At 42.0% G+C, this 60,444-nt stretch overlaps 1 protein-coding gene across 1 annotated transcript; it reads right to left on the bottom strand.

Annotated features, from left to right (window-relative positions):
- Positions 1 to 2,365: 2,365 nt before the first annotated feature.
- Positions 2,366 to 40,360, bottom strand: LOC144607137 (GRAM domain-containing protein 2B). The gene is made up of 13 exons (XM_078423759.1): positions 40,291 to 40,360; positions 17,237 to 17,374; positions 14,083 to 14,161; positions 12,944 to 13,013; positions 12,126 to 12,226; positions 10,634 to 10,732; positions 9,508 to 9,579; positions 9,231 to 9,302; positions 8,881 to 8,971; positions 8,098 to 8,187; positions 6,998 to 7,097; positions 5,813 to 5,920; positions 2,366 to 4,610 (listed from the first exon to the last, which is right to left on the bottom strand). The coding sequence occupies exons 1-13, from the start codon at positions 40,299 to 40,301 to the stop codon at positions 4,595 to 4,597; spliced, it is 1,047 nt and encodes a 348-aa protein (XP_078279885.1). The 5' UTR covers positions 40,302 to 40,360; the 3' UTR covers positions 2,366 to 4,594.
- Between the last annotated feature and the right edge of the window lie 20,084 nt (positions 40,361 to 60,444).

Here is a 60,444-nt window from a genome sequence, read left to right on the forward strand (position 1 = left end):
ATAGTTGAAAGTTCCCAGCGATCAACTGTAAATATATTATACTTTCCATGTGCCTGTAACTTTTGGTTTAATGCTGACATTTGTAGGATCAGTACTATACTGAAAGGAATTACACAATATGTAATTGTGTCAGAGCGCCCTCAGATGGACAAACACTACACTTTGTCATACCATTCCTTCTTTCTTAGCTTTTACATTACAAGTGGTTCTCCTTAGGACCTTTTACTATAACACAAGGTTTTTCAGGAATACAACTATTTGTGTCAATGGGATTAAAGCGATTAGGAGCTGGAGAGTTTCATATTCGCAGGATGTTCAGAAATGAATATGTTTTTAATAGCTATACATTTATTTTTTACTGCAAACCATACTGAAAGCTGTTTGCTACATTGTTTAATAGAGCAGGAATAGAAGTGATTGCTTGTCAATTTCTAATGGCCTTCTGCGGCAAAACTGACAGCCTGCATTGGGCACTAGAAAACAGAAATTGACAAAATAATAAATTATAAAAGCAGATTATTATAACCAACTCCATTGTACTATGTGCAATCATTCATCATTTGGAGCCAAATTGATTTCCTCAACTGCTTCTGCAGTGGTTGGATCAAAAGGAGTTCAGACCACAAAATATCCAAAGTCTGTTCAATTACTGAGCAGGCAGAGTGCACATACATAGTCAGGCACTTTAACGTGTAGAAAGGAACTGCTGAAGATAGGTTTACACTGAAGATAGACACAAAAAGCTGGAGTAACTCAGATGGAGTTCTTCATATTAGAAAAGGATTTCAATCCGAAACGTCGCCCATTCATTCTCTCCAGAGATGCTGCTTGTCCCACTGAGTTACTCCAGCATTTTGTGTCTTCAGTCACTTTAATGCACCATTTTGGGCATTATGGTTGTATATTTTGTAACAGCGTACTGGTAAAACCAACACCCAGACCAGTTATTAAATATATGTGACTCTCTGGTTTAGATATTTGGTAACATGTTAGCTCGGGGAGGGCTAAATTGCAAATGTCTTCGCATCAGTCACAGATATTGAGCATAACTTTAATTTATATAAAGGAATCGCCAGGGAACATTTTAAAGATATGTTTAAGCTTCCTTTATTCTCAAAGCATGTCATGTCAAAAGTAAATCAACAAATATCTGGTTTAAAAAAAAAAATACACCAAGTGCTGAAGAAACTCAGCAGGTCCATAAAACCAAAAGGTATAGGAGCAAAATTAGGCTACTCAGCCCACTGAGTCTACTCCACAGCATCTATGTGTCTATTTAAGGATAGCAGAGTCAGGGGGTATGGGGAGCAGGCAGCAACGGGGTACTGATTGAGAATGATCAGCCATGATCACATTGAATGGCGGTGCTGGCTCGAAGAGCCGAATGGCCTACTCCTGCACCTATTGTCTATCTCTAGAGAATATGGTTGGTGACTTTTCAGGTCAGGTTTCAGACTCTGGTGACTTTTTTTTAGTGTTAAATTCTCTAACACTTTACTTGTTTTGATAAATAAAGGTTAGATAATCCTTTTACCATGTGATTTGTTTGAACAACTTGGCAAGTAGCTGCTGGCCCAATGACTGTAGTATATGATGTGTGCTAAAACAGGTGTTAGGTTCTCTAATATATATGATATGATACCACTTTATTTATCCCAAAAGGAAATTCGTCTGCCACCAGTCAAAAGATAGTTACAAGGCATTGAAAGTGTCACTTGCCAGTCTACCCCATGAGAGAAATGGGAGGAGTTGCCAGTTTGATAGCCATAGGCGGGAAAGGATCTCCTGTGGTGTTCTGTACTGCACCTTGGGGAGACCAGTCTTTTGCTGAAGGTGCTCCTCAGGTTGACCAGTGCGTCATAGAGAGGGTGAGATGTATTGTCGAAGATGCTCAGCAGTTTGAGGAGCATCCTCCTTTCTGAGACTCCCAGGATGGAGCCAGCCTTCCTGATGAGTTTGTTGATTCAAATGGTCAGTATGTTATGGACTGATTAATGTAAAACAATTCAAACTGCTTAGATATTATTGCCAAAAATAATAAACCTTCCAGGACTTTGATTGGGCTGCATTTGGAGTACTGTGTGCAGTTCTGGTCACCCCATGACAAAAAGCAGGTGGAGGCTTTGGAGAGGGTATTAGCTATATGGAAAGGTTGAACAGACTAGGATATTTTTCTCTTGATCTTCGAAGGCTGAGGAGAGACCGGGTAGAAGAATGTAAAATTATGAGGGGCATAAATAGGGTAGGAAAAAACCTAAGCTGCAAAACATAATCTGAGAAGAACCAACAAACAACAGGGTGCTGTTATTTTATTGCCAATTGTTTGGAGTACAAAATATCATTTCACAGAAATGGAACATGAATCAGTGCAGGTTCAACAAAATTGTTACATTTCCTTTATAAACGTATAATAGAATCAAACAAAGCCCCATCGTTAAAGGTTGCATTAACATATGGAAATACTGTGAAATCCACATAAAAAAATAAATATAACCAATAATATACAGATTCAGAAGTAAACTTTCCTTGGCAACCAGACGGGAAAAAGGACTTCTCTTCACCCCCGAAGCAAAATGAAATGTCTGGCCCAACACGCTGTACAGTGTAGAGACAAACATCCCACGATCTCCCACAGGCTGTTTCATTATATTTTCATGGAATATTAGGTTTGGATGACCCTTGATCAAAAGTATTGAATTTGGTACAGATGGTCCATTTTTAATCTGTTTCTTGTTACTCTGGGTTGTTAGACGGTGTGGACTGGCTGGATAACATGAGTTTATTGTTTGAAGGAAAGAGTTAAAGTAATGACTCGGTTGGAGAAATAAACATACCCTTACCCAAATAACATTTCATGTATTTCAGGACCATCTTCGTGCCGTATGTGGGATATTGTGCTGATTACTCCTGTACAGCAAACTTAATTGTACTGTTTTCTTTGGACTTGACCTCTTTAATATTTCCTTTGCAACTGGTATATGCATGGTTAAAATCGGGATTTATTCATCATGAAGTTTAGCAAAAAAATTTAGTAATAAATTACTCAGGTACCTCAGACCCTCTGCAAACTCAGTGAGAGGTAATATCGTGATTCATGTTTTTTTTGTGGAAAATGCCCCATGAATATATAACTTTCATATGTAAAAATGACGACTAGACCATAGATTAGGTCATGTCATGTCCTTTCCCTCATGCAGAAGCCCAATGAAAAGATATCTCATTTATTTTACCTCCATCATGTGTCTAGGAGAAGATTTCAAAAAACAAATGCCATGTTACACAACTACAATGTATGAAATACTGACTTTGTTTCTAACTTCATTCCTACCACTCTTTAACTTCATAAACAGCAGCCCAAGCATTCCATTTTATTTTGCTATCACTGAAAATTTCATGCACAATAAGCCTACAAATTGTGAAAGTTGTCAGCGAACAGAAGTAGATCCTGTATCCTGGTGCTGTACAAATAGGAGTATATTATGTCAATAGTAGTTTAATACTATATAGACTGCATGGCTTAATATAATTCAAGATGAGCAAGAAATTCTCACCCTTTGCTACATCTGTAGCATTGTCTAGCCCCAGGGAACTGTGGATGAGTATATTAAAAGGTCTATTCAGGGTCGACAGATTTAAGATTAAGGTTATGATTACAAGGTTTGAATAGAAATTTAGTTCATTTTGAATACCACCCATAAACTTTATTAAATGGCAGAGCAAGGTTTGGGGACTTTTTAAACAAACGTTTTTAAATTTTTCACTATTTTTGTATTTTTTTGTTTGTATAATATGATCTCTTAATGCTTCAGTGCTGCATACAAATTTGATGTGCAGTGAATGTTGAGGATAAACAAGTTTCTTATTTGCATTTTAGTTGTATGTATTTGATTCCATTTATCACAGTTTAAAAAAAATCTCCTTCATTTTAGTTTCACGCTGAGCTTTCAATAGATAGTCAAGACTCAATTATTGCAGAACAGAATTAAACTATTGCAATTCCCATTGGTGCAGCATTTCCAAATAATTAACCAAGACTATTCTGCAGTTATTTATTTTCATCTTTATAATCAACTTAATTTAAATTCAAATCTACTGCCACATTGCCATTTTCTACGACTAGGGTCCAATTCGTGGAAGTCGTACGTTTGTCCTTCACAACATTATTTTGCATAGTTATTATTCCACCCTCCATGTAAACATTTTTTTCCCCCATCGTGCAAGATTTAAGATCATCCTCCTCAGTAATTGAGGTTCAAGGTTCTCCATGACTTTGTTTGTTGATTCACAGAAATTGATCTTGTAGTCTCAGTCATTGTGTTTTGATGCTCTAGTTCTTTAAGAAGATCTGAAATTCACTTGTTTTCCTTGAGGCAACAATGTAGTTTGCCTCAAAATAAAGGGCAATTTCTTCCAAATGCCTTGATGTTATAAGTAGAGCACCTCTTAAATATTTAGTGGTTGGCAAAATCAAACGTGTTCCAGAATTAGAGGTATTTCTTCTACTAGTCAATCAAAGCCAGTCACAATGCCCACTGGACAGCTCGTTTGAAGGACAAGGATACAAATGTTTGTCTCTAGGAGGCTTGGTCCAATTTCATGGTCTTTTGTACCTATGCAAAATAATAATAGTCAATAAATAGACATTACTAATAGAAAGATGAAGAGAAATTTCTTTAGCCAGAGCATGGTGAATCTGTGGAATTCATTACAGTCCTGTGTATTTTTTAAAGCAGAGATTGACAGGTACTTGATTGGTAAGGGTGTGAAAGGATACAGGGTGAAGGCAGGATAAAGGTTTTTTTAAAAAACAGAGATTAATAGTTCTTCATTAGCAAGGGCTTCAAAGGTTGCTGAGGGAAGGTATGTGAATGGGGTTGAGAGGGAAAGATAGATCAGCCATGATTGAATGGTGGAGCAGACTCGATGGCCTGAATGGCCTAATTCTGTTCCTATGACTTATGAGCTTATGAACTAATTCTGACAAATGTTGTATTTGATTCAGTACTATAAAACCCACCACTTAATAATACTTGTTAAGGAAACAAACTATTTGAAGATCTTATGGTATTAAATGTGAACATATTAAATTAAGTGGAATGATAAAGGGATCAGGGGGTATGGAGAGAAGGCAAATACAGGCTACTGAGCTGGATGATCAGCCATGATCATATTGAATGGCTCGAAGGGCCGAATGGCCTACTCCTGCACCTATTTTCTATGTTTCTATGATACATATAAACACTAGAGGGCATAGCCATAAGGTGAGAGGAGGAAGTTTAATCGAGATGTATGGGCCTAGTTTTTTTTAAATGAACACAGAGTGATGTGGGCCTGGAACACACTGCCATGGGTTGTGGTGGAGGCACATATGATAGTGCCGTTGAGGCTTTTAGATCGGCACATGGAAATGGAGGGAAAAGAGGGATATGAATCATGTTCAGGCAGATGTGATCAGTTCAACTTGGCATTATGTTTGGCACAAACATTGTGGAACAAATGGTATGTTCCTGTGCTGCACTGTTCTATGTTCTATGCATTTAAGCTTCATTCTCAGTCAAGAGTGTTAAAATTACTGTCTGCAAGCACAAATTATAAAGCCAGGCATTTTATAATGTAATATGGATGGATACCTGCTGAAATGTAAGTGACAAAAAGGTATAAATGGTGCAAAACAAAGTGTGATAATGAGACATGGTCTATGAGTCAGAAGATGAAGTGCTATTCTTCAATGTATCCTATGTCACATGTTTAGTGCCAGCAACTGAGGAAGAGTTTCAAACCTCGTCAGTTTTAAACCAATGAATGTACTTACTGGCTCCGTGTATCAAATTCTGGCCAGGCTCCCATTGACATCAGCTGCTCCTCGATGGCCACAATTCTTAAGCCAATGTACCCTGAAGAAACCAGCAACAGTAGGACTCTGAAAAATAAAGGATTGACAGTGAAATTCAGATTTCTGCAGATGCTAATTATTCACCAATTTGAATAAGTCAGTTTTGCAAGTGTTACTTTCCATCCTGCGCTGTATTTATCTATAATGATGGTAGTGGTAGTCAACATTAAGTAGACAGGAGAGAATATTCTGCAGTACCTTAGACTACTTTTGTACAAATTGAGGGAGCACTCCTGATCTTTCTCAGCCTCTTAAAAATAAAGAATTTGCATTTACAACATTGCAAGTTCGATCCCAAAGTGACAATTTGGATCCAATATGTAGCCATACAACGATCAGCCAAAACATTATGACCACCTGCCCAATATACTGTTGGTCCTCCATGTGCAGCCCCATATGCAGCAGGGTACGATGCACTGTGTATTGTGATACATTCCTCCCATGACCGCCATTAAATTGTTCTGTGACTTGTGCCACAGTAGACGTTCTGTCGGTTCGGACCAGACGGGATAGCCTTCATTGCCCTTGCGCTTCGATGAGCCTTGGGCGCCCAACATCCTATCGCCGGTTTGTGGTTTGTCCCTCCTCGGACCACTGTCGGTAGGTATTCACCACTGCTGACCGGGAGCACCCCACAAGCCTTGCCGTTTCAGAGATGCTCTGACCCAGTCGTCTGGCCGTAACAATTTGGCCCTTGTCAAAGTCGCTCAGCCCATTTCTCCTGCATCCAACACATCAACTTCAAGAACTGACTGTTCACTTGCTGCTTAATATATCTCACCCCTTGACAGGTGCCATTGTAACAAGATAATCAATGTTATTCACCACCTGTCAGTGGTCATAATGTTTTGGCTGGTCGGTGTATATATGGCCCCACATCCTTAAGTAGGAGCAGCATTGGATATACTTGGCTAAAACTGATGTGGCTGTTGGCACTAGCTATTTCGGGGCAGTTACTCCTCAGTTCATGGTAGGAGCAATTAGACTTTGAATTACCATTGTTTTTGCAATATCTCATGAGTATACTTTACAAAAATGTTGTAGGTTCTCTTAAACTTTAAGGTTTAATAAGCAAGTCTATGGATCAATGTGTGAAATACGTACAGGAGGACATAGATGATAATGAGCGTGTTGAAGGTGGTCGATTCATGAAATGTAGTAAATGATTTCACTTTCTTTGTCACTTTCCCAAACCAGGAGTTGCCTGCAAGTGGACAGAAAAATACAATGTGAATTTAAGAGAAACAAGCTCGTTTTTTTAGGAACAAATTTTAATTGGAAACAGGGTTGAAGTTGGAAATACACTTGCCGATAATGAACTGAACTGTGCAATTTCTCTAAATGCCCTTCAAGAATATGGAAATTCTGTGTAATACCTCAATTATAGAGTTGCCATTTTTGATTTATGATCTATCAGCCAAATTTTATTAAACTAGTTTGTCTGTTACATTAAAATGGGTGTCCAAAGGCTTCCCAAGAGTGAAAGTAACATTTTTTTTCTGGTTGGAGAAAAGGGAACTCAGCTAAAACAGAGAGAGAACATTCTGGAATACTCGGGTCAGACAAAATCTGTGCTGGCAGACATTAAGCTTACTCATCTGTTCAATAACCCTTCATCAGATCTTTGCCAAGTTCTTACAAAAGGTGATAGACCTAGAACACCAAATTCTTGCATTTGGAGTTGATGGTTTGGAGTCACAAGACAATACAAGGAACAGCAGATGCTGGTTTATAAAAAAATGCTGAAGTGACTCGGCAGGTTATGCAGCATCTCGGAAGAGCATGGATGGGTGACATGTCAGGTTTTTTGTCATTATCCTTGTTCTCCAGAGATGCTGCCTGACCCACCAGGTTCTTCCAGCGCTTTGCATCTGCTTTTAAAATGATGTTTTACAATAGAAAAAAATAACCCAAACTCATATTTATTCCACGATTCTCCTGAAGTAGAAATGATTGGTTTGCAGATCAAAACAAGGGCTCTTCACATCAGCCAGATCTGATGGTGAAGGTTGGAATGTTAGCCAAATCCAGCAGAGTTTTCATCCTCTGCACTAATGAAGAGTGGAGAAGAATATCCTTCTGGGCAAAGTGAATAAGAAAAGGGTGGATGCCAGGCTATAGTTGAGCTTCTTTCTTTACATATAAAGCAGCAAGCATTCCATTTTGCAGCCATCGTGCCAGGTGATGCAGTAACTAATCCTTACTATTGCCATGCAAGATTTCTTCAATAGGTCGTCCTTTCTGTCCTTTGTTCTCGTTATAAGGAGTCTCAATTCTGGTTACATCAGCAGAAGCTGTAAAAAGCACAAGGAAAAAAACTACATGGTCACGGGGAATACTGGTGTATCAGAGAACTGAATTATTTAAAGACCAAATAGTTTAATCTGAAATTATTGAATACTTAGCAAGACAGGCTGTATCTATGAAGGAGGGAACATGCAACATTTTCATGCATAGCAAATTATATAGGAACAAAGTGCATGAAATAAAATACACACTAGGACAGGTGATGGGTCACAAGATACCCAGCCTTGACCTTCTCGTGAGGCCAAAGCATTTATGGAGCCGGACAGTTAAATTTGGTAAGCCCAGGATTTTGACAGCCAGAAGCTCGATAATAACAATATTAGACTGTCTCAATGGGAATGGCCATTTGTGCACAGAAGCACCAGGCAATGTAACATACCAAATATCAGCCCATGACCGTATTACATACAGGTGCTCAAAAGAGGAAAACAGAGCTGACCGTGGATATTTTTAAAACATCTAAACCAGAATGTCTGTTGTGGCTAAATACACCATAAATATATGTCTAACTACAAAATATTATTGCAGTAAAATATTATAGGACAGAAAAGCTGTTTATAGTTGCCAAGTCCTTAAGGTAATCGTGCTTTAGACATTCTGAGCCAAGCTACTTCACAAAATCTATTTCATTTTAAAAAATGGTTTGCTCCCTACGTTACAAATATTTTAGTGCTGCTAACCTGTACTTGATATTGATTGTGGTAAATCTTGAGTGCCGTCAACAGTGTCTAGATCTTGGCTTTTCTCTTCAATGTTGGATTGACTCCGTTCCTTTTTGGGGGAAAAAAAAAATCTTTCATTACAGACTTCATATGGTCATCAACAATTAATTGGAATCATTTTATTTAATTTGATCCATTATTCAATTTGAATGTTAAATTAGGTTTCGTCCAATCTTGAATAACAGTTGCAAGACTGCAAAGCATTAAGACACAGTAAAGTGCACAGGTACTTTACATCATGCATTAATTTCACACCACAAGTCCAATGTTACTTAAAACATGTTACAATAAATAGGTATCGCTCTTACCAATAATAATTTACACTCGGCCTCAAAGCTGCTTTCAGTAGAATTCTGAGGGCTATTTAAGGGACTTCCATTCTGAAAAGATAGGTCATTATTAGCATAAATATAAAATTCAAGTGCAGTTCAGTAGACAGTTTGCAGTGGAGTACTCATAGAATAGAAAATAGTACAGCACATGACATCTGTGGCATGATGCAAACACATGCACTGTGTTTAATTTCACTGTTCTCCAACACTGAAACTTGATTTTTATTTATAGAAGTGGTGACTGAAAATTTACCTGCAGATGAGAACAAACGGTCTCCAGGCATTTAAAAGTCAAGTCTCTTGATCTTAGCGATGCAAACAAATGCTGAAAAAAAAAAGTCAAGACAAAATTAATTTTCTGCAAATAATTGCTGCATTTCCAAATTTTAAATAGGATTTAAACAAAACCATTCAAAATATAAAACTCTCAGTAATCATCTTTATATAAATCCACACATTTATGTCTTCGGACATATTACTATACAAGAGCACTTTCAATCTCTTGTCACTAAACCTCACAAAAGGGGACGGGAGATATCTTGTACCCCAATACCCCTTGTTATCCCAGCACATTCCCAATGCTGACGTCAATCTAAACTGGTAGCAGCCTCATCTACCACCAACATAGGGTGCTCCTGTATTGTACTGGAAATCAAAATGTTGTTAAAATGGGTTTCAAGTATCATTGAGCATTTGGGAACACCAAAGCCATGCAGTGACCCCAATAGCACAGCAGACTTACAGCCAATATCAAGAGAGGTTAGTGACGTTAAAATATAGGACGGAATTGAACAGGGGTCTCTGGCGCTGTGTTACAGAGACCCAAGTTGAATCAAGTGCTATGTGCATGGATTTGCCCCCCCTCGGTTACTCTGGCTTTCCTTCCACATCCCAATGACAAACAGTTAAGTAGTTCATATATTAATTGACCACTGTAAATGAGCAGTAGAATCTGGGAGGTGCTGGGGGAAAATGAGTGATGAGAAGAGAGAAAAGAGTTGGTGAGAATGAGGCTTGAATATAACAGGGATTTATTTGGGATTACTGTGAATGGCTGTTGGTGGAGGTGCAGACATAGTTGGCTGGTCCGGTTTTACTCTGATTCTAATGATTAACACCAACAGTTTTAACAAGTGGGCAGCATCCCACCGATACAAGACTGTTTCTGGGACCAACTAAATAAACAGGGTATCCCAGGAACAGGTGAAGACAGATTTCAAACAATGGAAGATCTGCTTTATCATGATACAGGCCTTAAGAAGAGAAAAACTAAAGAGAGGGAATTCCAGAGCACAAGTCTGCCTGCTGATTAATCATGGTCCAATGCACCATCATCCTCAAAACAATTTCAGTCACAAAAAAATCTATTCAATACTTGCCTTTTCTCCTACTGATGTCTTGATACACAGGGCATTGGGGACAAGGAGGGCTATGTTCTGCTTCTTTAACACAACCACTTCAGTGACTGGAACAACAAGCTGAATGTAGAGACAAATGAAAAAGTTAGATGATCCTCTTTCATTGTTACCTTATTGATTGATTGATTGATTATCAAGAATAGAAAAGGGGTTAAAATAGGATTAGCGTGAATGGATGTTGACGTATGTGCAGACATAGTGGGCTGAAGGTCCTATCTTGATCTGATCCACTTTACATCATCCATCCTCTGAAGGAGTGACAAAAGAAGCAGACAGTAGTGTGTACTTGACAAGAGTGGGACATGCTGGAAGCCCAAGCTGGTCAGACAACATCAGTATAAAGACATACAGCTAATGTTTTAGGACCTGAAGCACTACCCACTTTTTTTTTTCTACAGATAATGCCCTGAAATAATAAAACATAAAAGGATTTTCTTTTTATTTCAGATATCATGCCTCAGTAGTCTTTTAATTTTGAACATTTTAAATAATTAAGCACGTACTAATGCAGTAGTAATTTCTACTTCCTTCAGTTATATCTGAAGAAGAATGTGCTGGAGTTGAAGATGAGTCCAGAGGAGGTTTACGAGAATGATCCCAGTGATGATTGGATTAACGCATGAGGAGCGTTTTGTGGCTTTGGTCTTTGCACTCGAATGAGGGGGAATCTCATTGGAACCTACCAAATAATGAAAAGCTTAGATAGAATGGGTATGGAAAGGATGCTTCCAACAATGGAGGAGTCAAGAACCAGAGGGCACAGCCTCAAAAGAAAAGTGGAGATTGATAGGTTCTTGATTAGCAAGGGTGTCAAAGCATATGGGGAGAAGGCAGGAGAATGGGTTTGAGAGGGGAAACTAGAATAGCTGTGATCGAATGGAAGAAGACTCAATAGGCCAAATGGCCTAATTCTGCTCTGTTGTCTTATAATGCCCAAGACACCTCAAAACCCGAGATAATATCTAAACTCTACCTCATTCTGTTATTGCACCAGTATTTTTTATTACTTTAAATAGCACGACAATCCTTGTACCATTCTGCAGTTTTGTATTCATCATTGCATTTATTGTTATATAATTACCACATACTGTCTACCCCCAGCTTCATGCTAATGAGGAATTTTGTTGCATCCTGCTGTATATGATAATAAACTAATCTGAATTCATTTGGTTCCACAAAAGGATAGCATTTTGAATATTCAGAAATAAGAACAGTGCAGCACAGGTAAAGGCCCTTCGGCCCAAAATGTCCATGCCGAACGTGATGCCAAGTTAAATTAATGTACTCCGCTTTCATGTGATCCATATCCCTCCATTCCCTGAATATCCACGAGCCTGTCCAAAAGCCTCTTAAATCTTACTATCGTATCCATCTCCATGCCCCTGGCATTATTGTGGATATTTTATTTCATGCCATTGTGGAATGAAACAAGGCTTATTAAAAACAAACATACCTTGGTTTCCTTTAAAATGTTGCTGTAGAAACAGATATAATTTTCTGATATATACATCTTGCCATGATATGGGACCTCCTTATGCAAAGCGCATCGGAAACCTATGAGGAAATGAGGCCTGGTTACATAGCTGATTGTCATGACCTTCTCACGCTAGGGTGCAAAATTCACAAGTTCTATTTCTGATCCAAGATCTCTCAAGATCTAGGTTTGGTTTAATTTAGTGTAGTTTAAAGATATAGTGCAGAGACAGGCCATTCGGCCACCCAGTGATCCCCACACACCAACGCTATCCTACACATGCTAGAGACAATTTTACAATTTGAACAACCCATTTAGATTACAAACCTGTACGTCTTTAGAATGTGGGAAGAAACCGGAGATCCCGGAGAAAACTCATGCAGGCCACGGGGAGAACATACAAACTCAGGTAGATACAAAATGCTGGAGTAACTCAGCAGGACAGGCTGTAGAGAAGGAATGGGTGACGTTTCGGGTCGAGACTCTTCTTCAGACTGATAACAACATACAAACTCAGTACAGACAGCACCCTTAGACAGGATCAAACCCGGGTCCCTGGTGCTGTGAGGCAGCAACTCTAGCGCTGCACCACCATGCCAGTGTTTATTCTGTCCATTCTGTGACAAATAGTTCAGGAGGAAAATGATTTGGTGACAAAACCCTAGCCTGATTCATCCTCCATATAGAAAATGATTTTTTCCTCCTTCAGAAATAATAATAAGTAAAGATATAAAGATATAAATTACCAAATCAGTGTGGAAACCCTAGCCTGATTCATCCTCCATATAGAAACTTACTGTCAATCACATTCTCTGTTTCAGGAAGGTCTTTGAACTGCTTGTGGAATGTGGCATTGGACTTGGTAATCTAAAAAAAAACACAAGTTTGTGAAAAGGTAATTTTAGCTGGATCAAGCAAGGTTTTGTTTTTAAATTGTCCCACAACCTGAGGTTTACAATTGCTAGGCTGAGTATTTTTGATTTGAGAATAAAACACCATCCAGAGTGTGCATCGTTAATAAATACAAGCAGAAACGAGCCATAGCTCCCCCAGAAAAAATGGCAACAGTTAATTTGGTAGTAGAAACAAAGAACTCCAGATGCTGGTGACAATAAAAAAAGAGACAAAGTACTGGAGTAACTCAGCATCAGGCAACATAAATAGGTGATGATCCAAAACATGACCTAATTTGGTAACTTTGTACATTGACAGCTTCTTCCAAACCTACAACCTTGGAGGACAAGGGCAGAAAGTACACGAGAATACCACTCCAAGGCATATACCATCCTGATTTGGAAGTACATTGCCAATCCTTCATGATCACTAAATCCACCTCCTGGAATTCCCCATCTGCGGTTCAAGGTGGCTTACCTTCTCAAAAGCAATTAAGGAAGGCGATGTAGAGACAAGAAACTGCAGATGCTGGTTTACCAAGGGAATTCACAGAATGCTGGAATAATACAGTGGCTAAGGCAACATCTCTGGAGAACATGAATAGGTGACGTTTCCGGTTGGGATACTTCTTCTAGACTGAAGAACCTCAGGGCACAGCTCTCCGCAAAGAATCAGCCTGAAGAAGGATCCCAACTCGAAACATCATCTATCCATGTTCTCCGAGGATGTTGCCTGACCCGCTGAGTTACTCCTGCATGTTGTGCCATTTCTAAGGGAGGGCAATAATTGGTTAACCTTGCCAGCAGCACACCGCCTGGAAAATCAGCCCCGTGCCATTAAGAAGGTTTGATTTCTTTAATGTCATTGGTCAACAGAAGTAATTTCGTATGGATATCTCACTTTGCCTATTTTTGACTATAAATAATAAATATTTTATTGCTATTTGCCATTTTCTTTATTGTGCATTTGTAACATGTAGGATTCAATTGGTTTTGAATAATTAGCAAAATAGAGCATGATTTAATATGAATTAATTCCTTACAGAGGTAACGGAGGATCGTTTTCTTCCAATGTATGGCACATCTGCATTTTTCACATCAGATAAGTCAAAGGCTTGTGACCTGAATAAAACACCAATTTATCACATTAACAACCAGTCTTCTTTTCTGGTTTAGCCAAATCCAATGTCTACACATTGAGCTACACTTAGAAAAACAGCAGATTGGAAACCGAGGAAGGACACAAAATGCTCAAGTGACTCGGCGGGTCAGGCAGCATCCCTGGAGAACATGAATAGGTGATATTTTGGGTCGAGACCAGTCTTCAGACTGGTTGCTGGCATGGGAGGAAAGAAAGCTAAAAATGTGGAGGAGGAAATGGAGCTTGGAAAACACAATCTTAGTCCTCAGACCTAGGCTTCCTTGGAAATTAGCCAACGGTAAGTGTGCAGAATTTACTGTGGCTTCAGCTTAATTTACACAATAGAACTTAACATTTAGAGTAACAGGATTCCCTAAAAAGCAAATACACCATGGCAGTTTGAGAAGGACAACTCATAGCTGTAGTGTAGTCATCCAAAATATTTGAATGTGCCCAAGTGTACCAATGCTCAACTCCATTGGAGAAAGTTTGCAGAGAAGCGTAGTAAGTGTAGCTACTGCCCAAATTTTAAAAGCATCAGCAAGCATGTGCAACAAGTGGTATGGTCGCCAACTGGCATGTTGGTTAGACTTCAGAAATAGGGAGGTATTGTAAAAAAATGTATGAGGTACTAGAGAGGCCACATCTGGAGAACAGTGTACAATTTTGGTTCTATTATTTCATAAAGGATATGCTAGGGATGGAGGCTGTCCAAATAAAGACAAGATAGTAGGCTGCTCTGGAAGGTTAGATCGCATGGGATCCAAGGAGAGATAGCTGAATGGATAGCAAATTAGCTCCATGGAAGGAAGCAGAGGGTGATGGTGGAAGGTTGCTTCTCGGACTGGAGGCCTATGACTAGTGGTGTGCCTCAGGGTTCGGTGCTGGGCCCATTACTGTTTGTCATCTACATCAATGATTTGGACGAGGGCAAGGTTAGCAAGTTTGCAAATGATACAAAAGTGAGTGGTTTTGCAGATAGTGAAGATGGATGTGAAAGATTGCAGCAGGATCTGGATCGATTGGCCAGGTGGGCTGAGGAATGGTTGATGGAATTTAATACAGAAAAGTGTGAGGTGTTGCATTTTGAGATGTCGAACAAGGGCAGGACCTACACAGTAAATGGTAGGCCTCTGGGTAGTGTTGTAGAGCAGTGCAGATGCATGGTTCCTTAAAGGTCGAGTCGCAGGTGGATAAGGTGGTCAAAAAGGCATTTGGCACTTTGGCCTTCATCAGTGAAAGTGTTGAGTATGGAAGTTGGGAGGTCATGTTGCAGTTGTACAAGACATTGGTGAGACCACATTTAGAATATTGTGTTCAGTTCTGGGCACCATGTTTTTGGTAAGATATTGTCAAGCTTGAAAAGGTTCAGAAAAGATTTACAAGGATGTTGTCAGGACAAGAGGGTGTGAGCTATAGGGAGAGGCCGATTAGGCTGAGTCTCTATTCCATGGAGCACAGGAGGATGAGGGTTATCTTATAGAGGTGTACAAAGTCATGAGGAATAGTTTGGGTAAATGCACTTGCCCAGAGTAGGGGAATCGAGGATCAGAGGACATAGGTTCAAGGTGAAGGAGAAAGGATTTAATAGGAATCAGAGGGGTAACTTTTTAACACAAAGGGTGGTGGGTATCTGGAACAAGCTGCCAGAAGAGATAGTTGAGGCTGGGACTATCCCATCGTTTAAGAAACAGTTAGACAGGTACATGGATAGGATAAGTTTGGAGGGATATGGACCAAGCACAGGCAAGTAGGACTAGTGTAGCTGGGACATTGTTGGCCGGTGTGGGCAAGTTGGGCTGAAGGGCCCGTTTCCACACTGTATCTCTCTATGACTCTATTAGCTAATTTCCCGTGATGAGTGTTATCCTATCACAAACAGCTAAATAAATTAGATCTATATTCTCTGGTTTGTAAGAGAATGAGGAATAATCTGACTGGAATATACAATGTCAAGATGCTTTCATTCATATGAGAATCTTAAACAAGGGGGTGTGGTTAAAAGATTAGGGGTGGATCATTTAAAACAGAGTTGGTTACTCAAGAGTGTGGTGAATCTTTGTCATTCTCGACCTGAAAAGATATGAGGAAACTAAATCTTTGAGGACATTCAAAGAAGTGGATAAATCTCTTTCAAATGGCTTACCTACGATAGAACTTTATTTATCCCAGGAGAGAGATTGGTCTGCCAACAGTCATAAAATACAAGAAGATACATGAAACACGAAAACAAAGTGACGAGTGGAAAGTCCAGGAATTAGGATGTCAGTCTACCCCACGACACTAGGGGGAGGTGTTGCACAGTTTGATAGCCACAGGGAAAAAGGATCTCTTGTGGCGTTCTGTGCTGCGTTTTGCTGGAACCAATCTGTTGCTGAAGGTGCTCCTCAGGTTGACCAGTATGTCATGGAGGGGGTGAGCTGTATTGTCCAAGATGCTCTGCAGTTTGAGGAGCCTCCAAGACCACCTCCAATGTATCCAACGCCACCCCCAGGACGGAGCCCCAAGCCCCATCAGAAGCTTATGGTTCGTTCAAATTCCCTCACACTCTTCTAAACTTCAATAGACAAATAGGTTATCCAACCTTCCTTCATTAGACTAATAGCTGGAATAGGCATATATTATTTCAAAAGTTGACCTCACTCACACTTTTTCCTCACATTCCTGTAATGCTTTTCAAATAAAATTTTAAAGCATTTTGTTTAGATTTTAGTAACCTTCAAAGTGTTGGCTCCATTGAGCATTGCTGATAATATTTTTCCATTGGGTTTGCCGAAATTATAGTGATATGCAAGTCAATTCACAAATAAACTTACTTCGGCTCCAGCCAAAAACAAAGTGCTGGAGGAACTCAATGGGTCAGACAGCTTCTGTAGAGATAAGTGGGCAGACAGTGTTTTTGCCAAAATACGTTGCTGCAGCTCCAATCAGGTTGTTGTAGAAAAGAGAAAATGAAGTGACACTACAAAGATCCCTAATGTTACACAACTCAGAGCATTAAAAACTTAAATGCAACATGTAAGTTTGCATTTCTTCTAAAAGTTCATAAAGCATACCTCATCAATGGCTGTGGTTTATCTCTTTGCTCAATCTCAGGCGCCATGGAATCCAAGCTGGGTACTGTCATCAGCATTTGTACTTTCTTTTTACTCTTCTTCTGTTTTTCAGCCATCATCCCAATCTCATTAGGGCAACTGCTCCAAAATAAAAGACCTTAATGTCAATAAATGCAGACAGCCATCCAGAGAATTACTAACATCGCAACGGTTCATTGCTGGTTTGAAAAAAAAAAAGAATCATTTATGTAATTAGATACAGAATGGTACAACAGCTTTGTCTTTCGGATAGACCTCAAAAAACAAGATTTTTAGAACATCATAGCTTAAATCCAAGGACACAAAAAATAACCATGTCTGAATAGCTAATAATCAAGATTTATTTGTCTTGAAATCTCAGGGTACAATTAAAATCATTAACAGTTTATTGAATAATGACAATATTTACTAATTTGAAGATAATTTAATTACAAGTCTAGTTCTTTTCTGACCAACTACATAGCAGACATTTTGCTGAAAGCAAATTGAGAAGTGAAAACCACAGTTGGCCTGTACAACAGAATTCACAGTTCAGTTGCTTTAATTGATTGAAATATACAGCAAGGAAATCGGCCCATCAAGTCAATGCTGGCCATCAATCACCCATTCACACTAGAACGTGCAAGCTTCACACAGACGGCATGCAAGGTCAGGACTGAACCTGGGTCTTTGGCACTGGGAGGCAGCAGCTCTACCAGCTGTGCCGACCTTGTTTTACTGCCTGAATGTGCAAATCAGTGGCATTCTTTTATTCATTTAAGGGATGTGGACTTCGCAGGAGGAACCAGCATTTAATTGCCATTCCTAATTGCCCTCGAGAAAGTACCGATGAGCTGCCTTGAATCATTGTAGTCCTCAAGGCGGAGGTATATCTAATAAGCTGTTTGGGATTCCATCAATCACCAGGGAAACAGCACGAAAGGTCAGACAAAAATAGTAGCTTTAATTGTTTTTAAATGGTGAAGGAATGGATAGAACGGGTTTAGAGGGATAAGGGCCAAATGCAGGCAGATGGGATTAGAGTAGATGGGGCATGTCGGTCGGCGTTGGCAAGTTGGGCTGAAGAGTTTTTACACACTGTATGACTTTACGAATCAACCTTTGTCCTAATATACTCTGGACAAAATGACCAAACAATTTTTTTCAACAACTACAATGAAGGGAAGTTGTCAAAGTATGTAATGGGTTACAAAGTCAGATGTCCAAAGCTGTGAAAGACAATGTTTAAACAGAAATTGCTTCACTCCAAATGGGCTGGAAGATAAGAATACAGAAAATGCCAGGAAAGAGAGTCGTTCTGATGATGGCTTGGTGACTACAACAACTGTTTTCCCCCACACAGATGTTGCTTGACCTGCCGAGTTCTTCAGGTAGTTTATATTTTTGGTTCATATTTCCACCTATTGTATTTTTGTAGCTCCAGAAAATATGTTGAAGTCTGGAACCACGTTTGAGGGGGGTTGGGGGAAAAGAGGGTCAATGAGTGCAAGGATGGCTGGGAGCAATGGTGCAATTCTAAAGCAGCCCTTGATCAATTACTGATGAAGTGCTCAAACTCCACACCAGCAGCATTTACCGAGTTATATGTAGGTTAATTGGCTGGGTAAATGTAAAAAAAAATTAAAAAAATTGTCCCTAGTGGGTGTAGGATAGTGTTAATGTACGGGGATCACTGGGCGGCACGGACTTGGAGGGCCGAAAAGGCCTGTTTCCGGCTGTATGTATATGATATGATATGATCCTGCACACTTTACCAAGCAATTAACCCTTTGATTATTGGTCACTGCTAGTCTTTCTCTTTCTCCATTCACTGAGGTGACAGCAATGGGGAGTTTAATGCCAACTCCTCAAAGTTCCACAAATATGTTGGTAACTAATTGAACTCAATGTCTACATTTTTATAACTGCACAGCATCTACACAGATGAGGAGTTGGCCCAAATAGTGGCACAGCGGGCACACCACATTGTAGAGGCAGTGCGTGTGCAGTCAATGGCACCTGCAGTGTTAAGTAGCTCTGCAACCATGGCGAAGTTCACAAGCTCTTTTCTCCCATTCCCTCCTAGTCTTTCCCAAGAGAGAATGATGTTCTTCTATTTTTGAATGACCCCCTCCACCAAATAACAAGTAACAAAACCTCCAGATGTGGCAAATGTCATCGGCTCCAGCCTGGAGTAGCAGTTCCTTGCCCAGGTCTCCTTAACCACCAGCAGGTTTGATTTGGAGGTTTGTATCTGGCAGCCGATGATGGATCTCTTTGAAAATGCACACCTCACCCACTGTAGCCAAGTGTTATACAGATACAGCATGGAAACCAGCCCTTCGGCCCTCAGTTTCCATGCTGACCACCAGTTCTATGTTATCCCACATTAGTACTTACTCCCTATACACTAGGGGTAATGTTGCAGAGGCCAATTAACCTACTAACCCACACTTCTTTGAGATATAGGAGAAAATCCACGCGGTCTCAGGGAGAACGTGCAAACTTCACACAGACAGCAGCCGAGGTCAGGTTCGATCCTGGGTCTCTGCCATTCTTAAAGAAGGCATTACTTGAAATGCTGAACTTCAAAATAGTGGCATCAAATCAACATGCAAAATAATCGGGCTACTTCTGGCAGACAGGCATTCTTCAATGCATGTGGAATAATATGCTCATCTAACATGATTCATTGCCACCACGTACACTATTTTAAAGCTCTGGAAGCACTTGCAATCTGGAACAATAGCAGTGTAGTCAGCCTTTTCTTCCTATGTTGTGTACGAAGCTCCAGGTCCAGTCTGGATAGAGCTCTTAAGGATAGCGGAGTCAGGGGGTATGGGGAGAAAGCAGGAACGGGGTACTGATTGAGAATGATCAGCCATGATCACATTGAATGGCGGTGCTGGCTCGAAGGGCCGAATGGCCTCCTCCTGCATCTATTGTCTATTGTCAGTCATCAGCGATGCGCTGAGATCACCTGCATCAATATTTGGCATACTTTCTCTTCAATGTAAACATGAGGTCACACTGCAGTCAGGGAAAACACGATATATGATCTTGGGAAAAGATAAGGCTGGTGTCAACCAAATTCAGAAGCAGTGTTACTTTCCAATTACTTATTACAACCGAAAAGGTGACCATTCAGTCTGTCACATCCTCACTAGCCAACTACAGCTCCTTAGTCCCATTTCCCCCCTTCTTATTTCCCATATCCCTGCAATTGGTTTTCTTTTGCATGGCTATCAAGATTCCTTTGAACGTTTCACCACTTATCCATGCCATTTACAGTAGCCGATTAACCAACCATCCAAATACTGCACACAAATACAGCACAAGTTCATATTCAGAATGACACAAAATGTCTAGAGAACATGCACACTACCCTACTAGGGACACCAGGAATAATTCACAGAAGCCCACTAACCTACACGGCTTTGGAATGTGGGAGGAAACCGGAACACCTGGAGCAAAAGCCCACCAAGTCACAGGGAGAATGTACAAACTCCGTACAGACAGCACCCACAGTCAGGATCAAACCTGGGGCTCTGGCGCTGTAAGGTAGCAACTCTACCGCTGCACTACCCATCCTCCCCAGATTAAAACAGGGCTTCAAGCCCAAGAGCTGTTTGCATCCTCAAAAGTTCACAAGTCAGAAACTCAGTCATCTGGCATCATCTTTAAACAAAAATAAAGGCAAAGTAAGAGAAACTTTTAGTTACACCGGAGTAATGTATAATTTCATCAGGGCATTTAACTCAACCGTTCAGATATTGGCACAAATCAAATTCCCACATGGCAGAAGATGCCTGCAGCAGAAGGCAAACCCATACTACCGATCTCCCAAACACTCAGTCGCATCTACATGTTATACACACAAGTCAGATATTTGTAATCTGTGAAACTAAATCATTGAACGAGGGATAAATATTGGCAGGAACACCAGGTAGAATTAATTTTCAGATACAAGGCAGCTCAAAGATCTGATTACAAATAAAGACAAAATGCTGGAGTAACTCAGCGGGCCAGGCAGCATCTCTGGAGGGCATGGATAGGTGACATTTCGGCTTGGGACCCTTCTTCCCACAGATTAAAGAGGGGAGAAAACTGGAAGAGAGTTGGAATTGTAATGTAATCTATGAAAGCAACATGTGATTGCAGAGCGAAGGTATTTATTTCACAAAATGCTGGAGTAACTCAGCAGGTCAGGCAGCATCTCAGGAGAGAAGGAATGGGTGACGTTTCGGGTCAAGACCCTTCTTCAGTCTGAAGAAGGGTCTCGACCCAAAACGTCACCCATTCCTTCTGTCCCGAGATGCTGCCTGACCTGATGAGTTACTCCAGCATTTTGTGAAATAAATACCTTCGATTTGTACCCGCATCTGCAGTTATTTTCTTACACTGTGATTGCAGAGCAGTGATCACCAATACTAATCCTGAATGTTTCCCTCTCCCACCCCACCCCCTATCATTTATTTGGGCCAATTGTGTCAGTACAATTATAGGTCAAAAACTAACAGTAGGTCCAGCACTGCAACCACATTATTATAGGAGAAAGCTGGTAGGGAATTGCAGGCAGGCTAACGCCAGCCAAGCAATAGGTGGAAGAACAAGGAACTGCAGATGTGGTTTACAAAAAGGCACAAAGTGGTGGAGTAACTCAGCAGGTCACACAGCATCCCTGGAGAACATGGATAGGTGACACTTTGTGTCGGGACCCTTCTTCAGACTCCATTGAGCAGGAGAACAGAATTAATCATGGAGGGCGAGCAGGGAGAGAGGGCATCAGTGCACTCCCGTCAGAGAAAAGAGAATTTCTTCAAAGTCCCAACCCAAAAAGTCACCTATCCATGTTCTACAGGGATGCTGCCTGACCCAAGTGATAGGTAGATGCAGATGAGAGGGGTTTAATTGACAGATGGGTAGACAAAGACCAGAATTATTTTTTAAAGAGGCAAAAAGCTGTGAGATAACGAGAGGAGAGGCATGAAATTAGAGGCCAGAGGAAGGGATTTTGGTGGAAGGGGATGACAGATGGGGCGTGATGGTGGGAGAAATGGATGTCCATCCAGGTGGGACAAAAAGACAGGGCAAAATAAAAAAGGGGATGGGGCGGGTTTAGTTTGGTTTCGAGATACACTGTGGAAATAGGCCCTTCGGCCCACCGAGTCTGCGCCGACCAGCGATCACCCTCACATTAACACTATCCTACACACACGAGGGACAATTTATACATACACCAAGCCAATTAACCTACACACCTGTGTGTCTTTGGTGTGTGGGAGGAAACCGAAGATCTAGGAGAAGCCCCATGCAGTCTCGGTGAGAACGTACAAACTGTACAGACAGCACCCAATGTCGGGATCAAACCCGTTTCTACGGCGCTGTAAGGCAGCAACTCTACCACTGCACCATCGTGCCACTCTTGAAATGTAGCACCGGATAATAGGAATGTAAATTATGAATGACTAACCAGACTGCAATTATCACATATTTTAATGTAATATGTGAAAGCAACACGCAAATATGTGATTGCTGATCGATGACTACCGATACAAATTCTAGATATTTTCCCATCTATCTGTGGTGCAAGACCAATTGTGCCAGTACAATTATAGGTGAAAAACTAACACTAGATCTAGGACTGTAACCACTTTCTTGGTTTACAGGTTAAAATCATTTGGAAGGCGCACATACCAGATAAACATTCTGATTTCAACAAGGTTTACCAAAAATAAATTCTGCGTGATTTCAAATTACCAAGCATAAACCATTTAACTTTCAATTTGTAACACCTTTCATTGCAATGCAGTTTGTTCTTTCACACAAGCAACAAGAGATAAACACTTGCTTACATTATAAGAGAAAAGAGTTACAATTCTGTTAAATCTTTGGTAGTAAACATTGATGGAGCCAAATATCACTTGTGGAAACAACACATCTGAAAATTATTTTATAAACAAACGAGTCTTACCTTAGAAGCTCTGGCAGATGAACTTTCTTCCCAATTAACCTGATGTATTTGCCTGCTGAAGGGAAACTCTCCTTTAGCATAGCTGCCGAAGTACTTCAGAATGTTTTTGATCAGGATAGGAAGAGTGAATTGTGTTCTATAAGTCCATCAGTGAAGTGCGCTTAAATAAGTTCCTGCCCCAAATTATGCAACATCGATCTACTTTACGTCAGCCCAGACAGGTTCGAGCGGAACTATACTCACCTTCCAACCCGAAAACTGGCCAGACAGGATTCTCTGTTTGAAATAATATGCAGTAAATTCTTGCTGAACGTTGTGCAAGGCAATGAGAACTTGAGGCTAACTCGTGGAATTTGTTTTGCATTCCAATCCAGAAGGCACCAAGCCATTCGGAGGCACAGCTGAGAAGGTTGTTGGCTGCAACCTTCCCCCCCCCCCATTGACGAACTGTACACTGCAAGGGCCAGGAAGCGAGCGGGCAAGATCATCTCTGACCCCTCTCACTGTGGCCACAAACTTTTCGAAGCACTTCCCTCTGGAAGGCGACTCCGGACTGTCAAAACTAGCCACAGCCAGACATAAAAACAGCGTTTTTCCACGAGTGATAGTTCTACTCAATAACCAAAGTCTGTAGTCTCTTTTTTGCTCTGGTTTATTTTCACCCACATGTTTAGACCGTAATGTTGTATCCTTATTGTTTTGGTGTGGTTATGCTTTATTCTTAATTGTTAACTGTATGTTTGTGTTGTCATTTGTGAGCGGAGCACCAAGGCACATTCCTTGTATATGCATACTTGGCCAATAAACTTATTCATTCATTCATTTCATTTTTTATTATCAAAAAAATATATACCCCCTTATGATGATTCCAATAGAAAATACATCTCAATACAAAATAATTTCAGGCCTTGTGTCAATTTCTCCACCAAATTTTTAAATTTGAGGATGGGAGCGTAGAATTGCACCTCAAAATATTCTTGGTGTACGTACTAAAACTAGATTTTTTTTTTTAAACTGGAAAATCCAAACAGGTAAAAAATAACAAAGGGTCTTCAAGTCAAAGCATTAACTATTTCTCTTTTCACAGATCCTGCCAGATCTACTGAGTGTTGCACCATTTATTTTTATTTTTATAAGGTTTCAGATATTCTGTATCATAGAACATATAATGGTACTGCATTGAAACATCATGTATCTGAAACATCATGTTCAGCACGGACACATGGCGCAATGTTTGAAACATGCCTTTTCCCTCCAAAACATGTATTGCCACATCAGTTTACCTCAATCATCATCATCAAAGTGATGGAAACATGAATCAGATCCCAAGTGGCACATCTTCACCAATAACAGACTGGTTTTGCCCAACAATACTCCTATCTCAGTAATGGAACACCACCATGGACTTCTAATTGTGGTTCTGTGCACTAACCTCTTTGGTTTGCACAGTCATTTTCCTTTCACTATCTTGTATAATCCACGCATCACTCTGTGTCAGAATTTACCTACCCCTGAAGCTGCTGTAAGCAATCTTTTCAAAGTACCCATACCCCACTGCATTTGTTCACCTGACAATAAACTATACTTGAGAGGTCCTTTATAGTGAGGTTCTTTAGAGTGTTCATAGTTGAAAAGATCATTTTTAAACATGATCATGTCCCCTTGTTAATTTATTTTGTAGGAATTCACTTCTATCAACCCTATTAAATCCTTTAATCATCTTGTCTGCCTTTGATAGAAATTCCTTTAATCTTCAGCAATACAAGGAGTGGAAGATCGAAACAAGCTATCTTGAATATTTATGCTTTCTTTTTGTTGGGGTCAACCGGGCTTCAATACAAAGTGACCTACAATAGTGGGTGGCAACGTTTGAGGTCCCCATTGTGCCTTGAAATCCATTTACTTGGCAATTTTCCTATTGAGAACCAGGCCGTAGTAAGATTGATCTACTGTTCTATGATGCATTTCACTGCGCAATCTAGCCGAATCCCCATAGCTATACTCTTGTACCTGTGAGCAAACAATTGGTTTATTAGATATTGTTAGCTTTAATTGCAACGTTTAATCATCAAGTCTCAGTGGCTTTGATCCATTTCATACCCGTTGCTAGGAAGGGCAGGATTTATATATATAGTGCAGACATCAAAAGGTTATGGGGAGAGAGCAAGAACGTGATAGAGATAAGGGATCAAACAAACCAAGTCTGCTGTGCCAGCCACCCACTCTCCTCCTTCCTCCATGCCCAATGCTGGAAGCTTTTCATGTTTCCAAAAGGCATTGAGGCCAACATTACCACCACCTCCCTCCTTCTCCTGGTCATTTGCTGCTCCTGCCACAACAAGAACATCTTGCTACACTGCTGCCTCCATTCCAATAATGAATTGTTTTTGTTACGAGTGGTCATTTTAATCTAACCAGCCAAATTAGAAAGTAGCGTGCAATCTCAGTACACATCTGCAGAAGATGATAAAATGAGAGCTGAATACAAAGAGGTACTGTAGCTGATGTTGGACTAATTTGGGAAAAATTATTTTCCCACTATTAACGTTTTTGAGAAATCCAAACTTCGAACTGGATTATAGGTTATGGAAGATTTTACGTAGAATAATCCTATGTTCGGTTCTCAGGTTTTGCACTCTGATCTCTTCGGGAAACAATGCAGAGATCATCCATTGAAAGAGACAATGGCTTTTCCAAACTCTCCTTTAGGTAAGAACATCACCGAAAGAGTGGTGGGTGCATGGAACAAGCTGCCGGAGGAGGTAGTTGAGGCAGGGACTATCCAAACATTTAAGAAACATTTAGACAGGTACATGGATAGGACAGGTTTAGAGGGATATGGGCCAAACGCAGGCAGGTGGAACCAGTGTAGATGGGACGTGTTGGTCGGTGTGGGCAAGTTGGGCCAACGGGCTTGTCCCCACACTGCATAACTCTATCAAAGGTTACAAACCTCAAACCACTCCCATTAGAGCACATTTTGTTCATAAGCTTTCCTTTTCTTTTCATTAGCACGTCGGCAATGGTCATAACACAAACTACTTGAGGAATTCAGATCAGGCAGCATCTGTGGAGGGAATGGATAGGTGATGTTTTGAGTCAGGACCCTTCAGTTCCGATCCTAAACGTCACCTGTACATTCTTTCTACAGACATTGCCTGGCTCTCAGAGTTCCTCCAACAGTTTGTTTTGCTCAAGATTCCAGCATTTTCAATTCCTTGGATCTTAATCAATTGTCAAACTTTACAAATTGATGCGCTTCAATGCAGAGAGCCATATATTCTGCACTCTGCATCTTACCCATGACTCCACCTTAAGTTTGACTTGATTGACTGTATTTATGTATAGTATAGCTGATCTGTGTGGATAGCGCACAAAACCAAAACGTTTCTGTTAGCAACTCCGACCACCAATACCGATCTTCCCCAGTCTATGCTTTGCTAATCAGTCTCCAGGAACTGTCAAGACGAAGGATTTCACATTATAACTTTTGGGAAAGGTTGCTCATTTCCGACTTACATACAGGTCTGAGGTCCGTAATCCACAGACCCCTTGTAATCAAAGATACAATGATGCAACTATCAATTAGGAAAAAAAACAGACAGGATGGAGGAAGAAATTAGATGGCACATGGCAATGAGAGGGGAACCACAAGATGGTGAGAACTCCATGTAATTTGTAACTACAAAATGCTGGAGTAACTCAGCGGGACAGATATAAGAATGCTGGAGTGACTCAGCGGGTCAGGCAGCATCTCTGGAGAAAAGGAATAGGTGACGTTTTGGGTCGAGACCCTTCTTCAGACCCTGTGCAGGTCTTGCACCAAGATATTTCAATCAGATTGCACAGAAAAACAGATAGACTGCTGCTTAAAGGTATTGGATTGACAGCATTTAAATTGAGGTATGGCAAGTACATTTTTGTTAAGTATCTTTCAAAATAAGGATTATATTTCCAACAGAAATACCACAAAGTTATTACAGTAATTTTAGTCCTTGCATACCATCAAGGGCAGGGACCTGTCAGACTTCATGACAGGCAGTAAAATTTGTCAAGAGATAAGGAGAGTTTGTTTTTGTGCCGTGCCTGTCATAATTGCAAGACATCTTAAAGAAACCATGTAGATGTGCAAGTACACGCAATCCCAAGCAAACTTCGTCCCCGAAGATTGAATTGAAAAAGAGATACAGCACGGTAACAGGCTCTTCAGCGATGCTGACCATCGATCACCTATTCACACTAGTTCTGTTATCCCATTTATCCACTGCCTTTATAATAGGGCCAATTTACACTGGTCAATTAACCTACAAACACACACATCTTTGAGATTTGGGAGGAAACTTGCAGTGCAAGCAGAATGTACAAACTCCACTAGACAGCACCCGAGGTCATGATCAAACCCAGCTCTCTGGCACTCCGAGGCAGCAGCAATTATCGGTTCACTTGAAATCTATGATCATTCAATGGATCTTTGTCAATAAAGAGCATCAAGGTCAAGTAAAGATTGAGTTTAGATAAAAGTTGCCCAGAACTTTACTGAGTAATGGTACAAGCTCGAAGGACTAAAGAGCAATCTGAAATGAAAACAGAAAATGCATGGAAACATTCAGCATGTCAGGCAGCATCTGTGGAAAGAAAATTAGATACCATTTCATATCTGGGATCCTTCTGGCTTGAGTTTCCTTTAGCATTTGCTGTTTTTACTTCAGAATGCTGTTGAATCTTCCAAAAATTAAAAGTTGTAATTGTATTCATCATAGAGACATTGAGCAATTCAGCATGGAAACAGACCCTTAGGCCCAACTTGGGCAATATGGATGGCAGAGTGGCGCAGCTGGTAGAGCTTCTGCTACACAGCGCCAGAGACCCAGGTTCTATCATGACTTTGGATGCTGTGTGGACCATTTTCATGCTGTATCTTTCAACCAATCAAACTTATCTATACTGACCAAGTGCGCATTCTGGACCACCCCCATTTCCCTGCATTTGGCCCATGTGCTTCTAGATCCTTCCTGACCATATCTTTCCAAACGTCTTTAATTCTATTACAAAAAAAGTTCTATGGTCATAAACACAAATACCAAAAATCCTTCAAATATCAAACAAAGAGGAAACTGCAAGCAGAAATTTGCAGTGCCATGTCTCCATCATGCATACATTAGATGCAATAATTCGACAAATTCCCCAGAGGGAAAGGTAGGGCACATGCACATCGTCATTTAACAGGCAAATGCAACACATTTCCGTAAAAGACACATTCCAGACTAATTTTATAAGTTTACTGGCAAGCAGGAAAACATTTCCGTCCATTTCATTTTTATTTCTGTGACACACAACATCAATCTAAAGATACAGGTCTTTAACTCAATTTCAGAAAACAGACTTTTTCCAAGCATGGTGGCACGGTGGCGCAGCTGGTAGAGCTGCTGCCTCACAGCGTCAGAGACTGACTCAATCCCAACTTCGGGGGATGTCAATGTGGAGCTTGCACGTTCTCCCTGCGACGCGTGTTTTTGCTCCGGGTGCTTCTGTTTCCTGCCATAACCCAAAGACGTGCAAGTTTGCAGCTTAATGTTTTTTTGCAAATTGCCCTCAGTGAGTATGGGGTGGATAAGAAAGTGGGACAAAGGAATGAATGTGAACAGATGATCAAAGGTCAATAGACACCAAATGCTGGAGTAACTCAGCGGGATAGGCAGTATCTCTGGAGAGAAGGAATGGGTGACTTTTGGGGTCGAGACCCTTCTTCAGACTGTCAATGGTCAGCATTGACTCAGTGGGCAAAAGGGCTCATTGCCATGCTATATCTCGAAACTAAGTAGAGAGATTCTCTGCTCTCTAAATTACACAATGAAACATCACCATACATAAACATTATGTCCAGATTGCCAAAGATGAACATTAAGTGACTAGCTTCAATGAAGAAACAGACAGAAGAAAAATTGTGAGATTTCATGGAATAAAAATGCTAGAATAAAATATGAAGGGAGCCTTCCCATCCAAATTTCTTGCACAAAGTTCAAGACTCAATGTCCAACATAATTAACAAGTCAAATATTAACTTCAGTGATCCCATCGCATTTTAAATGACTAGTTCCCTTCTAACAGGTGCATGGGCATTTTTTTTTAATGAAGAGGGTGATGTTTTCCTAGACTTTGCCATCTAAGAGGCTTCTGGAGGCTAGCTCATTGGAAATATTTCAGGTGAAGTCAGATCGGGGGAGTAAGAGATCTGGCGCAGAAGAGATGAGGCCAGTAACGATCTGTCATGATGGTAGAGTCTGTACGTTCTCCTTCTGACCATGTGGGCTTTCTCCGGGTTCTCCACTTTTCTCCCACACGCGAAAGATGTACAGGTTAATAGGCTAATTGACTTCTGTAAATTGTGCTTAGTGTGCAGGATAGTGTTAATGTACAGGGTGATCGCTGGTCAGCGTGGATTTGGTGGGCCGAAGGGCTTCTTTCTGTGCTGTATCTCTAAAGTAGAGATGTGATGGGCCAGGAGACCTACACATGCTATTTTCTTGTCTTCCTGTGGGTAATGTGGGTATAATTGCAATGTAATCATGCCTCAGATTTTCACTCATTGTCTCGGCCCGTACCCATAAGATGCACCTGATGCCCATGGAATCATCCCAAACAAGAACCTCATCAGAAGAGTCAAGTGGTGCCAAAAAGATAAAAGCAAAAGATTTGAAACAAATGTCACCCGAGGAAGAGGAATAAAAAGTTTAATCCACATTAATCTGCATTCTGACCTTGCATTGGAAATGCCAGGTCATCACAGGTTTTTTTGTTCTGGAACATCGAGGAGACCTGATAGAAGTATATCAAATGATGAGAGGATAGATAGGATAGACAGTCAAAACTTTTTCCTAAGGGGTTTAGGTGTCAAAGACTAGAGAACATAGCTTTTAGGTGAGAGGGGAAAAGTTCAAAGGAGATGTGCGGGACAAGTTGTATTTCCTTACACGCTGAGTGGTGGGTACCTGGAACGCGCTGTCAGGAGGGGGTGGTGGAGGCAGGTCTGATGAGGCATTTAAGAGCCTTTTAAATAGGAACATGGATATGCATGGAATGGATCACATACAGGCAGAGGGGATTAGTTCAGCCTAGCATCATGTTTGGCACATACTATGTGGGTTGAAGGGCCCATTCCTGGAGAAACAAAGAACAGTGAATGCTGGTTTATACCCAAGATAGATGCAAAGAGCTGGAGTAACAGCAGGTCGGCAGCATCGCTGGAGAAAAAGGACAAATGATGTTTTGGGTCGGGACCCTTTTTCAGGCCTGTTCCTGTGCTCTATACCTAATGCAGATTGCTCATGCTCCAGGTTTCCTAACAATGCTTCAAGTAGAGGGGTATAGGTGGAATGAAATCACCACCACTGCCCCCCCCCATATCCCTGATGGGACAATGCAACTCTCCCGCAGGGTGCCTGGGTTAAATTTCCAGAGCAGTTGAACCAACCAGGATATACAGTAGACACTCCTGGAAATAAAATGTTAAAATGCTTTTATACAATTATTATTCTTTAAATTAACTAAATGTACAGTTCTGCAGCTGCTATGGCTAAATTTGAACTCAACCGACACGGTGGCGCAGCGATAGAGTTACTGCTTTACAGCGTCAGAGAGCCAGGTTCGATCCTGACCACGGGTGCTGTCTGTACGGAGTTTGTACATTCTCCCCATGACCTGCGTGGGCTTTCTCCGGGCACTCCGGTTTCCTCCCACACGCCAAGGAGGTACAGGTTTGTAGGTTAATTGGCTTGATGAAATTGTAAATTGTCCCTAGTATGTGCAGGAGAGTGCTAATGTGCGGGGATCGCTGGTCGGCGCGAACTCGGCGGGCCGAAGGGCCTGCTTCTGCACTGTATCTCCAAACTAAAGTTCAGTTAATTAGTACAGGTTTTTGAATTACTTGCAAAACAGCATAACCAACAATCTGACACAACCAACATTCTTGAATCCAGGTGTGTTCTCAAAGATTTGCAATAAAGCACAACTCTTGGTCCGGCCATAGGATAATCACGGTGTGCTGCTTAGTTCAAAAGCATTCAACTATTAAATAACATTTTCAGTTTCATTTCCAAAATGTGGGGATTGAGAAATTGAAGTTGCTGAGTCAGGAACACACACCCTTTCTCTTTGAATGCATCTCTTTGATGATTAAATATCAAGAACTAGGTAGTCTGATCAGGTAACGCCGCAGCCAAGCTTGTTCTAAGGTATTAGACAATAGACAATAAGTGCAGGAGTAGGCCATTCGGCCCTTCGAGCCAGCACCACCATTCAATGTGATCATGGCTGATCATTCTCAATCAGTACCCCGTTCCTGCCTTCTCCCCAAACCCCCTGACTCCGATATCCTTAAGAGCTCTATCTAGCTCTCTCATGAATGCATTCAGAGAATTGACCTCTGAGGCAGTGAATTCCACAGATTCACAACTCTCTGACTGAAAAAGTTTTTCCTCATCTCCGTTCTAAATGGCCTACCCCTTATTCTTCAACTGTGGCCCCTGGTTCTGGACTCCCCCAACATTGGGAACATGTTTCCTGCCTCTAACGTGTCCAACCCCTTAATAATCTTTTATGTTTCGATAAGATCCCCTCTCATCTTTCTAAATTCAAGTGTATACAAGCCTAGCCGCTCCAGTCTTTCAACATATGACATTCCACCCATTCCGGGAATTAACCTAGTAAACCTACGCTGCACGCCCTCAATAGCAAGAATATCCTTCCTCAAATTAGGAGATCAAAACTGCACACAGTACTCCAGGCGCGGTCTCACTAGGGCCCTATATCACTGCAGAAGGACCTCTTTGCTCCTATACTCAACTCCTCTTGTTATAAAGGCCAACATTCCATTGGCTTTCTTCACTGCCTGCTGTACCTGCATGCTTCCTTTCAGTGACTGACGCACTAGGACACCCAGATCTCGTTGTACGTCCCCTTTTCCTAACTTAACACCATTCAGATAATAATCTGCCTTCTTATTCTTACCACCAAAGTGGATAACCTCACATTTATCCACATTAAACTGCATCTGCCATGCATCCGCCCACTCACACAACCTGTCCAAGTCACCCTGCAACCTCATAGCATCTTCCTCACAGCTCACACTACCACCCAGCTTTGTATCATCTGCAAATTTGGTAATGGTACTTTTAATCCTTTCATCCAAGTCATTAATGTATATTGTAAATAGCTGCGGTCCCAACACCAAGCCTTGCGGTACCCCACTAGTCACTCACTGCCTGCCATTCTGAAAGGGACCCATTTATCCCCACTCTTTGCTTTCTGTCTGTCAACCAATTTTCTATCCATGTCAGTACCCTATCCCCAATACCATGTGCTCTAATTTTGCCCACTAATCTCCTATGTGGGACCTTGTCGAAGGCTTTCTGAAAGTCGAGGTACACCACATCCACCGGCTCTCCCCTGTCAATTTTCCTAGTTTCATCCTCAAAGAATTCCAGAAGATTAGTCAAGCATGATTTCCCCTTCGTAAATCCATACTGACTCGGAACGATCCTGTTACTACTATCCAAATGCTCCGCAATTTCGTCTTTTATAATTGACTCCAGCATCTTCCCCACCACTGATGTCAGACTAACTGGTCTATAATTTCCCGTTTGCTCTCTCCCTCCTTTCTTAAAAAGTGGGATAACATTATTATTGGAAAAGTGTATCTCCTGTCATTGTGAAGTGCTGGGAATCTGGTTCAATTGAGCCACTGATACAGCTGTACCCAACCCAGCAGAAGCCAAATCAAGTCTTCATCAATAGAGTGACTAATTGCTCAGGATTTCAGCCCTTTGAATGTGGCCCAATGTTAAAAGGCATTGCAATCGATATTGAAAATAAGAGGGAAAAACAAGACGCAAAGTGCTGGAGTAACTCAGCAGGTCAGGCAGCATCTCAGGAGAACATGGATAGGTGATGTTTCAGGTCAGAACCCATTTTCAGCCGGAAGTGTGTGGAAGAGGCAAGGTTCATAGAATATCAAGGACAGCACTTCAGGTCAATAGTAAAAAAAGAGATGCAATTCTAGTTTAAAATTAAAATCACAAAGAGTAGAAAATACAAACTGGTAATAATCAACTAAATTGCTCAGAATCATAGAACGATACAGCACAGATACAAGCTCTTGGGTTCACTTGTCCATGCTGACCAAGATGTCTAAACAAACAAGTCCCATATCTTTGGGCCATATCTTTACTATCCATGTACCCATCCAAAATGTCTTTTAAACTTTGTAATTGTATCGTGACTATCTGCCTTATTTTTGGATGTGTTAAAGGAATGTTGGGGGACAGAAGCTGCTTTTCACAGAGGGCAGGTACCATGGTGAACCGATTATGCCCAATGTTTCAGTTACTAACATGTGTCAATGCACTTAAAGGTTTTAAAAATAATCCTGTTTCACAGTAGAAACTAAGAACTGCAGATGCTGGTTTATATCTTATCTTAACGTACCTTATCGAAACGTATAAGATTATTAAGGGGTTGGACACGTTAGAGGCAGGAAACATGTTCCCAATGTTGGGGGAGTCCAGAACAAGGGGCCACAGTTTAAGAATAAGGGGTAGGCCATTTAGAACTGAGATGAGGAAAAACGTTTTCAGTCAGAGAGTTGTGAATTTGTGGAATTCTCTGCCTCAGAAGGCAGTGGAGGCCAATTCTCTGAATGCATTCAAGAGAGAGCTGGATAGAGCTCTTAAGAATAGCGGAGTCAGGGGGTATGGGGAGAAGGCAGGAACGGGGTACTGATTGAGAATGATCAGCCATGATCACATTGCATGGCGGTGCTGGCTCGAAGGGCCGAATGGCCTCCTCCTGCACCTATTGTCTATACCAAACTGAAAGAGTCCCGACCTGAAACTTTACCCATCCTTTTTCTCCGGAGATGCGGCCTGACTTGCTGAGCTACTCCAGCACCCTGTATCTATCTCTATTTCACAGTTGGCTGGCAAAATCCATTCAGTAGAAATTCTGACCCATTACAACTAATTTCCAGCCCGACAGCTTCAGTTTGTCCAATTCAGCAGTCACTGAGCAAATCTGGAATACACAGTTCACTGTTCCAATTGTCAATTACAAAGATGAATCTTGCAATCGGATCATCTGCACAGAGCCAGGAGATGCTACACCCAAGTATTTAAAAGGCTGCAGGACATATTGAGAGACTTGTTTGAAAAATGATATGTTTATTAACTGAAGTGATGATTAAGATGATTAAAAACTGCTTTTGGCTTAGTTAACATGCTTTGCACTGTTCAGAGCTTTACACTTGGAAGAGAGGGGATCCAAAAGAGATGGACTACATTCAAGTAGCTTTTGGATGCAAGAGTATGATGCAGCTCAAACAAAGCATTTGGAGCAGTTAAGATTAAATACAGTAAAATACAAAGTGCTGAAGTAACAACAGGACAAGCAGTATCTGCAGAGACAATGGATAGGCAGAGTTTTTAATGTCAGGACAGATTGGAGTAGGAAGGAGAAAGCTGGAAAAGAGCATGGGGTGGGACAAAGCCAGCAAATTGATAGATGGATACAGATGAGGGGGTTTTGAATAGTGGAGTAAAACCTTCAGTATACACCTTCTGGTTTTAATAAATCTAATATATATATTTTTTTTAATCAACTTTCACAATATGCCCTGCAGCGTTTTAAATATTTTGGTGTCACGTCTCCTGGTTCTGTACATATGATAAGATTGCAAGACTTAATTTAGGGGAAGGAGAATTTGAAAAGTGCTTCAAATTCTGAAGAAGGGTCCCAAACCGAAATGTTGTCTGACCCGCTGAGTTCCTCCCACACTGTGTGTTTTACTCAAGATTCCAGCATCTGCAGTTCATGTTGTCACAAGATTAAACAGATTTCATAGGGTTTGTTTAAGATCATGAATTGTTTCCTATAAACGGGTCAGTCATCGGAGGCCATGAGTTCACGCATTTGGTACTTTTGCCTAAAATAGCAAATATGTCGTGATCTGAAATGCATAGGAAGTGTGGTGTAAGCAGATTGAACAACATCTCTCAAAGGCAACTAGAGAACTACTGAAAAGGCTCGCAAGTTCATAAGTGATAGGAGCAGAATTAGGCCATTCGGCCCATCAAGTCTACTCCGCCATTCAATCGTGGCTGATCTATCTTTCCCTCTTAACTCCATTCTCCTGCCTTCTCCCCATAACCCCTGACTCCCATACTAATCAAAAATCTAAGTCTGCCTAACTTGTGATGTTTCTATCCAAGTTCCAATAAAAGAACAGTAACCAAATCATTCCATTGCCTGCCTGCCTTGCTATCCTAGGATTTTGAGAAGGTCAAACAGTCACAAAAATGATGGTTAAATCAAAATTAGTTGTTGAAAATGTTTGACGATCATTGAGTGCAATGAATGGTTTACCTCCTTGGTGCTTGAATGGCAATTCACGCCCAGCAAATACACATGTAACTAGTACATTTAGTCACATTGGTAACACATCCAGAATCAGTGCACCCAATGTTGCAAGGGCCATACTTGCGATTAGACAATAATTCCAATTAAACAGCACTGACAGCCCAAAATAAACTGCACCTAACCAAAGATGATATGGATTTTAGATATTGGGTTACTATAAATACCCTGCACGACAGAAGTATCGATACATTGTGCACTACACACCCACATACACACCCACATACACACACACAAAGCAGTTGGTACCAGATCAGAACCTGCACATCGGATTACAGGCAAAAGGGAGAAAATTCCTTTTTCACCTGAACAAAAATCAGGTTAAACAACATTCAAGCGGTGTAAAATACCAAAGATGATCACTTGCCCAACCCTGATAAAATATGCAAGCTTGTCATAAATGAAGTCCATTTGGCCGATGTAAATTCAGATTAATGGTCAAGTTTATAAGTAAGATTAAATGAACTACCTTCACTCCGATTCTGTATGAGGCTGGAGCTGCAGTTTGCTTCATGTGCAAGAGTAATCAAACAGAGGGGCCTTTCTTCAGTTGTCAGGTGGCCAAGGATTATAATTTTAGAGCCTGACCTTTCAAGCCTTTAGAGACCAGGTCAAATTAATCCTCCAAGAATGCCTGGAGGCATTCCAGTCATTTTGTTTAAAACTACAAACCCTAACTAGCTCATCCTCAGTGGGTGTAGGATAGTGTTAATGTACGGGGATCACTGGGCGGCACGGACTTGGAGGGCCGAAAAGGCCTGTTTCCGGCTGTATATATATGATATGATATATATATATATGATATATATATAATAAAACTACAAAGCCTAACTAGCTGATCCTCAGCTTAAAGGGGAAGGAGAATTTGAAAAGTGCTTCACAATCAAAGTCTGAAGGAGGGTCCCAAACCGAAATGTTGGCTGACCAGCTTTATTAAACCAAATTAATTCTCCACAAGAATACAATAACCTGGCTTGTACATCACAGCAGCAACATAGCAGTGGGTAGAATCTGCAAATTGTGCTTCAGGGAATGTATCATTCCAACTAAAAACATGTCACGCAATATTGGGGGGTTATGCAGAGCAGAGAGGCAATTAAACATGAGTAAAGGAAGCAATGCAGTGGAGATCAGTTGGAGATTTTCACGTCAATGCATAGCAGTAAGAGCTGCAGCTCCGCAGCACCAGAGACCCAGGTTCGATCCTGACCGCGGGTGCTGTCTGTGTGGAGCTTACACGTTCTCCCCGTGACCGCGTGGATTTTCTCCAGGTGCTCCAGTTTCCACCCACGTTCCAAAGACGTGCAGGTTTGTACATTAATTGGCGTCTGTAAACTGTCCTTCGTGTGTAGGATAACATCAAGCTGGAGTGAATGGGTGATCGATGGTCAGTGTGGACTCTGGGCCGAAAGGCCTGTTTCCACATTGTGTGTCTAAACTAAAAGCACCATTAAGGAATAAGAAATGTTCATCTTTTTGTATTGCCGACTCACAGTCATGTGCTTTTATGTACCTTGGTTGCGGGAAACAAACCAGTTTATCAACTAAATTAATAGTACCCATACATTTTTGCTGCGTCACTACAAGCAATTTCAATCCAGTGTCTATTGATCTTGGTGTAGCCTCCTCTACATCAACAAGACCAATTGCACGTCCAGTCGACCATTTTGCCGAGCACCTGCACTCTGTCCATTACCACTATCTGGATCTCCCATTTGCTATCCATGTTAATACCCCTTCCCATTCACACATCGACCTGTCCGTCCTTGGTTTCTTCCAGTACCCGGATGAGGCCAAATGCAATGTAGAGGAATATCACCTCATATTCCGCCTGGGTAGTCCACAGCCCAATAGCGTGAACATCGAATACTCCAACTTCAGATAATCGCACTCCCTCTGTCCCTTTCTATCCTGATCCTCACGTCTACCATCCCACAATATTCCCTACCCCCTTTCACCCAGTTTTTTTTCCCTGCCCACAATTCCAACTCCTGCCCCCTCTGCCACACACTACCCCCATTGGATCCCACTCCCCACTGTTCTTCCTTCCCTTCCCTCTTTTACTGGCATCCGTCACCATCCCTCCTTACTTGGTTCAACATTTCACCTTCCCATATCAGATTCCAGAATCTATAGCCTTATCTTTTCTGCTTATCACCAGCAGCCTCACCTGCAGCCATCTGTGCCCTTCCCTACTTCATTACTATGCGCTAATCAACCCTTTCCTCGCCCATGGTTGCTAGCTCTTGCCCCTCCCATCTCTTTATTCTGCCTACTTTCCCTCTATTCTTTCAATCTAGATGAAGAGTCTCAAACTGGAACGTCAACAGTCCATTTCCCTTCACAGATGCTGCCTGACCCACCAAGTTCCATGGCTACTCTCCTTTGCCAACACGTGTCAACAGATCAGACCCAATCGGGTGTCCAGTCAGTCCACAGATAAGGCTGGGCAAGTGGATTAAAGATAGAAATATTCAGTTCAGGTCACAATAGATTGCTCGCGAGATATGCCATAATCAATCCAGCATGCTATCAAAGCAAAATGCTTGATTCCCATTATTAAAGCCGAGAAAATTTCAACAAGCAAACCCAAATTGGACAGCGTAGTAGTATACCTGCTGCCTTACAGTACCAGGGACCCAGGTTCAATCCCGATTACAGGTCCTGCATGTATGGAGTTTGTACGTTTCCCTGTGAACACGTCCCGAGTGTGTAGGATAGAACCAGTGTATGGGTGATCATTGGTTGGTGCGGACTCGGTGGGGCAAACAGCCTGTTTCCACGCTGGAACTCAAACTAAAAACTAAATCTGTTAATAATATGTCAGAGTTTACTTGGGACTAAAATGTATATTAGTGAATCACAGGTTGAACTATATTTACTGCACCAATCAACAAAAACAGACATCAGGTTTATGACGCCAACCATTCCTCTTATACCACGCAATGAACTGCAATGCAAGAACACAACGTGCTGGAGTAACTCAGCAGATTAACTTACTAACCCGCTGAATTACTCCAGCACCTTGCATTCGACCCTAGATTGCAGCATCTGCAGTTCCTCGTGTCTAAATTGCAATGCAAAATGTTTGAAAATAAATCTATGATTAAAGTGGTTTTAAAAACCCTATTCCACAGGACGCAGCAACGATCAAAGCACAAAGGCGCCAAAAGTGGGTGAATCAGGAAGTTCACAGATAAAATGAGTATGAACTTTGATTCCAGCTTGCTTCAGACTTGCAAGCATCTAATTTTAAAGCAATGACTTACTGAACTGTAAACAACATGGTTCAAATGGCAAACGTGGGACAAAATCCAAACAACAGGACAGTTGAAGATCAACCAGATATTGCAGATTCAAAACTGGTGAGTTGATAGACACTGATTGAAAGATAGAGCATTGAAATAGGCCACTCAGCCCACTGAGTCTATGCCAACCTTCGATCACCGGTTTGCACTAGTTCTATGTTATCCCATTTTCTTATCCGCTCCCTATCCATGAGGGGCAATTTTACAAAGTGCTAATTAACCCACAAATCTGCACGTCTACGCCAGACCCTGACGTCCAAGTGTGTCTGGTCAAATTCCCCCACTAACTCATTCACTACAGTATCGTTGGTCACTCACAGATTGGAGGTTCAAAACGTAGCTGATCCTCAATTTTAGAATACTGCAAGAATATTACATAACATTAGACAAGATCCACCTTGATGTGTTTTTTTGTGGAGATAATATAATCAAAAGAAGCAGAAATGCCAAAAGATAAGAAATGTTCCCAACCTCCATATCCTGTGATCGAATAAACAGAATGCAGCAACCAAAATCTGATCACATGTTCAAGATGCAAGATTTTGACAGGCATGTAAATGCAGGTTTCTCCCCCCACATATATTAACTGCCTCAGTACTTCAAGGAGTACTTGTTAGTTTAAGATGCATTTATTTTATCACTCTTCAGCCTCCTCATATTATATTCAATAGGATAAAGTTAATTCCCCCATGAAAGATGGTTGAAGTTGATATAATGATGTTACATGATAATTCACACCAATGTTTGTTGAAACCAGCTGCAGTAGTAAGGGAGATAAGCATATGCAGAAAGATGAATATACGTATTCACATTAAAAAAAACATGAAACTATTCCAAGACTGTGCAACTGGGAGATCGCGTAGGCCTAGGTGGACTAAGCGAAGATGTTCAGCGAAACGATTGCCGAGTCTGCGCATGGTCTCGCCGATATACAGAAGTCTACACATGGAACAGCGGATAAACTAGACGAGGTTGGAGGAGGTGCAAGTGAACCTCCTCTGCCTCACCTGAAAGGACTGTCGGGGTCCTTGGACGGAGTCGAGCAAGGAGGTACAAGGACAGGTGTTGTATCTCCTGCGGCCACAGGGGGAGTACCTGGGGAGGGGGTGGTTGGGCTGACCAAATCCAAGGCTTGTTTTTTTTTAAATGAACAAACTTTTTTTCCCCCAGGTTTGCCCTTCTGCATAAATGCATTGATAGGATTTTGCTGCTTTGAAATAAAATGACCTGCTGATTCGAGACCAAACGCTAGCAACCTGCACAAACAAGGTCTTACAAACTAATCTTACCTTTTTGCCATATGTTCTTCTCCAACAGCAGAGAACCAAGATCTCTTGAGATTTGAGCGGTTTACTGTACACCAGACTAGCGCCGATAATGTGCTTGTTAGTCACAGAACAGTTGAACAGTTATCAAACTGCACAGCAGCTCAAAGTCACACCACCTGCTCACGTTATCTCAGCAATGGATAACATCATAGTCCAATGATCAACAAAAGCAATCAACCAATAGACTCACTCCAAGGTCAAAGACTCGAGAATCATTAAATCATGTTAGATCTCACAATTGCTACCAATGCATTATCTCTGTATGCGGTAAAGCCTTTGCGATGCACTAATTCACCAATAGAACTTAAAACTTAACAAAACAGTTAGATGGGCACCTGGACATGACAGGTTTAGGGGGATATGGGCCAAACACAGGCAGGTGGGACTAGTGTAGATGGGACATGTTGGCCGGTGTGGGCCAAAGTTGGGTCAAAGGGCCTGTTTCCCCACTGTTAGACTCCATGACTCTATAATAAGACATCAGAATACTCCATGGTAAGAGTACATAAAAGGCTTTTTCATTTGAAAGCACAGACAACAGAATATTAGGCAATTAATAAATACGCTACAAAGCAGAGAACTATATTCTGCACTTTTTATCTTTTCCTTCACTCTACCCATTGTCCTCGAGTTCGGCTTGATTGTATGCATGTATAATATTATCTGTAATAACGAGGAACTGCAGATGCTGGAATACTGAAGATAAACACAAAATGCTGGAGTAACTCAGTGGGTCAGGGAGCATCTTTGGAGAACATGGATAGGTGACGTTTTGGGACTTTGGTCCAGGAAGAAATGCTGCCTGACCTGCTGAGTTACTCCAGCACTTTCTCTTTCTGGTTTGATTGCATAGCTTGCAAACTAAACCTATTTGGTGAACTGTTGAAGTATTACAGGTAATTTTGAACATGTGGTTTACCCTGTGCAATGTTTAAGACGCCTATTGCCAATATCACGTTCGAGTTGCAATCATTAAATGACACGTGGCAGTGTGAATCAGTCTAGCACTGAGGTACAAAGATTAGCACATGACATTTTGGACTTTCAAGTGATAATAAAAGATGTTAAAATGATGCAAGTTTTATCTTGTCACCTTTGGCCAGGGCAAGGAAACGGGCCATCATTTCCACATCATCATCTGGACAAAATTGACAGAACTTCTTGAAGCATGGAACTCTCAGCTCATTCAACTTATCATTAAGGAAATTAACAAAGGTCAGAAAAATATTCCTCCTCTCAAAATGTTAGCATTTGGCATAGAGTCCAGAAATCTGCAGTGGAGATCTTGAGTGAATCCACCAGGGAGATCCACGACGGTTGCCTCGCCTAGTCTGTCTGTCGTTTTCAAACTTTTTTTGTTATTTTGGCAAGTTTAAAAAGTTTGTGTAAATGTTCTCTGATTTGTTTTATGTGGGGGGGGGGGGTGGGGGAAACTTTTTTTTTCCAATCTCTTACCTTGCCGGAGATGCGATTGCTTTCCGGATCGCATCTCCGGTCGCTCTGCGGCCAAACAACATGGAGCTGGAGGCCTTGCCTAGGACTGACTTTGAGCCCCCGCCGGGCCGTGGACTTAACATCCGATTCCTTGCCTGGCATCGAAGCTTCAACGCGGCCTGCGGACTTAACATCGCGGAGCTCGCAGTCTCGGGTTGAGACCGGTCGGGAGCTCCAAAGCTACACGAGGGTCGATAGCCCCCGACCTGGGGTAGGTCGCAGGCGTGGGGGAGCTGAGACCCCCCCCCCCCCCCCGATGCAGGAGCTTGATCGCCCCAATGAAGGCCCACCGCCAGCTACGGTAGTCATGATTGTCCGGTCAACGGAAGGTTAGAGGTTCCCGACCGCTGGAGGACAAAGAAGGGAGAGATTGAACTTTTTCTTCACCTCCCATCACGGGGAGGAATGCAGAGGAGTCACTGTGGTGGATGTTCATGTTAAAATGTATTTTGTGAGGTCCTGTTGCTTTTTATTGTTTCGACTGTATGGCAAATGAAGTTCCTCGTATGTTGCAAAACATATTTGGCTAATAAAGTATTATTGTGATTGAAAATAAGCCACATTGAGAAAAAATAAACAGACTTCAATAATCCATCATAGAGTCATATAGCGGACATAGTGCTGCCTGTCCTGCTGAGCTACTCCAGCATTTTGTGTCTATCTTTGGCGTATAACCAGCATCTGCAGTTCATTCCTACACAGAGTCACAAAGCACAGGAACCACAGTCCAATTCGTCCATGCCACCCAAGATGCCACTTCCAAGCGGGTCCCATTTGCCTGCGTTTGGCCCATCTCCAACTAAACCTTTCCTATCAATGTACTGTCCAAGTGTCTTTTAAACATTTAAACTGATTCAATATTTTAAGCAAATTAATTGCCATCATCCAAAAATGATTCTCATTTCATTCACATCAACATACATGTCCCAACTGGCCTCTGTAGTGACCTAGGAGAGTCACTCAGTTTCATTAAAACAGTATGGAAACAACTACCTTCAATTCACAGGGAAATACACTACCACCATCTCTCGGAATAGGCAATAAATGCTCAAGATTCCCGTAACCCATTAAACTTTTATAAAGGGAGCAATCAAGGCCGATATTATAGTTTTCAGTTATAATGATTCCTAAAAAAATGATTGAAACTAATGAACATTGCGAACATTTTTATTGTTCTGCTGCAAGACTGACCCGAAATGTAGTTTCTCTCATACATGCCCCCTAACCCAAGAACCTTGCTACTTGATGCCAAGACAACAACCTCTCCCTCAATGTAAGTAAGGCAAAGGAGATGGGGATTGATTTTGCGAAGCAACAGTACATACAGCCCCATACATTGATGACGCTGAAGTAAAGATGGTTGAAAGCCTCAAGTTCCTACATATCACCAACAATTTGTCCTGGACCAGCGACAAAGCTACAGCCAAGAAAGCACACCAATGCATCGACTTCCTGAGAAGGTTTAGGAAGTTTGGCATATCCTCAACAACCCTCATCAACTTCTACAGATGTGCCATAGAAAGCACTTTATCGGGATGCATCACAGCATGGTTAGGGAACAGCTCCATCCAAGACAAGAAGAAATAGCAGAAAGTTGTGGATGTAGCCTAGACTATCGCACAAACCAACTTCATTACCATTGACTACATTGACACTTCACGCTTCTCACCCCAATCCACTCCCCTCTTCTTCCCTCTCCCATCAGGCATGAGGTACAGCAATTTGAAAATGCGTACCTCCAGATTCAGGGATAGTTTCTTCCCAGCTGTCATCAGACAATTTAATAGTCCTCTCACCAGCTCGAGTGTGGCCCTGATCTCCCATCTACTTCATTGGAGACCTTTGAACTACCTTTAATCAAACTTTATCTTGCACTAAATACCGTACCCTTTACCTTTTATCTCTACACTGTGGATGGCTTGATTGTAATCATGTAGAGTCTTCTCTTGGACTGGCTAGCACGTAAACAAAAGCTTTTCACTGTACCTTGAAACATGCGATAATAATAAGCTAAGCTAAAACTGGCAACATTCTGTTTTTGAATTACTATTATTCTTGCAAAACATCCTGGATTTTTTCTTTTAAATGAACATTGCCATTCACTACCGTGCCAAATACAATTTTGATTTCCCAATTCTCATCTCTCAACGAGGCCAATTTTTACTTTAAATTGAAGCCCAATATTAATTGTGCCAAAATTGTCAAACCCAATTCTATTTTGAATGTTAAATAGCCACTCAAACGTGCCAAGCGTCACCTCTTCACTTTCAGGTGATTAGCTCCAGGAACAAAGGGATACTCTTCCAACAGAACAACTCGATGCCCAAATTCCTCATACCGTAACTTAATCCCCAAAATAATGAGCCCATGTCAATAGCGTAGACACATCTGGAAAGGAAGAAGTGGATCAAATGGCTTCAAAGCTTGCTCCACCATTGACTACAATCTTGACCTCAATTCTCTTATAGACCAAAAATGTGTATTTTCTGATTTGATTGAAATGCTTTGGAAGATCAAAGCAAATACCGCACGCTGTTTGGCTCAAATCGCTCCATCTGTGCAAGAGGGAAACTAGAGGTACGAAAAGGTACAGAACAAAATCATTGACCAAGAAAATGTGGAGCCCACAATGGTCCATTGTTGGCTGTGGAAAAGGTGATAACTAAAGGATATGAACAGTGAAACTAGCAGGACAACTAGGGTGGAGAGGGATGGAGAGGGAGGTAAAGCAAGATTACTTGAAATTAGAGCAATCAATATTCATACTGCTGGGTTGTAAACTGCCCAAGCAAAATAAGAGGTGCTGTTCTTCCAATTTGTGTGTGGCCTCACTCTGACAGTGGAGGAGGCCCAGGACAGAAAGATCGGTATGGGAATGGGAAGGGGAATTAAAGTGTTTGGCAACCGGGAGATCGTGCAGGCCAAACTGAGTCTCTGGAGCAGCGTAACAGCAGCAATCACTGATGGGCTGATCTTGTTTGAGAAAGCACTTTGAACAGCTCAAATAACCACTTATCTTGTGGCATTGGCACAAAACTGGTTTATGAACAATGGTATCAGTGGGACTGATCTCTAATTGAATCTATAGGAGCCAATTAATAACTTGCCACCCAAGATACATTTCTGCTAGTACTAAATATATGCATTGTACATCAGTATCTGAAAGCAAAAGTCTCGTTGCACTAACTATATGGCAGCACAAGTTTAAAAGAATACCACTTCCACCTGCAAATAGGGATTACCCTGTTGTGAATTTCCATCATTTTTTAATCATCTCTGTTTTACCATTTTCTTTACTTAGCTGTTATTCCCTTATCCACTTGACATAGGTCAGTGTCTGATTACAACACACTGTGACCACATACAACAGAAACAGCCGGACTCCAGGTCATCCAATTCCCTGAATTATCTCTGATACCAACTGATAGAGATACAAAAACAAGGAACTACAGATAGGAAGGGACGATGGCACGGAGGTAGAGTTGCTGCTTTGCAGTGCAAGAGACCCAGGTTCGATCCTGGCTACAAGTGCTGTCTGCACAGAGTTTGTACCTTTTCTCTGTGACAATGTGGGCTTTTTTCCGGGTGCTCCGTTTTAATCCCACACCCCAACGACATACAGGTTTCAGGTTAATTGGCTTCTGTAAAATGAAAATTGGTCGCTTGTGTGTAGGATAGTGCGATTGTACGGGGTGATCACTGGGAGGCACGGACTCGGTAGGCCGAAGGGCCTTTTCCACACCGTATCTCGAGTCTAAAGTCTAAAGATGCTAGTTTACAAAAAAAGGACACAAAGTGCTGGAATAACTCAGCTTCTCTGGAGAACATGGATAGGCGATGCCTCAGGTCAGGACTCTTCTTCAGACTGATTACGGGGGGAGGGGGGAGAAAGCTGGGAGAGAAGAGGGGCAGGACAAGAGGTGGTTGGCAATAGGTGAACACAGGTGGGGGAGGTGGGGGGGTTATGGAATGTGGGAAGACGTTATGCAAGGCAAGATCGCCAGAACAAAGCTGCTACTTTTAACTTCTAGAAAAATAAAAAAGTTTGGGCTAAACGTGAATGAAATACCTCTCAACTCAGTGTTAGCTTATTGTCACGTGCAACAAAGGTACAGCGAAAAGCTTTTGTTGCCTGCTAACCAGTCAGAGGAAAGACAACACATCTTTTCACTGCACCTCGGTGCACATGACAATAAACTAAAACTGAAGGATCGCCTCCCCATTTCCATTCGCTGGTAAGCTTCATCCAAACATCCAAGTCTGTGAGGCAATGTGCTCCAAAATTTGAAAAACACCCCACTATCACTTGCCAGACTTTGTGCCTTCCCCACCTCCCTTTCAGCTTCCCCCTACCCCACCATCTGACTGAAGATGGGTCCTGAACCAAAGTATCATTTATCCACGTCCTCCAGAGATGCTGCCTGACCAGCTGATTTACCAGCACTTTGTGTTGTTTTATAAATCAGCAGTTCCTTGTGTCGCAAGGCCATTTGACAAGGTGCCACTTCAAAGTTATGGTGCTGAACAATTCATGGGGCAGGAACCAACACATTGGCATGGTTAACAGGCATAAACGAGGCTCTGTGTGGGAAGAAACTGCAGACAACGGTTTATACCGAAGATAGACACAAAATGGTGGAGAAGCTCAGCGGGCCAGGCAGCATCTCTGGAGAAAAAGAACAGGTGACGTTTCAGGTCGAAACCTTTCTTCAGACCTTCCAAACTTTGTCAGTCTGAAGAAGGGTTCTGACCCATAATGTCACCTATTCTTTTTCTCTAGAGATGCTGCCTGACCAGCTGAGTTACTCCAGCATTTTGGGTCTATAAATGGAACACTTTCTGTTGGCAACATGTAACATGCGACAGCACTGGCATCTCAGCCTTCCACACTTTATACAAATGACTCGGTAGCGTTGTTAAAATTTGCCGAAGGCACACAGATAGGTAGGAGAGCAAGTTGCAAAGAAAACGCAAAGGAATATCGACAGGTGACCTGAGTGAGTAAAGATCTGACAGTGGCCCTTAGTGAGATAAATAGCAACATTCACGATGATCCCAAAGAGAAAGAGACAGGGAAGGGAATCCAGGTTGTGTCTGGTGGAAAGTTAAGAATAAGTGGGAGAGTTAAGTTTAAGTACAGGAGAGTTAAAGATTAATTGAGAAATATACAGGCAGCAATAATGGACAAGTTTATTGTTACATAAAATTGGATGCAATGAAATTCCTTGTTTGCATGAAGCTCGGAGTTCCAGTAAATCCAGTAATGATAAAAAGCAATAAATAGAGACACGTGCAAAATGGCCAAACAGTGGAAGTAATATTAGGCAACCAAGATAAAGATGTCCAGAACACAATTTCCCAACAGGAAATGCCAAATTATGAGGCAATAAATAGGGTGTAAAGGAAATACTAAATATTGCAACATCAAAAGTAAAAACAGAAAATTGTGCAATCACACAACGCCGAGGAAAAAAAATATCAGCAGGTCAGGTAGCATCTGTGGAAAGAGAAGCATTAACTATTTCAAGATGATTACTGGTGTGCTTCCTTCAGATTTTCTGTAGTAGGGGGAAGAAAGCTGTAAAAGAAGTAATGGTAGGACAGAGCCTGGCAAGTGATAGGTGGATACAGGTGAGGGTGGTTTCATTGGCAAAAGGATGGATGGATAGGTTTCTTTCCAGCTGTCATCCGGCAACTTTTAGCCATCCCATCAACAACTAAAGAGTGGTCCCGAGCTACCATCCACCTCATAGGAGGCTCTCAGACTAACTTTAAATCGGACTTTACTTTGCGCTAAACATTATTCCCTTCATCCTGTACGTGTACACTGTGGACAGCTTGATTGTAATCATTTGAAATCATTTCGCTGACTGGATAGCACGCAACAAGATTTTCTCTACCTCAGTATACGTGACAATAAATTAAATGAAACTAAACTAAAAGTGACACAGCATTGGGAATTTTTTTGACTGGTTTAAACAATTAAAGCTGAAAAGCAATGGACAATGGACACTTAGTTATATTCTGATCAGAAAGGTGTTATTTATGCAGCTAATACCATAACCACAGCTTTATGTTGGATACTGAAATGCCAAATTGTAAAATAAACGAGGGATTAATGCTTTCATTCAGTTTATGCAGGGGGGAGAATGCCTTTCATTCAAAAAGACTATTCCACTCGCAATCCTACATTAAATATTTACAACCAAATTAATCCTAGATACATTTTAAGTTACAATCATTTTTCAAAATTCACAAAATTAAGACTACAAACACACACTGAATGTTAACTAGTTTTTTTTCACTTTCTGATCACTTTCAACGTAATAAGATTACAAATTATGGTTCTTTTGGGTCGCATTAAAAATCCGAAATAAAATTTGGTCAGATATTAGACTTGCTTGAAAGAGATCAGTCACAATCAATTTCACCATAGTTAATGGGAGCTTTGAATTACTATTAAATACAAGTCATGTTTTACTGGAAAAGACTGGGAAAGAGCATTTATCATTTGTTAACTGCTGTTTGATCGCAATGTTTCAACAATGTTTGCAAGTTCAGCATGCAGAATATAGAACGTAGTACAGCAGAGGATCAGGCCCTTCCACTCACAATGTCTGTGCCGAACATAATGCCAACTGAGTTACTCCAGCGTTTTGTGTCTATCATAAACATAGCATACATCTTTTTCACCACTCTATCTAATCGTGCTGCCACAAATATTCATAAATTGCCTGGTTCAGACCGCGTGACACAGAAACAAAAGCATCTAAAAAGGTATGTAGCATTTGGCTGACAGAGACAAGGCGCTGTTCATAAACCAGACATGTTGGTTTTATTGAAGAACTTTGTTTCACGATTTAGGAAATTGCTGCGTGCCGCACAAATGGCACATTCTTGAGAAACTTGCAAGATACCATGTTGGTCAGCTCACAATCTGCAACAGAATTGCATTGCTTTGATCCAACAGTGCATTGCATACCATCTAAAACTGATCGGGAAAAGCAGTGTTGACTACAGATATGTTGACAAACAATAGCCACCGAGACCTTCTCGCCATTGCAAGTCATGGATGGAAATTCTCGCGTCCTCGAAAAGCACTCCAAAGTTCGGCGATTGGCTCGGGACACAGCGACCTTGGTGCACGGAAGCAGAGAGGAGGCCGCTGGAGGCTACGCATTGATGGTGGTCGTGGGTGGTGGCGTTGGCGGCCGCCAGATGCCCTACAGCAGCCGGGCGAGCGAGCGGATTGAGCGCACCTGTGGCAGCTGCACGGGACGGCGGTGGAAAGAACCAACGGCATCGCACTGGGCCAGGCCGACCCCGAATCAGTACCACCAGGACACTGGGCATTCAAATAGTTTTTTTATAAAATGCACATCCACTTGGGCCAAGATCAGACTTTGCAAAAAACTTAGAAGTTTTAAGATAGCGCAGAACAAGGCGACTCTCTGCCTGCTGTTTTAGAAGAGAATCTACATGTACAGTCTGACTTCACTGGATGGCACTCTATCCCCTACTCCCAATTCCTCCGTCTATGCCACATCTGCGCCCAGGATGAGGTGTTCCATATAAGGGCTTCGGAGATGTCCTCATTCTTTAGGAAATAGGGTTCCCCTCTTCCATTATAGATGAGGTTCTCACGAGGGTCTCCTCGAAATCACGCAGCACCTCTCTTGCTCCCCCCCCCCCCCCCCCATCCCATTCGTAACAAGGACCGAGTCCCCCTTGTCCTCACCTTCCACCCCATCAGCTGTTGCATACAGCATATAATCCTCCAACATTTTCGCCACCTCCAATGGGATCCCACTACTGGCCACATCTTCCCATCTCCACCCCTTTCTGCTTTCCGCAGCGACTGTTTCCTCTGAAACTCCCATGTCAACTCTTCCCTTCCCACCCAAACCACCCCCTCCACAGGTACTTTCCCCTGCAACCGCAGGAGATGCAACACCTGTCCCCTCGACTCCATCCAGGGACCCAAACAGTCTTTCCAGATGAGGCAGAGGTTTATTTGCACCTCCTCCAACCTCATCTACTGTATCCGCTGTTCCAAGTGTCAACTTCTCTACATCGGCGAGACCAAGCGCAGGCTCGGCGATTGTTTCGCTGAACACCTCCGCTCAGTCCATCTTAACCTACTTGATCTCCCGGTGGCTCAGCACTTCAACTCCCCCTCCCAATCTAACACTTCTGTCCTGGGCTTCCTCCATTGTCAGAGTCAAGCCCAGTGCAAATTGGAGGAACAGCACCTCATATTTCGCTTGGGTAGTTTACACCCCAGCGGTATGAACATTGACTTCTCTAACTTCAGATAGCCCTTGCTTTCCCTCTCTATCCCCTCACCCTTCCCAGTTCTCCCACTAGTCTTACTCTCTCTGACTACATTCTATCTTTGTCCCGCCCCCTCCCCTGACATCAGTCTGAAGAAGGGTCTTAACCCGAAACGTCACCCATTCCTTCTCTCCAGAGATGCTGCCTGACCCGCTGAGTTACTCCAGCATTTTGTGTCTACCTTCGATTTAAACCAGCATCTGCAGTTCTTTCCTTCACTGGATAGCAGAACAAGCTTTTCCCTGTATCTCTGTACACATGGCAATAATAAACTAAACTAATCCGGCTGAATGGTCTATTTCCATGCTGTGCGATTGACTCTACATGACATTCAGCCACTTTTGTGGCACGGTGGCGCAGCGGTAGAGTTGCCGCCTTACAGTGCCAGAGACCCGGGTTCAATACCGATAACGGGTGCTGTTTGCACTTTCTCCTCGTGACCTGCGTGGGTTTTCTCCGGGAGCTCCAATTTCCTCCCACACTCCAAAGATGTACAGGTTTGTCGGCTAATTGGCTTCTGTAAAATTGTAAATTGTTCCTAGTGTGTCGGACAGTGTTAGTGCTCTGGGATCGCTGGTCGGTGCAGACACAATGGGCCGAATGGCCTCTTTCTGTGGTGTATCTCTAAACTACACGAAACTAAAGACTGATCCAAAACATTAAACATGGTCCTTTTTACATTCTTGGGATGGCAATTCAAGACCAATTAGTAGGTTCAAAACAGCTTCAAAGGACTAAGTCGAATCACATGCCGATGAGCTGTGGTTTGTTAGAAAGTAAAGTCCAATTGAAACATCACACTTTTCACATTTCACTATGACCTAGTTTCAAAACAAGTTTCCAAGTACTGAGGCCAATAAAATTTATCAAATTGATCCTAAAACAGAAGCACTAATCCAACATGCTTGGCACGCATCGCCTTCTACGATCAGTGACTGATTAGTTATTGCGGTTATATCATCACAAAAGGCTGTGTTATTGGCAATTGATGATGCATTCCAAAACTGTGAACATCCACTATCACAAGACATTGCGACATGTCCAAAGGAAATTTGTTCAGGCCTTGATGGTCTGTAAATGAAAATGATCAAGGTCATCAGGTAATTGAACATGATCAAGGTCATCAGGTAATCTGCACAGGGATGGTTGATAAATTCATCAGCAACAGAATCAGTTATCAGTTTCGTTTAGATTAAAGATACAGCACAGAAACAGGCCCTTTGGCTCACGGAGTCCACGCCGACCAGCAATCCCTGTACACTAGCACTATCCTACACGCGAGGGACATTTCACAATTTTTAACCGAAGACAATTAACCTACAAACCTGTACGTCTTTGGAATGTGGGAGGAAACCAGAGGACCTGAGGAAAACTCACGCGGTCACGGGGAGAAAGTACAAACTCCGTACAGACAGCACCCATAGTCAGGATCGAACCCGGGTCTCTGGCGCTGTAAGGCAGCAACTCTACCGCCACATGCCGCCCCGAGTTATATTCTCTTCTGAGGTGTCAGAGGTTGTGGGGAGAAGGCAGGAGAATGGGGTTAGGAGGGAGAGATAGATTAGCCATGATTGAATGGCGGAGTAGACTTGATGGGCCGAATTCTACTCCTAGCACTCATGTTCTTCTACACTACCTGATGTGCTCATGGTATGATTTGCCTGGATAACATACAAATATAAATTGTATCTCGGTACATGTGAAAACACAGAACAGTGGAGCACAGGAACAGGCCTTTATGAGGGAGTCTGAAGCAGAGTTCCAACCCATTCTTATTCTTTTCCTCCAGAAATGCTGCTTGACCCGCTGAGTTACTCCAGCATTTAACGTCTAAATTCTGTCCACAATGTGCAGAATATGAAGCAAATTAATCTCCTCTACGCATGATCCATATCCCTCATTCCCTGTGTACCTAAAAGCTTCTGAAAGCCATTATTGCATCTGCTTCCACCATCACCCTTGGCAGCACATTCCAGGCACCCACCACTCAGTGTAAAGCATTTACCCCATGCACCCTTTAAACTTTCACCTTTTCACATTACAGCTATGCCCACTAGTCTTTGACATTTCCACCCTGGGGAAAGTTTCTGACTGCCTACCCTATCTATGCCTCTCATAATTGTACATACTTCCATCAAGTCTTCCCTCATCATCCAATGCTCCAGAGAAAATAATACCAAGTCTATCCAACCTCACCTCATAATCAATACATTCTAACTTAGGCAGCATTCTGGTAAACTTCCTCTGCACCTTCTCCAAAACCTCCACATCCTTCCTGTAATGGGGAGACTAGAACTGCACACAATACTCCAAATGGGGCCTAATCAAAGTCCTGTAAAGATGCAACAACTTCCTGCCTCTCATACTCAATGCTTCCTGCCTCTCATACTCGTATGCCTTCTTCACTTCACTTCTTGTGTTACCAATTTCTGAGAGCTAAGATTTGGTCACCATGATCCCTATGTATATCAATGCGGAGAAGGGCCTTGCCACGAATTGTATACTTTCCTCTTGCATTTCACCTCCTGAAATGTAACACCTCACATCTTCTCGGATTAAACACCACCTGCTATTTCTTCACCCATATCTGCCACTGATGTAAATCCCATCATATCCTTTGATCGCCTCTCTGAATGCATTCAAGAGAGAACTAGATAGAGCTCTTAAGGATAGCGGAGTCAGGGGGTATGGGGAGAAGGCAGGAATGGGGTACTGATTGAGAATGATCAGCCATGATCACATTGAATGGTGGTGCTGGCTCAAAGGGCCGAATGGCCTACTCCTGCACCTATTGTCTATAGCCTTCCACGCTCTTCACAACTCAACTAATTTTGGGTGTCATTTAAAAACATACTAACCATCCCATGTACATTCACATCCAAATCATTTATATATACAATCACAAACAAAAGAGGTCCCATCACAGATCCCTGTGAAACACCATTGCTCACAGGCCTCCACCCAGAATAACACCCTTTCACTGTGCTGATATGAGGAAGACATAATGTTAAAAGGAAATGGTCTAATTTCATAAAAACTTGGCATTGGCAGTATATGAAATGCAAGATTTAGGATAGGAAGGCTTACAGTTACAAAATAGAAAAAAAAAAGTCAATGTCCTTCAATGTAACTGCATTCATGAAGTTACATTGACTACATGAAACTCATTAAAGAACACAACACCATAATTGTACAAGCCCTGAACACGCTGCCAGGGGTGGTGGTGGAGACCGATATAAAGGTGGCATTTCAGAGGCCTTTGGATATGCAGGGAACACATGTAGGCAGAGGAGATTAGTTTAACTTTTTAATTTCGTGGTACTCGTTGCAATGACAATAAATGAATATTATTATTATTATTATTATTATCATGTACAACACACACATTATGGGCGAAGGAGCCGTTCCAGTGCTGTATTATTTTCTATTTATCAATAGCACAGATCTGAGCCAGGAGGGAATTTGATTTGGCTACACTCCAGACCACGCTGCAGCGTAGGTTCACCAGGTTAATTCCCAGGATGGCGGGACTGACATACGAGGAAAGAATGGATCGACTGGGCTTGTATTCACTGGAATTTAGAAGGATGAGAGGGGATCTTATAGAAACATAAAATTCTTAAGGGATTGGACAGGCTAGATGCAGGAAAAATGTTCCCAATGTTGGGGGAGACCAGAACCAGGGGTCACAGTTTAAGAATAAGGGGTAGGCCATTTAGGACTGAGATGAGAGAGAAAAAATTCACCCAGAGAGTTGTGAATCTGTGGAATTCTCTACCACAGAAGGCAGTGGAGGCCAATTCACTGGATGTTTTCATGAGAGTTAGATTTAGCTCTTAGGGTAACGGAATCAAGGGATTATGGGGTGAATATGGGGTGAGGAACAGGGTACAGATTTTGGATGATCAGCCATGACCAGATGGAAGGGTTGAAAGGCCGAATGCCCTATTTTCTGCTCCTATGTTTCTATGACCTGACTAGATTCAAACCCAAACCTTCAGTGTCAAACATAATTATTCCACTCTTATTGAACTTGTACATTTTTCTCAATACATTACTCTCGATATTACTGAGCAATGGTATTACCATCTCATGGTTACACCTGCGCAAAATTGATTTTTTTTATTTGACATTACAAAATTAATAGTAAAGTGAAATTGAATGGGAACAAGAGGCAGTTTCAACAAACTTTGATGTTGAAAACCCCATGACGTGGTGGGAAATAGTTAGAGGTCTTGGGAAAAGCTAATTTAAAACATAGAATGCAACAAGGAAGGATGTCTGAGGGAGATCCACCCGAGGGGAATTAGTCAGAAGAATATTGAAAGACAGGTTCGAGGGAAGTATGATTGAGAATGATCGGCCATGATCACATTGAATGGCGGTGCTGGCTCGAAGGGCCGAATGGCCTCCTCGTGCACCTATTGTCTATTGAAACGCAGCTGATCAGAAGTAGAAACACTGGACTCTGTTCAACTTCCCTTGTATTCTCTGCATATAATGAAAGTATCCGGGAGGCGTATACATCACAACAGCAATATTAAAACAAAGAAAGTATGAAAAGTCACAGGGAGAAAATTGAGGTTTGGCCGGTGAATAAATACTATATCAGACATTAAACCAAAGTAAAACTTGATCGTGAAATAACCTACCCGCAGATGGAGAAAATCTAGAACAAAAACAGAAAGCACTGGGAACACTCAGCAGGTCAGGCAGCATCTGTGGGAGTTGAAACAGAGTCAACGCTTCAGGTCGGAGACCGTTCCTCAACGCCGAGTATTTCCAGCATTTTCTGTTTTTGCAAAAGCCTGATCTGTGTAATCACCATGGTTCACTGCAAGAAATAATATATATTTTTACAAAGTGCAATTTCTTCCTGAGTCGTAGATGTCCAGTAAAGTTCTGCAGAGATTTCAGTGCAGGCAAGAGAAAACATACCACTTACACAATTCTCATTACAATATAACCACAAAATTGCTGACTGATTGTCCAAGTTTTAGCGTTTGTCTGGCGACTTTATAAACGTAATCACAACCACTGAGCTTTGTTTATCTGTGTGAAGACCCACAATATCTCAGACTGGTACAATGGCGCAGCTAGTAGAGACACTGCTTCAAAATGCAGGAGACCCGGGTACTGTCTCTGTGGAGTTCGTATGTTCTCCCGGTGACCGCGCGAGTTTCCTCTGGGTGCTCTGGTTTCCTCCCACATCTCAAAGACGTGCGGGGTTGTAGGTTAATTGGCTTCTGTAAAATGTGTAGGGTGTTGGAATTGGGCATTCCCCGTTAGTATCCCTGCCTGACACATGGGAGGCCAGGATTCAATTCCCCGATGGAGAGACAGTTTTATGTTAAGGGCGGCACAGTGGTAGAGTTGCTGCCTAATAGCACCAGAGACCCGCGTCCGATTCTGACTACTGGTATTGTCTGTGTGGAGTTTGCAAGTTCTCCCTGTGACCTTGCACCGGTTTCCTCCCACATTTCAAAGACACGATGGTTTGTAGGTTCACCAGCTTCTGTAAATTGTCCCCTAGTGCAGTGCTTCTTAAACTGGTGAATGGTTCACCTAAGGGTGAATGAAACTAGAGGGGTGAATGAAGGGTGAATGACTTAATATATATATATATATATACAATTATACACAAGGGAGAATAAGACGAAAATTACCACAAAAAAACATGAGAATATTTAGTCGCGGGTGAATGAAATGTTGTGATAAAGACTCACGGGTGAATGAGTTTAAGAAGCACTGCCCTAGTGTGTAGGTTAGAACTAGTGTACGGGTTGGTTGGTTGGCGTGGACTCGTGGGCCGAAGGGCCTGTTTCTGCGCTGTATCTCTAAAGTGAACTGATGATCTGTGGGCTGTATTTTGTAATGGTGACTCGTGTACTGCCTGATATATGATTTTATCAGGTTGCATGCAAAACAAAGCATTTCACTGTATTTAGGTACACGTGGCAAAGTATCATTGAATTCAACCATTGACTCAGTGGCCCAAAGGGCATTCCTTGTCCCATGCTGTCTCGTTTAGTCAATCAAAACATACAAACTTATATACTTTCCAATATTTATTCACAAAATGCTGGTGTAACTCAGCAGGTCAGGCAGCATCCTGAGATGCTGCCTGACCTGCTGAGTTACTCCAGCATTTTGTGAATGAATACCTTCGATTTGTACCAGCATCTGCAGTTATTTTCTTATACTTTCCAATATTGCTCAACCACGAAATTGCTGACTGATTCCCCAAATCTAATGTTTGTCTGGCGACTTGTAAACTTAATCACACTTTTGTTTATCCGTGTAAATAAACTGAACATCACACAACTGACAGTGTAAACCATCATCAGCTTTTACTTTAAGAGAAATGCGCTTAAAGAGTAGTCTGTTTATCCATTTAATGGAGTAAACTAACCTCCCTCAGACTTACCTTCGGTGCATAAAGTAACGTTTCATGTTAGCTTATTTGCCTCGACTTCTAGGAAGCAGTTCGGATGGACCGTTGTCCAACGTTACTGATGCCTCCCCTTCCAACAGCCGTTGACTAACAATTTGCAGGCGACTTCACACACTTACTCGTGGGAGTGGAAACTTCCAAATAACTCTGACTAACGAGAGGACTAGAATTCTCAGCGGAAATCCTGATTTTACACGTGTTCCAGGTGCGCTCACTCGGTTCGAAGTGGCTCCAAATTCTGCGGGAAGGGATGAGAAAGTCCTTTTAACCACACCGGCACCAAGCTCCCAATGCAATTAAGTTATTAGGGCGCGGCCATATGTTTCTGCCTGCTGCGTTATGTGTGGGCATGTGCCGCAAAAGCAGAAATCGTTAGCATTTCACATTAATCAACACACAGAAAATGCTCAGTGGGTCAGGCAGCATCTGTGGTGGGGAAATGGCTCAGTGGCCGTGGTTGAGAATATCGAAGGAAAGAAAACTGCTGGTTTAAATCGACACAAAATGCTGGAGTAACTCAGCGGGTCAGGCAGGGAAGCATCTCTGGAGAGAAGGAAAGGGTGACGTTTCGGGTCTCAGGCAGAGACGCTGCCTGACCCGCTGAGTTACTCCAGCATTTTGTGTCTACAAATATTGTGTTGACAAATATTGTGAACACGTTGAGAATATCGTGTTCTGCTCATCTCCTTTTCGGATTTTCATCCTTTCTCTTATAAAGGTTCCAAACCAGACACTTGCTTAATGTCTGCGGCATTTTTTCTGAACTTGGTTTTCCCCTTGGCTGTCTTTTCTCGTTGAGTAAATGCAATGTAGCAATTTCTTAATTAGGAGGTAGATGGTGGCTCCCACTGGGGGCTGGTTGGATGTAACCCATGTAGTATCTCCCCCTCCCCTTCCCATACAGTTTAGTTTATTGTCACGTGTACCGAAGTACAGTGCTAACGGAATCAAGGGATATGGAGAGAAGGCAGGAACGGGGCACTGATTTTGGATGTCCAGCCATGATCATATTGAATGGCGGTGCTGGCTCGAAGGGCCGAATGGCCTACTCCTGCACCTATTTGCTATGTTTCATTGAAAAGCTTATTGTGTAGCGTGGTAACCAGTCAGCGGAAAGACGATACACAATTACAACTGGTCAAGGGATAGATGGATAGTTTTGCATACTATTCTGATGCGAGAAGGGTCTCGACCCGAAACGACCCCTATTTCCTTTTCGCCAGAGATGCTGCTTGTCCCACTGAGTTACTCCAGCTTTTTGTGTCTAACTTCAGGATCAAGAATAATTTCTTCCCAAAAACCACCTGGCTCTCGAACGCTACTTAACACTAACCTCAAATACAAACTTCATTGGATGCACTAAGAACTATCGGTGTTTGCACCAGTATTGTGGGTTATTTATTGTGGTTCTTTGTTTATTATATATGTTTATTGTGTGGGCAAGTTGGGCCAAAGGGCCTGTTTCAATGCTTGAGGACTCTATGACTGAGTGCTGGAGTAACGCAGCGGGTCAAGCAGCATTTATGGTTGAGGGGGGGGGGGGGGTGACCTGATAAAAGTATATAACATTATGAGAAGCATAGAACCATCAGACAGTCAGAACCTTTCTTCCAGGATTCATAAATAAAATACTAGAGGACACAGTTTTAAGGTCAGAGGGCCAAAGATCAAAGCAGGCGTGGGACAAATATTTTTTTTACGTAAAGGGTGACGAGTGCCTGGAACTCATGCCTGGTGGTGGAGGCAGATGCAACAGTGGCATTTAGGAGACTTTTGGTTAGGCACATGGATATGCAGGGAATGATGTGGATTACTTGCAGGCAGGCATGTGCGAGTTGGTCTTGGCATCTTGTTGGCACAAGTCAAGTCAAGTCAAGTCAATTTTATTTGTATAGCACATTTAAAAACAACCCACGTTGACCAAAGTGCTGCACATCTGATTAGGAAAAAAAAAAAGAAACAACATACAGTGGCAGGCAGCCAAACACAACGGCGCGGCCATCTTGAACAAAATGTTTAACTAAAGCAGAATAGTGTCACAGACACTGTGGGCTGAAGGGCCTGTTCCTGTACTGTTCTGTGTTGTTGATCTTCCAGACAGCAAGCTTGTTGGAGGCCACAACTCTTGAAGAGCTAATTCGGATATCTTTTGTGAATTTCCAACTTCAAGTCTTTTCAGGTATGCCGGGAAATAAGATGCAGGTGGGACTAGTGCAGATGAGGCATGTTGGTCAGCGTGGGCATGTTGTATGACTGTGTTCAGACCAGAAAATGCAAATGGCTTGGCCATAAATGAAATGAACTAGAGAGAACAATAAAGATACTAGCAAATGGTGGTGGCACGGTGGTGTAGCGGTAGAGCGACCGCCTTGCAGCGCTAGAAACCCGGTTTCGTTCCTCAGTGGGGCTGGGACGGAGTTTGTACATTCATCCCTTGACCTGCGTGGGTATAAATGTAAAATTATCCGTGTCCGTGTGTGTGTAGGATAGTGCGAGTGCGCCGGTTGGTGCGGACTCGGTGGGCTGAAAGGTTTGTGTACATGCTGTATCTCTAAATCAAAAGCAAACCAGTAAAAGCAGACCACAAAAATGCTGATAACCCCGATGACATGTTCTGATAGAGAACCCAACCCATATGTGCATTAATCTTGGAAATGGCACACCCTTCCCGCATTGCTACTTCGATACCAAGATTGCTCAACTCTCCTCTCTACAGGCATGGCCTATTCTCAGGCATAAACCATAGCCAAAGCAGTTGAGGCCTTTTTTCATCGGAGAGCAGCTGCTGATTTGCTAGATCATTCTTCAGAATTAGAAGGTTGATGACATTTTATATCTTTATTAAAGCAAACATTTGTAAAAGATCATTGCGATCGTGGCTCGAACTGCAATATTTCAGGACACCGCTGGCGATATGCCAACAGCTTAATTCACACGTATTTCAAATTAGAGATTAGATAACACATTGTAGTCAAGTGTACTGCAGTGTGTCAAGGACAGGAAGGATACTAAAACACCACTTTGTAACATTATTTCCTTGGCAGGTAGCTGGCAAAGAGGCACCCAAATCCACCTATCACTTGCCTGGTTTTCTCCTCCCCCAACTAAAATAAGTCTGAAAAGGGACCTGACCCAAAACATCACCTATACGTTCTCCAGATCCTGCCTGATCTGTTGAGTTACTTCAACACATTTCGTTTTGTCGAAGATAGCCACAAAATGCTGGAGTAACTCAGTGGGACAGGCAGCATCTCCGGAGAGAAGGAATGGGTGACAGTTCGGGTTGAGACTCTTCTTCAGAATTATATCTAGCAGTGGAGTGATTCAAAGTATCCTGTTCATGTGAGAACATAGTCTGAAAGAGCGTGCATGCAGAGTTAGCTCAAGGCAGTGCAAGATATATGAAGCCATTGGAAATTCAGCACAGTGGCACAGCTCCTACCTCACAGTGCCAGAACCCTGACCTCTGTGTGGTTTACACATTCCACTGCATGGGTTTTCTCCAGTTTCCTCCCACGTCCCATTGACTTGTAGATTAGTAGGTTAATTGACCTTTGTAAATTGCCCCAATGTGTAAGACGTGGATGAGAACATGGGATGACATAGAACTAGTGTGAATGAGTGATCGATGGTCGGTGTGGACTTGGTGGGCCGATGGGCCTGTTTCCACATTGTATCGTTCAATCAATCTTCCCATCAATTTTTCAAGCCATAAAGTCAAAGAGCATTGAAACAGGCCCTTCGGCCCATCGTGCCTGTGCTGATCAAGCCCTGGCTATACTAATCCTATTTATCAGCACTTGGTCTGTAGCCCACTGTACCTGTCCTGTTCA

The sequence above is a fragment of the Rhinoraja longicauda genome, chromosome 28 (genome assembly GCF_053455715.1).
Source record: "Rhinoraja longicauda isolate Sanriku21f chromosome 28, sRhiLon1.1, whole genome shotgun sequence".
Classification (NCBI taxonomy): Eukaryota; Metazoa; Chordata; class Chondrichthyes; order Rajiformes; family Arhynchobatidae; genus Rhinoraja; species Rhinoraja longicauda.

Coding starts and splice junctions, on each gene's coding strand:
- LOC144607137 (XM_078423759.1), bottom strand. Junction 8,972..9,230: donor CCGAGTGTAAATTATTATTG/GTAAGAGCGATA, acceptor TCCCCCAAAAAG/GAACGGAGTCAATCCAACAT. Junction 8,188..8,880: donor ACAATCAATATCAAGTACAG/GTTAGCAGCACT, acceptor TGCTTTTTACAG/CTTCTGCTGATGTAACCAGA.